Source organism: Megalops cyprinoides, chromosome 15 (genome assembly GCF_013368585.1).
Source record: "Megalops cyprinoides isolate fMegCyp1 chromosome 15, fMegCyp1.pri, whole genome shotgun sequence".
Lineage (NCBI taxonomy): Eukaryota > Metazoa > Chordata > Actinopteri > Elopiformes > Megalopidae > Megalops > Megalops cyprinoides.
Window position 1 is genome coordinate 20,220,007 of NC_050597.1, and position 72,089 is coordinate 20,292,095.

A 72,089-nucleotide genomic window follows, 5' to 3' on the forward strand; every position below is an offset into this window, starting at 1 on the left:
ACACACACACATGCATGAAAACAGGTAGATGACAGAAGTTCTCACACATGCACAATCACATGCCCACACACAAAAATGCACAGGCAGACACACACACACACACACACACACACAGACACACACACACACAGACACACAGACACACAGACACACAGACACACACACACGTACTCATACTTCATCATACTAACAAGCAAACCAATATAAAAGTCACAGTGGGCAGTACAGGACATGCCAGTTACACATACAGTAGTCCAACACAATGTACTCATTGATCTTTCCCTCCCAGGTTTGTAAATAAAGATCCTGTACAGCATGCAGGCAGGAAAGCCACAGAGGAGCTGTCTTAAAGACAGCTTGGTTTTCTAAAGATTATTCTTTCCACAGCTCTTTACAGACAGAGGATAGCAGTATGTCAACACATGGTAATGTGGCAAAGATCCTGTTGTTCCCTCATGTTTTCCTTTTCCCTCCCTCTCTTTCTCCTCATCCTTCTCTGTCTCTTTTTGAGGAATGTGGCGCTGTGGTTAAGCAATGGCACGGTCTGCTGAACAATATGACATTTATCTAAATGGGATCAGATAAGGAAGGGGGGGGGGGGGCATTGGAAATACCTCCAATATAAACATGCAGCCCTCAGATCAGAGCTCCCATGGCAGCCAATCGAAGGAGGCCGGCAAATGGGGCTTCACTGTAGCCACCAATAGAAGAAGGCCAACAGTTGGGGCTTTGCTTTATCAGCCAGTCCAAGTCAGAATGAGTCGGTGCTGCTGGTGACCTGTCAATATTCTCCAGATGAGAGCAACAGAGATAGGGGGTGTTGAGATTTCAAGAAGGGGGTAGTTGGGGGGGGGGGGGGGGGGGGTCCTGTAGTGAGTGGGTGAGGAGAAAGGGTAAGAACAAGAAAAATGCAAGAGAGGGCTCACAGAGGGAACAAGTGTGGGAAACAGATGTCTCTGTCCATTCTTGAGCACTTTACAAGAGCATCATAGCACCCTCCTCCCCAAAAAAATTGAAGGGAAAATTAAAGGGGTACTACTAAAGATGAAGAGGAATGTGATGAAGATGGGAAAGGAAGTGGTGGATCAGCCATACCGCTCGCAGGGGTACAGGTGCAGGTGCGAACCTGCCCGTTGTTGCCGTTGTTGGACGATTTTCACACCAGTGGGGATTTCTGTCAACACAGTGAGAAAGGAGGGAGGGGAGGGGAGGGCCCCACTCAGAGAGAAAGAGAGAGAGAGAGAGAGAGAGAAAGGGAGGCTTACAGACACAGCAGTTCTTCCTGTCTCCTACCCACCCTCTGATGCACCATATACCCCAGCACTGACCATTCATGGCCACACAGTCTTCCAGGAACTGGGGAGATACCTTATGCCTCTATTACTTATAATGAAAAATACTCCTGAGCTCATGAAATATTCTTAGGCTGTCAGACTCAGAAAGGTATTACAAGCATTAGTTTGAGACAAAAAGCATTCACATCAATCTTTATACCATTTGGATAGGCTGATTAGCGTAATGTATCTGCACAAAAAACAAGCTGGTGCTGATTTTGAATAAGTGGCAATCAACAGGCGCATCCACACATTAAAGTCATGACAAGAAAGGGAAAAAAACCCAGTCTTCAGAAGTAAGGACTTGCACTGATACACCTTTTTCTGCTTGCTAAAGTCTCAGATTAGTGTTTATCAAATTTGCAAATACAGTTCTTGGGCCACACCGTGTATGCATTTCAGCAAAGTGTTGTTATTTAGGTTTAATTAAGGTTCAAAATTAGGTTAGACACCAGGGCTATGAGCTACAGTAATGAAGTCAATTGCTTAACAAGCACCTGCTCACTGGTATTATCAAATTAGTGGCTGACTTTGATCATGGGATTTTCAAAATACAAAATTACTAACCATGTTTTTGTAAGAAGCAGCTGGGGGTGGGATTGGACCCAGCAGGCTGCAGGTTCAGATCCTGGATGTGACACTGCTGTGGTTTCCTTCAGCAAGCTACTTAAGCTGAACTGCCTTAAAATAATAAAAATCTAGCCATTTGGAATGGATGGCATATAAAATGATAGCTATACAAGTGACCCTGCATTAGGACGCTTGCTAAGCAATTAGATAATGTATAAGATCATTTCAACATCATATTATAGATTTTCTTCATTTTCTCTTCCTCTCTTGCATTATTATTGTAAGTAGGTACTCAGCCTAAATTGAACATTTGGTGAGACTTTTTAATTTTTAAAACCTGGTGAGAGGGTTTTTTTTTTTTTCTGAGTGGCCGTGACACAGTGAGCGGGAGACGAGCGGCACTCGATCCGATCTCCCGGGCGCCGGAACAAGAGTTTCCCAGGAAACAGTCTAAAAAATAAATAATGAAAAAACACAACCATTCAGCGTTCTGTGTGGAGTTGGGGAACAAGTGTTGGCTTGGCGTTTTACAGTTTTCTTCAGGCAGAAGGTTTCTGGGAAAGGATCCAGAGACCGTGATTTAAACACTGGAAAAAAAAAGAAAGAAGAAAAAAAGAAAATGAGGGTGGGGGGTGGGGATGGGGGGGGTTAAAACAGGAACAGCCCGGATCACTCTGAGAGCAGTGGAAAAACAAGGAAAGAAAAAAAAAATTCTTAAGCCCATCAGCGTCAGTTTCAGAGGGCATCTTTGTTTGGCCTGCATACTAATAACACAGGTTTAATAGATGGGCTTTACTTCGGAATTCATTCATTAAAGCTCTCCACACAATGATCGCATTTGTTTGCTCAAAGGCCTTTTGTTTTTAGCTGTTTTTCTATTTTTTTGTTCTGTCTCCACAGGAAAGGAAAGAAACAAAATGAATAAATTCAGAGAAAGCCGTTGAGTGGGGGTATAATTGATTGGCGGAGGTAAACATCAGCTGGACGCACTTCTGGAATAGCAATTTTTTTTAAAACCCCTGAAATCAACAAGAAAAGATATCCTGAGCCAATCAGCCAACAACATACCAAAAAATCGGGCTATCGGAGCTGAATTAGGACAAACAGAGCAGGACAGGGAAAAGCAGTCTCCTCGCAGTCTATAATATAGACATTCTCTTATGGTGGTGCAAATTTCATCCCCATTGCTGTGCCTTTCACCTGTAGGAAGAATTCAAAGACATTTTTTGTGACACTGATTTCTAGTATGTTAATGATCTCTATGTCTGGTCTATCACTGTCCAAGTATTTGGCAGGTGTTGATTCCTACCCTGTGCTTGCCCCAGAGTATAATCACTGGAGCAGCAGTGTAGCATAGTGGTTAAGGAGCAGGACTCATAACTGAAAGGTTGCTCGTTTGATTCCCTGCTGGGGCACTGCTGCTGTACCCTAGGGCAAGGTGCTTCACCCACAATTGCCTCAGTAAAATATCCAACTGTATAAATGAATAACATTGTAAAATAAATAAATGAATAAACAGTAACTGATGTAAGTTGCTCTGGATAAGAGCGCCTGCTAAATGCCAATAATGTAATGTGCTGTAATTACTCTGTACAAACTCCTGTAAACAGGAGCTTATTTTCTGGAACTGTTGTCATTTTAATTTTGTTTACAAAATTGCACATACCATTCATGTAGCTCTTCTGTCATCTTGAAACTAGGATTGAGAAAGTGGTATTTCGTTGTCATGTAGGATTAACCCTGAAGGCCTGTGACTCTGAGTCCTTCCTGCAGGGACTTTGCAGAGAATGGGTCATGAATCTGGGAGTTTGTGCATTTTAAGGAGCATTTACCTCCCTGTGATAAAAAACGTCTATGGATTGGGGTTCAGGTTTTAATTTTAGAAGCTGGTTAAAGGTTTTGAGTTTAGGGTTCAATGCTGCCTATATTCATTCATACCTCCAACTAAATAAGATAAAAAAAAAATGATAAAAAAAAAACATTTTATATTTGACTTTTTCTGAAGATTGTAAATGTTATACTTTAATCTTAAGTAGAAGAAATTACCCAATATCTTTAATTGGATGCTATTGTTCCCATTTAATCATAATAGTATGGATAAACACAGAAAGCACTGTATATTTGTACATTCATACATGTGCTGTGCCACTGGAAGACACTCACAGGTGCTCACTGGCTCATCACACCTAGAGTTAGCGTTAGCTATAAAAATTCACACTTTAATACGCAAAGGTATTTGCTTGCGATTTCATGGTTACATCTGAATGTCTGGGTGGAACCAAGCAGAAGCCTTCTGTTACAATCTCGGAATCTGACCAGCTCATACATCATCTCACTTTTTCATGTCACAAAAGCTGTAGTGTGTGAAAAGCCTTTAGTGAATGGCCTTCTGAGTGGCAGCATGGATGAGCTGGCTGGCTTTTTTAGTCTCCCACTGACAGCAAGGGCTTTTCTGTGTCTGAAGCTTGTGATCTGTTCATACTTGGATGCTGCAGGATGGACTAAGGTGGCTAAGGGCTAAAATGGCAATCCAGGCAATGACGACTAAGGTTTCGGAGTGTGTAGTATCACTTTGTGGGTTAAGCACTAATTATGAAATATGACGCGTTACCTTTTCTTACTGAGGAAAACATGTGGCTGAAGCAGGCTTTTTCTAGGGTGCGTGCCATTGGCATTCTATTTCCAATTTTGAATACTCCCCCCCAAAAAATATACTCCATGTCCCTGCTATCAACTGCATAAGGCATCATCAAGTATGCCTACCATTTTATTAGTAAATCGTCTTGTGTGTGGATGCTGTACTTTTACCAAAATATCATTCACATCTTAATGCTTTGCTGTTGAAACTTCTCAGCAGCTTCCCTTGATGCCAGAGCTACAGTAGGATCTTACTAAATGCAGCACTGCCACCTACTGTTAATTACTAGGCAATGCATATAGCCTCATTGTAGTTCAGAACCAGATGTGCACAAATAATCATCAGTATTCAAAAGGACAAACAACTGAGTAACATCTGTCTGTTTAAAGTTAGTTTTAAAATACTTTATTGTTTACTCTATATACAAATGGACTAACTTCCTTTGCTGACAAAGCTCAAAGCCATTGTGCCACTGACAGTAAACATACAGAGGAATTAAGTAAAATGAAGGAAAAGAATCATGAAAAATGACTTCTGCTTGACAAATCTTTTTTTCTTTCTAAAAACAAACAAAAAAAAGGTCACTGACACATAATTTATGAATTTTTGTACTCTTTCAGTTAATGAACTGACAAACCGAATTGTTCTGAATACAGAAAATAAACAGCAAAAAGGCGACATTGGCGACAGTGAGAGATACGTTCACCGCAACGAACATGGGGTTACCATGGCAACACAGTCTGAGGGTCAGCAACAACACAGACAAGGGGATCAGCGCTATCACTTGTCTGGAGAGTGATAATCAACAATGTGCCCAGTCCTTTAATTACAGTACTTAATTACAATGCTGCTGTAATTACATTTCATAATACCACCAAACAAAATGAATTACACTTATATCAATCACATAGCAATATACACAGAGATAGTGCAGCACTGGTAATTATAATGATTGTAATAATAGCAATAATAATACTCTGTGACACCAAATAAACTCAGCAAATTCGTTCTGTAATAAAATCAAACCTCTGACTCACATGCTACTCCACTATAGACCTGATACTTTTGGTGGTCACACGACTGGTATTTTAGTGATGAAAATGTCTGGACAGAAGATGCACTCGTTTCTGTATGGGGTCTTAAATCTTGGCAAGATGGTGGGTCAGAGATTTGACTGAATCCAGGGAATAACTGGTTCATAACATCTATTGGTTCAATTGGTTAACATTGATTATAATATTCATACACATATGGTTAGGGACTTGCTCACTACGTTTTAGTCAAAGAAAGAGGCCACTGGGTTTAATGACTCCAAGAATAAAGATCAATAAAATCCACATCAGAATTAAACATCTTCCCAAAATTATTTGTGTGTTTGCGTTAGAAAATAGACAAACAATCCAAAGATAAAGTAGAAAAAACTAAGAAATACAAAGTAATTGAATAGTCAGAAAACTCAAGAGTGAAAGTAGAAAAATAAATCACAAATGTCACCAAGTAAATCACTGGAAGCTTTCACCAGTAGGGGACAACACGGTGAAGCATCTCACTGCCCATTTCCAAGTGTCTATGAAACCTGAGTAAACACAACACACTCTGCCCCCTGCTGGTCATCAACGCTGCTGCACGACAGTCAAGTCTCCAGTACACCCTCTAAAAGCTTTTGTTCCTATTCCTTACAACAGACCGACTGTAGCGCCAACAACTCCCATACCCTGGAGTGTAGCAATTATACGCTCAGTGTCTCATCAAACCGTCAGATGCTGGATGCCTTTATAACAACTTTCAAGATACTGGACAAAAGGAAAAGCAATTAAGGATTTATATTATCGTGAAACCAGCAAGACATGACCCTCCTGAGCAAGGACGCTCGTCTTGGAATGCATCACGACATGCTAAGAAAAACCCCTCTGAAAAGCTGATTCTCTGTCTTAATGTCCAGAACCTTTCCGGCTCCAAACCCTATCTTTTTAATTGGATAACACCTGACCAGGCAGGCATCCAATGAAGCACCACCTGATCAGCTAGATGAAAAAACTCAAACAACTGGAGAGCCAGTGAAACAATCTCCTCTGAGGATTACATTTTCCTGTATGCAACCGGCCCATTCCTCCGAGGTATTTGAAAAGCCATCTCTATTTTGCAGGAGATTTCACACATATTCCCAATAAATGTACGCATATTACTCGCAAAAAAATGCATATGAAATATAAGGTGAAATGCATATTCCATAGGTTTATGCACAGGTGTGCTACAAATAGCATGTATCTGCATAAAGATCCATCTACATCCCATGGCAATTACATATTTTCAAGAGTTCTCCACTGAGAGAAGGAGAAAATCAGACATTTTATTTTTCCTATAATGGTAAAGCACAAGAGATTTTTGTGTTACAGGTAAAGGTATTATTTCATTTACTTTGCTAAAATCCACACATAAATAATTTATTTTTAACTCATATGTTCAAAGAAACGTTTGCTGTTCAAGCTGTCCAAAGCTGCTTCCTTTGATATGGTCCAAATAACCATCTGTAAGTACAAATGATCCCCTAATAAGGCTCCTTCAAAGATTTTCCCTCAAATAAAGAAGAGGTGTCTTATCTGAAGTAGAGATATTTTGCCAGTCTCTTTCAGTGTGACCCTGACTGCTGTAGTGTAATCTTCTCTCCGAGTCTCTTATGCTAAGTGCTAACACACCCAAGAGTGCCCACGGCCTCCACTCAGTGCCATGCAGGAGTATGGGACAGACCTGGGCGCAGGCCTCGTGGTAGTCTGGTGTTGCCGCCAGGGGGCGCACTTGTGCGCCTCTCAGCTTGCTGCTACTACAACGGGGATACACTGGCCATATGAGGTACCGGGGTCAGACAGGTTTTTCATGGATACAGTACCTACAGGGTTTGAAAACCCTGTGACCAAATTAACTAAACTTTCACTAGAACTTCATTTGTTCCCACACATTCTTCATTATCAGTTATATCACCACATATATCACTAATGTTCTTGCTTTTAATTAAAGTATTTGGTTAAAATAAATGTGCAAATTATTTTGGAATGTAATTCAGTCACACCTACACACCGTGGGGCTGAAGCTAAACTAGCAAAGCAGATTGACTAATCTGATATATGTGTCCCAGGAAACTAGGCCCAGCCTAAAGACAACTTGTATAGCAGTGCAGGAAAGCTGCATGAGGGGAGAGCAAGCCTGTGACTGGGAGAAAGCTGATCTGCTGTTTTATACAATGTGAGTTTGCTGAGAGACTCAGTCTCCAGGCCTCCCTTGTGCATGTATGTGCATACTGTTAGAGAGCACAGAACCCCCTCGTGTTCATCCAGACAGGTAGTTCAAGCTAATGAGTTTACGACTGTGAAAGCAAACCAAAAAAAATACAAAGAGGAGAAAAAAAAACAAAATATATTTCGCTAAGTATGAACAAGCAAAAGACATGATGTGCGTGTGTGCGTGCATGTGTCTGTGTCTGTGTGTGTGTGTGTGTGTGTGTGTGTGCGCAAGCGTGAGTCTAAAACGTCTAAGACTGAGAACAGCCAACACGCACTGGTATACACACAATTCACACAAATATATAAACACATTTACACCAGGACATGTTCCAGTGTCAGACGACGGTAACAGAGGATGGTTCTGCCAGGTCTCTGATGGAGAGTTACAGTGGAGAGTGAAAAGATGAAGCATGCAAGAGGGAAGGAGAAAGAGAAGATTCAGAGACCAAAAAGCTGGAGACAGAGAAATGACCACTCTCACCCTCTGGCCTTCACCTCTTTCCCTTCCTCCCTACTGTTCGTCTTTCCACTCCCTTCTAACACTTGCCAGCTCTTTTCTGTTAATTCCTCTCATCCCCCACCATTTCTCCTCTCACTCCTCTCTTTCTCGTTCCCTCGCTGCTTAGCCCTTTCTACTCCCACCCTCTGCTCCCACCCTGGGCTCTCACTCCGGGGATATCACAGTCTCCTCCTCCTCTTCGTACTCCTCCGGGGCCTCCTCGCCCTCCCCCGCTCCCTCGCCCTGGAAGAGCTCCTCCAGCAGCTCCTCTCCGGCGCCCCCTGCCCGCGAGGCCCAGAGCACGGCGCCCTCCCTCAGGCCCATGGAGCGCAGCACCCGGGCATAGTCGGCGAACGCAGAGCCAATCAGCTTATGTGGAGACCAGTGGGTTAAGGAAAGAGCCATGCATTCCTGTACCCAGAACAGTGGCCCAGCACACACATCCATACCCAGAACACTAATACATTGCACACCTGTACAAAAGACAGTGAACCAGTACACATACCTGTGCCTAGAACAGGGAGCCAGCACACACATCCATACCCAAAACAGCGATACATCTCACACCTGTACAAATCACAGTGACCTGGCATACATGCACATATCTCTACGCAGAACAGTGATACACTGTCAAATTCCCTGAACAGCGTATGCAGTAGGTATATACATCAACCCACTTATGCATACACAACACACTATGAAGTGTGTGCTACTTAATTCCTCCATTCACATTCCATCATAGTCACTGAGGTTTCTGCCCCAGTCCCGGTAAACGGATTTCTGGCACAGCACTCTACACTACCAGAACAGGCATCATGTGGATCAAATCACAGATCAGCCCTGGAACGGCTCTGAAATTTAACTTGTAAAAATGACAACACCAGTATGTAGTAAGGAGGATTGTTGGATATACTCTCAGAAATCATGCTGGACTGAGTTTCAACACATTTGTATTTAATTTTCAAAAATTTCCTGCTTTCATTAGAGACAATGCAAGTTACGGTTTATGAAATTCTAATGGATGGGGAGTCATGACTTTGGCCAGGAAAATGACCACTGCCTCCAATCTGCTAGTATAAGAAGCACATGGCGGTATGTACACACACGGCGCTGAGGTGCTTAATAATGTCTCATACCGCGGGCCTCCAAGGACAGGAAAAGGATATTGGTGCTGTCGTTGGCCTCCATCACTCCATACTTCAGACAGGCATCGATGAAGAGCGCCGCTCGGTCAAAGTACCGCATGCTGTAGGGCGAAATGAAAACCGCACTCATCCCATCACGTTCCTCTAGTCATTACTTCCACAAAAAAAAAAAAAAAAAATGTCAGCTGCCGCACGGTCCCCTTCCCCCTCCCCATCCCCCCCTTTCTTTAGTAATTCCATTCCGGGAATTCACTGTGAGATTTCCTCTCTGTTTAACTGAGCATTAACATTCACCGCACTCCCGAACATTCAGGGTTCGACAGACACAGACGGGATGGGATCAATACTCCTGCAGATTGAGAATGCAGGTCGAGTGCGCGGTGCCATTTCTGCGCAAAGGCTCCAGGCAGAACAGAGCCTGGGACAGAGAGGCTGAGGGACAGAGAGAGCGAGAGGGAGGGAGGGAGGGAGAGAGAGAGGGACAGAGCAGGCCCTCACCCGTGGAGCATCTCCCCAACTTTGTGGAAGCAGCCAAGAGACAGGAGCACCAGGATGGCTTTGGACTTCTGGTTGACCTGAGGGGAGCACAGGTGCTCTGCCCAGCGCTTCAGCACATCCGCGCCCTCCACTGCATTCAGACGCACCTGAGAGAGAGAGACCGCCACAATGTGAGAAATATACACACACACACACACACACACACGCACGCACACACACGCACACGCACACGCACACGCGCACGCACGCACGCACGCACGCACACACACACACACACACACACACACACGCACACACACACACATACTCACATGTGCAATTCCATGCATGCAAGCACGCACATGCACAAACACACACACACACACACACACACACACACACACACACACACACACACACGCACACACACGCACACACACACACACACACACACACTCTTACTTCACCCAAGTTAAAAAGCCTTGGAGAAAGACTCGACCAAAGCGCCAAACTCAAGCACGCCCTGATGAGGTCAGAGTTCAAGAGCAATTTTCAACATTCCAAAATCCTGGATGGAAGAGTGACTCCTGTCTTATTAATTCTCTCTTGCTCATACGTTATCATTTATATATCTTTGTTTCGTCTCCTTCATGATAAAATTCACAGCCAAAATATGCATTAGGCTATGTCTCTATGGAGTCTCCATGGAAGTTTATGACACGCCGTAAGTTTCTGAGTGCATGACATATTAAACATATTATTAATTGCTTGATGTAAATTCACAGACATCTACAGGCAATATATACTCAACAGCAGTCATTCTGAACTGAGAAACAGCCTCTGAGTTCATAGCTTTGATGAATTCAGTGCATCTCTCCCCCACTCTGTCGTACCTTGGCCAACCAGGCAGCACGGTTCCACTCCCCGTATGTCTGCAGGTAACGGCAGGCGTCGGCTGCTTTATCAATGAGACACAGCAGCTGGACTCCCTCTGTGAGGCAGAGAGAGAGGGAGAGAGAAAGGGATGGAGAGGGAGGGGAGACACAGCGAGTGAGAATGGAGCGGCATGTGAGAAAGAACAGGAGGGAAGGTGCAAATAAGAAGTGAGAGAGGGAGAGAGAGGGAGGCAAGAAAGTAGGAGAAAGAGAGAGACAGAGAAAGGAGGAATACAGTACGAGCGACAGAAAGAGATGAAGAGGGGAAAAAAAGGTAGATGGAGACACAGAGAACAAGAGAGTGACAGAGGTGGAGCCCAAGAGAGTAGAGAATGCAATTACCAACCAATCAAGTTCTGGCACCACTTAAAGGACGGCATTTTCAGGGGACAGTACTAAAGTGTCTGCCATTCTCTGCTGGAGAGTTACTTTTAAAGTCAATTCTACCCAAGATCTGGTGATTGAACGCGTTATTGTGAGTGGTGTGTACGTGAGTAAGGCTACAAGTGCATGGGTGTGTGAGTGCGCGCGTGTGAGTGTGTGTGTGTGTGTGTGATCTTGACATGTACAAGTGCGTGTGTGTGTGTGTGATCCTGACATGTACGTGTGTGTGTGTGTGTGTGATCCTGACATGTACAAGTGTGTATGTGTGTGTGTGTGTGTGTGTGTGTGTGTGTGAGAGAGAGACAGTGTGAGACAGAGAGTCAAACACAGTCTAAGTTGATGAAGCAAAGGCCTGCATCTTCACAGAGCATATAGAGCAGTACCTGCCAGCTTGCCGTTGGCAATCATGTTGGTTGCCACCAGTTTGATGGTGCTCTGGGAGGGCCCAGAGGATGTGATGGTGGTGACCAAGCAGGCCTTGAGGGAGTCGCAGTAGTAGCTGGGGTTGTCTGCACTTGTCTCTAACAGCAGCTGAACTGCACGGTCCGTCTGCCGTTTTAGAGAGGAAGAGGTGAGGGGGTCATGGTTTAGACTATAGGGTGTCCTACACACACCCCCAAACACACCCACACACACATGCACACCCACACACACATATATACATTTATGTCCTCCCTTTCTCTTCTGTCCTCTCCTGTCTCTCACCGCTATAATGTCTTGCAAATACACCAAGAACATCTGAAGCAGAGGTTCACAAGCACACACTGCATTTGCACCAGCCATTTAGCGTCATTAAGTGTCATTTCTCCATTATTTCTGGTGCTTTCTCCCTCTCCCTGTCTCTCATGCTCCATAATGACACGTCTTAACAGCAGTCAGGGTGGGTCGCCAGGGCAACACTATGGAAGTATACAGTAATAGGAGTCTGGAATCTGACCCCTGTTGCCAACCCCCTTCCTTTATAAAACCATGATGACAGAGGGCAGCTGAAAAATGCCGGGGGGCCACCTGAGACAGGGTGATGGGGAATACGTGAGGGCGGGGCCGAGGGGGGTAAGACTCAAGGCTTTGATGGAAGTTTGGACGAGGATGTTACTCCCACCGGCAAAGCCCCTCCTCTCACAGGTCATTCATTTCCTCTGCACTTCTCGGGACTGTCATCATCGAGTCATTACTGCGGCTCGGCAGGTGTCATTTTCTCCCTCGCAGAAGCAAAAAACCCCTATTATCTTCTCATTTTCATCAGTCTGCGACCACCCATCGCGCTTGTGTGTGTGTGTGTGTGTGTGTGTGTGTGTGTGTGTCTGTGTGGGGGCACTGCTGCTGTACAATTAACTGGAGCTGTATCAGTTAATAACCAGCTGTATGAAAAGAACAATCTGTTATCCAGAGTCGCATGCATAGCTGAGAGGATCTTCTAATCAAAGGCCATAATGTAACACAAACAATATAAAACTTGACTCAATCTTTTGCTCTAGTTCAGAATTTTCCAGCTTTTTACAGATAAAGCACATTTTGGTGTGAGAAACCTTTGCCAGTGAAAGACAGCAAGCAGACATCCACAGCGGTGCTACGCCATTATGCCGAAGTGATCAGGCTGCATTTAATGCTCTGAGAGAGACGCTAACTCGATCACGCAACACGGGGCAAGCTCGCGCCGCCGCTGCTCCGTCTGTCGCTGTCGGGAGGAGGCATCGCTCAGGAGAGCGCTAACAGCTAACAGGTCCTTCTGCTCCTGCACACTCTAGTCTAACACAAGTGTTACAGCTCACACATTTACATATTATCCTCTGGAACAGATCTGCCTTACATACCCTTTTCTTTTTTACCTTACCTCCATACATTTTTCTTTTTTCTTTTTAAAGTTCTTTTTTAAATCCCTGTATTTAACAGAGTGCACTACATGTGGAATTAGAACATTGAAAACCACTGTTCGTTGTGAGATATCAAAGTTATGGCACCCTAGACGATGAGTGGGGGGCAGTTATTGTGCAGAACGGAGCTGTATCGTGCAGTACTGACTAATGTTGTGTAACTGAACTTCAACATGTGTATGTGAGTGGTAAGTTTATTGTTAAATGTTATTCTCATACTACAGCCCCAGAGTCTTGTTGTGAGAGTGTACCTGTAATGTGGGTGCTGTGACTCACCTGTCCCAGCAGGAGGAGCTGGTCAGCACACTTTTTGGTGTGTTCATAACTGGATCTTTTCACTTCCTGTAGGTGTACTCTTTCCAACTGAAACCTCTGTGATGGGAGAGAGAGAGAGAAAGAGAGAGAGATACAGACAGAGAGAGAAATCATTTTTGTAAAACTGAACAAATTAAATCACAAAAGTGGTTATTTAAAAAGGGAGATCTAATCAATTGAAATTCTTTACGGAAGGAAGTACAAAAAAAAAAGCCAAATCAAAGGTAAATCTGGGGTTACAACAAGGATCTTAGAATCCAGTATATAGGATAATCAGAACCCTACAGACACACCAATTACTGCACAGGAGCTTAATGATAAACTGAAGACCCTAAAAGAAGGAAACGCTAGTGTGCCAGTCAGCATTGATGGAGATGGAAAAACAAAGCAGCCTGAGCAACATTAGGTAAGGAGGATAGGATACTTCCCTGAAGGCCGGAAAGGGTTTATAACACCTATATGCAAGAATGGGAAAAAAAGTGTAACCCCAGCTACTGAAGCATGTGAGGTCAGTATCCCGGGGAAGGAACTCTGCTGTATAATTACCTCCTTAGCCTTCCTAACAAAACACAATGCCTTGCGTAGGAGTCCGATTTTCACTTTTTCGTACAACATCACAGATCTGACCGTACTTACACCGTAATGAACCCACACATCCACCAAACAAACACAGGAATTAAAATATCTGTCCGCTTCATCTGCTTTAAAACTGGATTAAATTCCCTTTGGCTCAAAGGGCTGTTTCTTAAACTTTTTCAAAGCAGGGGTAGTGGGTGAAGAATATGACATCATAAAATAAATGTACTCAAGGAAGAAATGTGGTGTGAAAATTGGCAACAAAAGTACATAGTTCTTCCCTCAAGGGCATGGAGTTAGACACGGCTGCAAGACTGTGTCCAACACTCGCCATTTAAATTAATGAGTACCATAAAGAGACCATAATAAAGGCTATACAATAAACTCCCCCCATCAAAACTTTGGCAAAAGGTTTCTGAATGTGTTATTCGGCCAGCTGCAGTTGAGCAGTAACAGTGATGCTCAGACGTCTTATTTATTTACTTATGTTTATATGCTTTATATAACACCTGTGAAAAGGTCAGAAAGAGAAAGAGAAAGAGACAAACAAATGCGATTTTAATGCACGAAGGCTGTATACACAAAAGCTAGTTGTGCTGTACTGATACCGTACTACACTGCAGATGCAGTATGTAAAATTCAGACTAGTCTGAATCTAACATTCGTTTTCACTTCTTGTTGGTCCTCAAAAAAAAAAAAAAAAAAAAAACAGTAGGAAGAAGAGAGAGAGGGGCAAGGGAGAAAGCTCGAGAGACAAGGAAAGAGAGAGGGTAGACAGAGGAGAATTTAAAATTTAATTTGAGATGAAAAGAACTGAGAGGGATATAGAGAAGGGAGACAGGAAAAGGGAAAAAAGGCAAGGCAAGAAGAAACAGGGAGCGAGCAATGGAGAGGGAAGGGAGAAACAAAGGAAAGTTGTGAGGAAAAAAGTGACGGGGGAGAGAGTGAAAGTTGAGGAACAGACAGAGACGCAAAGCATGACTAATTCTCTTTTGATTGCAGCCCTGTTGCTGCTCTCTGTTGTGTGCTCCCGCCGCCGCCCCACGTCACACCGCTCGTACGCGTCCTCCGCCTGCTCATGTCCCACTCCCGCGAGAGCCCTGATTGTGCCCCTCGTACACGCGTCAGCGTCGGCTCGGGGCCTACTGACAGGAAATCAAAGTGAAATGCAAACGCCCCGCGTTTAGAGCAAAGTAATAATAATAATAACCGAAATGAAATTTTCCGAAACTGGGCTCCTCAGATTTCCCCGGCATGGCAGAACTAATCATTTTCCAATTCGGTCAGCCGGGGGGGGGGGGGGGGGGGGGGGGGGGGGGTTTGCGGGTGCGGTGATTACAATAACGCAGGAGCCGGGTCCTGAAGTGCTGCCCCTCTCTCTCGGGCTGCGGTAAAGGAGAGGGGACAGTGACTTCAGTGACTTCAGAGACTTCGGTTTTGAAGGGAGAACAATTAGATTGTCAATTTTGCTTTACTGCGTCTATTTCATCTCCGTAATCTCCTGTGCCCAGCCGAAACACACATAAATACGACTATGTAAACAGGTCTGTGAGTACCTAAAGGAAAGAAAAGAAAAACAACCGCTCTTCCACAGGGACCATGCTAATCTTTTGCCAATAAGCCTTGACCTATCAAGGACTGCCTGTCAAATTCTGATTTCTGTTTGAATTTACATTCACTCTGACAGGTTCTCTCTGGTGGTTCTCTGAAAGGCAATTCGGAAATATAAAAGGTGCCATTTTTATTTCAGAGTTTGAGCCCAGGGGTTTGCAATCTTATTTTTTTTTTTTGAAGTATGGTGAAGTATTCATGTTACCCACAATTCCTTAGCTGAGATCTTGCACACAGCGCCATCACCACTTCTGATTACCCTGGTGAAAGCTGCTTCTGCTCATCCTGTATGGTTTTTAAAGTGTTCTGTCAGGTCAGTGTGAGGAGGTGACCCAGCTGGACTGGAGTCAAACCATAAAACACCTTAATCAAAGGACAATTACAGCACTGTAATGTTACATCTTGTGCTATAAACCCATTTATACCGCTGAGAGCTCTCGCTGGCACAGATCGGGCTTTAACAGCGGTGTCCATCCACCTGGCAAAACTAAGGCCCAGAGCTCACCAATCCACATCTCCGCTTGTAGCTGTTAGAGGTTTCTTCTGTGTGATTTGTGGTTTTTTTTCACCCTCCTCAAGTACTGCTCTCACAGTCATGTCACATGACCTTTTCAGATTATTGGTCTACATCCAGCTCTGCTCAAAGAGAGCTTCCCCATCCCCATTTCCCAATGCCATCCATGTTTTTAATTACTCCCCCCCCCCCTCCCTCTGCGGTGTCTTTTTATGAAACTGAACTCTTTGCTCAACACACCGTCCTCATCGTTGAGGCGCAATCTGGGACAATGCGCAACACGAATGAACGTGACTGTAACCAGTAAGACACTCGGGAATAGCCCTTCTCTTGCTCTTCACATGGAGCCTACTCCATTGCCGTGGCAACCGGCTGAAAGAAGAGCTCCGTCCAATCGCGGCCGTTTGGGTTTCGCTAACCAACAAAGACTTCACTGTGGCAGGAAGATCAATGCTTGCATTTAAAACACAGTTTTTTTCCCACCTTCTTGAGACAAAAACAGTCAATAACCTGGGGGTGAAATAAGACTGTCTCCTTTGGCTGGACCGTCAGCGCTGACACCTCTCTTCAGTGTTTTAAAATTCCTCCGCTCCGGATCGATTCTGCCCGAAACGGAGCTGGCTACAAAGAAGGGTCGGCTCCTCACCCGCCCCGGGCCACTCTCACAGTGCAGGTGAAATTCGACGAGGAAAGGAGTGAGAGTTTTGACCTGCTGCGCACAGAACAGTAAAATGGATCGAAGCCCACCTGAAGGCATACGTTCGAGCACATGGAAGGGAATATAAAATATGCGCTTTGTTGCTGGGGAGTCAGCTTTCACATGAGGAAGTCAGGGTTGCCACATTTTACAGACCAATCCTGTATTTCTGCTGAGTAACCTGCATTACTTGTGTGCAGAAAGCTTAATACAATTTGACTTTTACAGATTGAATATTGAAGGGTTACTTAAATACCCATACCTCAGGGGAACTGCGCTTAGCTGCAAGAGAGGTGGACTGATCTATGTGTTCCTCTGTGCTTGCATGTATATGTGTGTGTGTGTGTGTGTGTGTGAGAATGTAAACACGTTACCTGGAAGTAGGAGCTCTCACACAGGACGTCGTGGCAGATGTCCAGGTGACAAGCGGGTCCCCCCGGGGCGGTTTCTGCCTCCGCCTGTCCCTCTGGGACGGGGACGCTGAGCTGGCGTGCCTGTGAGAAGGACTGCAGGTAATGCGCCGCCACCGTCCAGAACTGCAGGTCCGACTCATCTCCAAAAAGCCTGGGGAGGGACACAACCACACCCCTCAAAAGCCCACCTGTGCCGGACGATCTACCATCCATGTAAAATCACCTGTGATCTGAACATATGCATGCAGGTGCTCTACCAATGCATATTAACTTCACCATTGAAAGACAAAACCTGTTGCTAGGCTACACGTCCTTTGGCTTACAGAGGAAGACAAAGACTTGGCGGCAGTTCTGCCAATAAAATACAGCACAAAAGAACCTCCGTGCAGACATATCCGAGTTATGAAAAATTTCTGACGTGGGGTTTGGATTCAAATCCAACTTTGAATCAGTAAATCTTTCGTACTGTACTGTAGGGAGGAATTACCTACTGTGGTAGCTGGGGAGGGCGTTGTATTCTCATATTCTCAATTGAACTACGAGATGAGAGCGAGAGAAGGGAACACTACACACAGGCAGCTTCAGAAGCACCGGAATGCATCTGTGCTCATTTGCATTGAAAAGCGGACTGCTGCATCATGGGAGTGGGCTTTCTTCCATGTTACCGTGAGGTCTGCTTGAACGAAGAAGCTTCACTCAACTTCATACTAATCTTCTACAAAGGAGTTTTTCATCCTTGTGTTGTGTGGTCTTTTCCAGGTTCCTAGTTCCCCATTTTTTTCAAGGTAGCAGGTTTTCTGTCGGATATGACTGGCTTGGCAGGATGACAACACACTGCAATAGGAAAGCGATTGGGGGGGTGGTCTACATACAACTGAAGGCCACAACTGAGCTGACGGTGTCCCAGACAATCACGGTTTAAATACACTCTGTGGGCAGTGGGTTCAGTGGGCAGAGCACACCTACAGTACCAGTCATATGTCTGGACACACCTGATTAAGACATAACACATTTTGATCTAAAGACTTAAATGCTTGAAATTTACTCCTTAAACAATTAGAAATAGAGAAGCTGATTTCTGTTAATTAAAAAAATACATTTTTGCCACTTTGTATAATCTAAAATATAAGATAGTTTTGATTTGTTTTACCATTTTTAGGCCACTGCATAATTCCACTTGTGTTATTTCATATTTTTGATATTGTTACTATTATTCTAAAGTGTGAAAAATAGTAGAAATAAAGAAAAAACCCTTCTACGTGTAGGCGTGTGCAATCTGTGGACTGGAACTGTATGCCCAAAGAGCCGTGAAAGGGAATGTTCCTGTGAGGCCAGTAAAAAGACCTTTCTCGAGGGACAGCTGTGAGGGGAGGGTGCTGGCGGTTACTCGCTCACCGTGACACAAGCAGACAACGCTGCAGCAGGTTCAGCTCCGGGTCCTGAAGAACGCTCTTAACATCACTGACAGACGGAGGAGAAAACAACAAACTGTTAAAAACCCTTCCAGGTAATCGTTACGTCAAACAGCCAGGACATCTCCTCAAGCACTCACAGAACTACCCTGCAGATTTCCACATTTAAAGAGTGTGAAGTGAAAATTACATTTCACATTTACTAACAAAAACAGGAAGGGGTCACAATTAACATAAAGTAATGATCTCATGAGCGAAAGTGTAACACAGTGATAAGGGCCAGGACTCATAACTGAAAGGTTGCTGGCTCGATTCCCCCCTGGGGCACTGCTGTTGTACCCTTGGGCAAGGTACTTGACCCACAATAACCTCGGTAAATATCCAGCTGTATGAATGGATAACATGTAAAAAAAAAAAAAACATAAGTATATAAGCTGCTCTGGATACCCAAACATAATAGGCACACATCCTATCTTCTGAAACACACACATAGCATTTAATGTCAAAGGATGCATTCAGTAATAAAAAAAAGCCTCAGTAATTCCCTGTGACTGAGCTGTCTCCTGCTCCCACAGAGACTCAGAGCATAGGTATCCACTCACTTGGAGAGAGAGTTGAGCTGTTCCTGGATCAGTCCCTTAATTTCCTCCTTCTCCGTGTAATCACTACAAAACAGAAGCATTAAAATATTTAGAAGAAAAGGCTTACACCCTCTGGAGAACTTTATATTAGGCTATTAAACTAGTAGCACATCAAAGATACTGACAGTACCCTGAAATTAATTCCAAACCTCGTACCATGGGTCAAGTTTTCAATTGAAAAAAGACACACCGAAAGTAGGCTTGTCTGTTCTGAATACTATCTGTTAAACGGTAGAAATAAGTGTCTTTTCAAAATTAATTTATGCTGATACGTTCAAAGTTGATTTTCCTTTTGAACATACTCTTCAGGAAATAATTTTTTTCATTAGAACTTTCAGTGCATTAACTCCTGGCGGGGTGTTGAGAGGTACACCTACACTCAGGTGCCATGCACCTCACGCTGAGAGCGGACAGTTACTGACGCTACGCCTGCGTCTGGATGATGTGAGGATGACTCTGAGAGGGCAAGGTTGTTGATGTTACACCTACACTTGGGAGATGTCCATTGTGAAGGAGCCGGACCAGGGCTGCAGGAGGAGGAAGGCCTTCAGGGTGAGGGAGGCGCGGGGGGGCAGGAGGTACGGACACCACACTGGGTCTGGGGGAGAGAGGGAGAGAGAGAGAAAGACAGGGGAGGAAAAGACAGGGAAGAGAGTGAGTGAGTGAGAGAGAGAGAGAGAGAGAGAGAGAAAGAGGAGGCGAGAGAGAATGAGCGAGAGAGAGAGAGACAGGAGGAGAGAGGGAGGGGGAGATTGACAGAGACAAGGGGGAGGAGACAGAAGGAGAAGATGGATTAGAGTGGAAAAAAAGAGTGGCTATCACAACATAATTTGCAGCCCCTCCCATACCCTTAAATCACTGCCCTTTGTCTTTCTCCATATGATAAGAGTCTGACACAATCTGTCACACACATTTTCAAAGTGAACCCATTCCTCTGCCCTGACAATGAAACAGATCATGACAGGACTACATCCTCCTGTGAGTGCTTTTCACATTCTTTCTCTTGCTACCTGATCTTACCTCACCTTTTTTCCTCTCCTGCCTCTCTACCCACTTCTCTTGTCTGTTACCGCCCCCCCCCCCCCCCCCCCCCCCCCCGTTCTATCTCCTGCCATCCTCTCCTCTCCTCTCCTCACCGGTCAGGTCCTGCTCGTCCATCCTGTAGCTGGCCGACTTCATGGCCATCTCCAGCACCCGGATGCAGCCGTCGTCCGAGGCCAGCACCACCTTGTCCGAGGTGCACCAGTCGATGTCCAGGATGCGGTGGGACACGTTCCGGCCGAACCTGAGGCTGCTGACCATCTGGACCTGGGGAGGACACAGGTGTGGTCAGTGCCCACGGGGGATGGGAGTCACTTTGTACTCAAAACAGCCTTTTTCCCCCCTACAGAGCCACCTCCTGTGCCAAAGACTGGCAGCAATTTAAACTCAAACACAGGTGCCGTATCATTAAGACCATTACGAGATAATGAACGTAGCATGGCTTGACTTTAGCACTTTAGCTAAAGCATCGCACTTCTACCTATTTTGGTTTCGCCACCTGACGTCGCATCTCCGGCTCCTGTGTGTTGGGAGTTTTGAATAATGCAGCTGTCAGAGGAGAGCTGGTGCGTTTCCCACTCTGACCCCCCCCCCCTCCACTCTGTCACCCGCAGGAGTGGAAGTGCTCTGTGCCGCTCTGTTGCCTGCAGCCAATGGGGTCACAGCTCCTTGGGGGGGGGGGGGGGGGGGGTGTGAAAGCATGTCTTTTCCCTTCAGCACAGGCTGTTCCAAGGCCTGAATAATTTTACCCTCAAGTTTTTTTTTTTCTTCCTTTTCTTTTTTCCCAGTTAATACTTCCATGTTTGCTCAGAAGATGAATACCATAGCAGCAGCTAGAAGCAAGGGAAGTGTGTTCATTTATCGTTCTTTAATGTTCCATTCGGAGTAATCTGGAGAGAAAAGCAAGCTTTCTGCCCACGGTTCGTTTCAACAGCTCTGTGGAGAAGGGTGTTGATTAAACTGAGTGTGATGAAAGACTTGCGGAGCGGTGAGATTTATTGCTCTTAATGGTTACTTTTGGTAACGGTTCAGAAGTGCAGGCTAGCAGTGAAGCAAGCTCAAAAAGGAGCAGACGCGTAAAGTGGTAAAGTGAATAAAAGGAAGCAAAAAACCAAAAAACAAACATTTACACTCACGATCGCTGTCACACCTGTCACTGCAGAGGGATCTTTTACAAGCAGAAATAAAGCAGAGCCAGCGCTGAGCGACTCAGGCTTTACAGAGGAGGAGACCAATGTGCGCTGCAAGGCCAATGCTCGAGTGTGTGCCCTGATCCCGGCAGCCTGCGGGTTCAATCTCTAGCTGAGTCACACCAATGACTCTGCCTTGGCCTCAGCGTTTTAGAGATGGATTGTGGGTAATAGTCCTGTGGTAGACTGGCGTTCAGTCCAGGGGCGTCTGTGTGTTCATGAGGCACTTTGTGCCATATAATCAGGGTTAGCTCCAACACGGCACGGAGGCTTGGACGGGGCTTCTCACTTTTCTCTGCGCTGTGCTGAGCTGTGTGTGAGGGGAATAAGGACATGACAAGGACATAACAAAGTTAAACGCAGTGTGATGTCTCTCCCATTAGCAGGCCCACCTCTTTGGTGTCCCAGACTTCTGCCCCATCTGTGTACATGACCAGCAGCTTCTGGTTACCCTTCCCAGGGGCGAAGCGCAGCTTCTTCACCCATCCTCTGTGTGTGGGGATACTCCTGAGGACGACACGCATAAACCTGAGCGTTACTCTCTCTGTCTCTCTGTCACACACACACACACGCGCACACACACGCACACACGTGCACACACGCACACGCGCACACACACGCACACACGTGCACACACGCACACACGTGCACACACGCACACGCACACACGCGCGCACACATGCACACACACGCACACGCGCACACACACACGCACGCACACACACGCACACACACGCACACACAAGCACACACACGCACACACACGCACACACACGCACACACACGCACACACACGCACACACACGCACACCTGGACCACCTCTCACCTGGACAGCCGGGCCTTCAGGTCCCAGAAGTTGAGGTTGCCATCCACATCCCCCAGGACTAGCGTGTCCCCCTTCCAGGCGATGCAGGCAATGCTACCCATGCTGCCCTGCAGATGGAAACAGGGGGCATCTCAGAAGAGCAGTAAGCACCAATGAAAACCCTTAGCTGGGGATACCTCCCAAGCCTGCGCTTTACATACTACATTACATTATTGGCATTAAGTAGACATTCTTATGCAGAATGACTTAAATAGGTTACAATTTTTTAAGCAATTCTGGGATAAGCACCTTGCCGAGGGGTACAACAGCAGTGCCCCAACAGGGAATCGAACCAGCAACCTTTCTGTTATGAGTCCTGCTCCTTACCGCTCTGCCACACTGCCACCCCCACTGCCATATGATCTGGGTTCCTGCCGCCCACTTACCCCAGACCCTTACCCACCATGCCACACACCTCTGACACGGAGGACCCCTGGGCGCACGCCTACATGTCCCGCAGTGCTGCCTAACAACATGCTCACTGCTCACTGCTTCTCCACCTCCTCTTTTGTTCAGAAATAGCTGGGGCATTAGTCTCTACGCCTGTTTGCAGGGAGCATTCAAGGGCTGCTAAAAAAGCCAAGCGCCTTCTGCCCCAGCGAGAGCTTATAGCATCTTTCTGGAAAGGGGGGAGAGAGCAGAGGGTGGGGGGTGGTCACGGGCCATGGGCCACAATTTTAACATGGTTTTTATGGTGGATAATAAGAGCTGGAACCAAGTGACCGCAGCAAGCTCGCCCAGAGGCCCCACATCCCTCGTACATTGTTACTGTTGTTTAATGGGCGCTGATTTGTGGCAAACTAATCATTACTGTTAAGCATGTTGGCACAGCACAGCATAATAATCTCATAAGTTGTCAATAAGAAAGGGAGGGGGGGAGAGAGGGAGAGAGAGAGAAAGAAAAGATTATAGATTGAGAAAGAGGAGACAATTTAGCAAAAACTGGGAGAGAGTGAGAGAGGAAGAGTAAGAGAATTTCGTCAGAGAGAGAATGAGGAATGAGTAGGACAAGATCCGGGAGAGAAAAGAGAGAGGGAATTAAAACCATGCATACAATAACTCCACGCCGAGTCAAGATCGAAAACAAAAGAGCAGGCATATTTGCTCAGCATGAGAATGAGACAGGGCTGCGGTTAGAGTCCAGTGCTGTTCAATATCATATGGAGCTGACTGCTGTGCTGGAACAATCTGCCGCCCCTGAGCTAAGCCCCGGGGACAGGGGAGTGAAATTCCGGCTCAATGCTAATGACTTGCATTTCGCTGTCATCCACAGAACAGGGGTCACAGCAGAGCCAGGATCTGCAGGAAAAATGCTGTCAGAGCTGGGCCTGGATGGGTAACAAAACTTAAGAAAAATGGTGGAAAAAACACCATTTGGGACACCTCAAAATTTGCCTAAAAAAAGTTCAGGAGGAAAACTTCAACTGAACTGAAATATGAGTGAAAGAGAAAGAGGGGGGTACAGAGATAAAGAAAGAGAGAAACAGAGAGAGAGAGAGAGACGGCGAGTTCCACAGGTATGCACACAGAAAGCGAGATCGAAAGATACAGAGAGAGTGGCAGAGACACAATGAGGGAGAGAAAGAGAGATCGACAGGTAGGCAAAAAGAGAGAGGCAGAGACACAGAGAGTGACTGGAAGACAGAGAGTGACAGAGTGTCAGAAAGAGGGAGAGCGAAAGAGCATGCAGATGAAATGGGCCAGTCTAGAGAGCTCCCTCAGACAGAGCAGCGGCTGTACAATCCCGCTCTGATCGCAGAGTCTAGAATCAGCCTGCAGGGAGCCGCAATCAAATGCTAATGACCGCGGAGCTCAGCGTTTCTCGCTTCCTTTTCACAGGCAGTAAACCACAGAAAGATAACCTTAATAAATGAGCCGTGTGCTAATGGCCTCTCTCTCACGATCGGCTGCTGGAGTGAAACTGGTGGCCTCCTCCACCCTATTCCCCCCTCTTCAGAACAATACTGAAAATGCAATAAACAGTAAAGGTCTGAACTGGTTTGGAGAATAAATACACACACACACACACACACACACACACACACACACACACACACACACACACACACACACGCACAAGACAACAAACCCACTCTCAGACAAACACAAACCAAACACACTAGCCTCTGCTCCAACCTCTCAATAAAACAGAATACAAACAAATAAATAATCAAATAAATAATTAAATAAAAGATTGAGAGAGGAGGCCACTTGCCGATAAGAAAGGAGGCATAAAAATAGATGAGATCATAAAAAAAAAAAAGGCGACACTTGATGACACAGCCAAACGGATCGTACACCATTCCAAGCGGCCTGTCAGGTTGTCACGGCGATTACAGCCCAAGGCCCAGCGCTGGGACAGGAGCATCAAAAGAGCCCATCAAGTTCTGAAGCCGCAGGTTCTGGGAGGCTAGTGCGGGGAGGGGGGTGGGGGGGGGTGCTGCACGGGCACTCGAATGCAGGCTTTGTTTGTGCTTGTTTTCTCACATTATAATGAGAAGACGCCGTGCCCACACGCAAATAGAGTCGTGTGAGTGTAAAGCAATCTGGAGAGACGACAGTGCTAGACCAGATTTAAAGCCATCTATGAAAACAAGGCGGTACGACCAAGAAGGAAAACAACACATTTCTTAATTGTGTATTCCTGTTTCTTTGGTGCGGGGAAAACAGCCTTATGAATGTACGAAAATGGTCAGGAGAGTGAGCCGGAGAGGAAAAGAGTGAGAGACATGTGAAAGAGGGAGCTTGAGGGAGGGAGAGAGTGAGTGAAGGTGGGAGGACAGGTGTGTCTCAGACAGTTCACCCTCAGGACCGCGTCACCCAACACAACTGGAGTCAGCCAAATTATGGCACAACAGAAACAGTGCCACCCGCTGGGCCACTCATAACAAACACAAACAGTACACCAAGAAAAAAAAACAAAAAACATACCCCTAAAAAAAACATGGCACTAAGGCCGATTAATTGCCAACAGGGAAATACATATTTTGACAAAGAACACAATAAACTAGAGACCGGCTGACACGTGCCAATCTGGCAACCCGCAGAGTGGAACCTGCGCTCACACAGCAGCCTGTGAGAGGTCAGGCGACAGCTGCACCGCCCTGCAGACTGTGAGAAACACAGGGAGCAGGGGACACTCGCTTCCCAAAAATAACTCAAACCTACCCACAATTCCCTGCCCTCCAAGACAGTGATAAATTACCGTTCCTCCTTGGAGGGAAGGGAGGTGTGCGGCACTGACAGCCGGGTGTGCTGCGGCCTGCCACGGCCTGGGGGACAGCGACTGGCACAAAACAGCCTCGCTAACACCGCGAGGACACGGCCTCTGACACAGTATTGTCTTTTCATGTCAACTACTACGCTTTTTATGTTTAATAATTCAAATGCCATTATTGTATGTGTTGGTCACTTATCAATATCTGCAGTATTTAGTACTGTGTTCTTTCCTGTTGTGCTGTCACTCCTTTGGTCTGATATGGGCATTATACGCTTTGGTAACACAATTGCTTGTCTATTATAATTGCTGCTGCTGCTGCTAATAATAATAATAATAATATAAATCAAACTGCAACAGAAAAATTAAAAAATGACAAAGATTATTCTGTTATTCAGCAGTTTTATTTAATCTTTGTCTCATTCCAAATGGAGAAAAGGAGGGAGAGAGAGGAAGAGTGGGAGATAACAGGAGGCAGGGCTCGAGATGGGGAAGGAAAGAGGAAGATATTAACTGAAAGGACGAGGGAGAGACACAGAGACAGTGGGAGAGATATTAAAACAAAGAGAGGGAGACATAATGAGAGGAGGAGGAAGGACCAGACTCACATCGGGAGGGATCCGAGCCCCGTCTTTCACCGTGTTGCCCTCCACGGTGATGTGATAGACCTGGCCGTCGGTGTCAGTGAAGACGAAGTGCTCCCGTGCCGAGATGCCCTGACTCAGCTCCGCCTTGCTCTCCGCATCCTGCAGCAAGCTGGGGAACACGCAGAGAGGGACACGTCACAGCCCTGCAGAGGCACGGCCAAAATGCTAACGGTCAGGAACCCAACCTGCTCACACTCTCAGCTCTGATCCACAGCGGAACTAACGCTGATATCAGACATACATCAGGCCAATTATGCCCAACACCCTGACCTCTGATCCCTGACCTCTGACCTGAGGACTTCACACCACTGCAGTGAGACAAATGAGAGGAAAAAATAAAACATTCCTCTCGCCCTCTTCAGAACAACATTATAAATGTGGCGAGAATACCCTCGCACACCAAGACAAGCAAAAAGGTCAATAATGCATGTCTTGGTGTGCGAGGGTAACAATAATGTTTTTATTGTGTTTTCTAAGCTTTCGGTCTCACAGGAACATCCGTCTTTAACATGGCTCCACTCTCATTTCAGCTTGAGTGTAGATTTATCTGGATGTGTGATTATCCGCAGTCCTGTCCCCTTCAGAACAGACATGCCGAGGCAGAGCCCTGACCCCAGACCTGATGACCGAGGACTCCACGCTGCTCTGCTCTGCGTCTGACACCGTCTGCCGGGCCATGGCCTCCCGGGCTGCCAGCTGCTTCTTCTTCAGACTCTTCAGGTTGTGGGAAGGGGACCACTCCTATACACACACACACAACCCATTACATTACATTACATTACTGGCATTTTGCAGAAGCTCTTATCCAGAGCAATTTACATACATTACAATTTTTTATATGTTACCCATTTATACGGCTGGGTATTTACCGAGACAATTCTGCCCAACAGTAAAGCAGCAGTGCTCCAGCGGGGGAATCGAACCGGCAACCTTTTGGTTACAAGTCCTGCTCATTACCACTATGCTACACTGCCGCCGCAAGGACGCAACGGGGGGGACTCGAACCTAGGTCTCCATGAAGATTGTGGCTTTAATGCAGCGTGTTATACTGCTGAGCCACACCAACAAATTTTAAGTTTAATACATAAATACAGAGACACCAGCCTTTAAATCTCAGACCCACAGCTACCAAGTCAAGGTTTTAAGTGGGTGTTCCGATTATTTTGCTCATCAGCAGTTTTGCAGTTTGGTAGTTTGGTAGTTTGACAGTGGCCCCAAGAGTAGGTAATAACACTATTAAACACAATTTCCCCCAATCGTTAAAGACGAAAGCTCCATTCCCCCTGGAGCTGCAATCAATATGGAAATCAGCCTAAAATGGCAGCACCAGTTCGGTGCACGCATCCATGTTGCTATTGTTATTATTTCCATTGTTTCACTTCCACTTCCACAGTTTACAGCCAGGCACTAGACCTTGGCCATTCATCTGTTTATGAGCTTTCTTTGAGATATCGGTGATGTACGCTCACTGTGAGAGAAGTCCAGCCTGCATAGACACATACTATAGAGAGGCAAGGCAAAACTTATATGGGAGAGGGAGCAAGAATCAGGGTAAACATATGAACATAAAGAAAGAGAGAGGAAGAGAGTCAGCATGCATGTATGTGTTTATCTATGTGTGTTTCTGTTAGTTCAGTCTAAACGAGTAAGTGTGCATGCGTTTGTAATTGTGTGTGTGTGTGTGTGTGTGTGTGTGTGTGTGTGTGTGTGTGTGCGCGCGCGTGTGCGCACGTGTGGCAGTTTGTTCTATATGAGTTCATGCAAATATGAGCATGTCTGTAACTCTGTGTGTGTGTGCACACGTGTGGTACTTCAGTCTACATGGGTATATGCAAATATGAGCATCTTTATAACTGTGTGTGCGCGCATGTGGTAGCTCAGTCTATTCGAGTGCTCGTACTTTTTTGTGTGTGTTTGTAGGTGTGTGTTGTTACAGTACCAAGGCAGTGACAGTTGGGAAGTTCTTGGCCATCTCCCTCAGCAGCGTCCCTGTCCTCACGTCCCACAGCTCCAGGGGCTTATCTTTGAACACCACCACCAAGTACTGCCTGCAGGGGGCGAGAGCAGGCGCACGGTCACACACGGACACCTCCAGCTGGAAAACACCGGCACTCTCCAGCCAAGCAGAAAGCATTCAGAGCTCATCTGCCAAGTGCAGCAGACAGCCCGAGGTGTTGAATCTTGAAAGCGAGGTGACATGTCTTCTCTTTTTTTTCCCCCCTCCCCTGGCTTGAGTTTCATTACGGCCCCTTTGTGCTGCTGACAGCGGGGCTGCATGGCCTCGGTAAATCTGTCTCTCTGAAATGGCTTTGGCCTCTGCCTCCCGCAGAGATGGGGCTGAGGGGGGGGGGGGGGGGGGGTGCAGGGCTGGACATTAGAGTCAAACCGGACCGAGGCAGGAAGTCCATTCCCTCGCTAAGCATTGGTTTTATCCAAGGACCGAGAGGGGAAACGGTCCGCAGAATACGAGCCGCGCTGTGACAGGCTGACATGGGCTGTGCGGTCACAGGGATGGCAGCATGTGTGTGTGTGTGTGTGTGTGTGCATATACAGAGGGGTGGGCGACCACTCACTTCAGATGAGACACTTTAATCATCTCGATGGGTGGCTCGTCGTTCCCTCGCTCGCCCCGAAATGCAAAGCACCTGCCTGAGAGAGAGAGAGAGATAGAGAGATAGGGAGATAGGGAGAGAGTGGTGGTGGTGGTGGTCGTAGCAATGGACAAAGAATAATAAATTGGGAGTCCTATGGTCATCGCTCCTCAAAAAGCTAACCCAATCTCCAGAGTCACACATTCCATTCCCTCTAATCACCCTTTCCCATCTCCATATGTCTATGATCACCCATCACTCTCTTTATAATCTATAATCACCAGTTCACCCTTTCCCTGCTTCCCTCTATAATAACAATCACTCTCTACATAATCTATAATCACTATTTCACCCATTCCCTTCACCTCTGTATAATCAACCATCCCCCTCTACATAATCTATAATCACTAATTCACTCATTCCCTCCATCCCCCTCTACATAATATATTTCAACTAATTCAGTCATTTCCTTCTCCTTGCCTCTATAACCACCAATCACTCCTTACAGAATCTACAACAACGCATTCATCCATCAGCTCCACTGCTCTATAATCACCCCATAACACATGCTCCCCATCCCTCCCCCTTATCACTCTGCAGGTAAGAAAATCAAGCAGAGACCTTTCCCTCAGTAACAGCTGAACCTATTCCACTGAAGAGGGTGATACCCACCTCAAAGAAGAAAGAGAGGAAGGCAGAGAGAGAGAGAGAGAGAGAGAGAGAGACAGGGCAGGTACTCCACTGAAGGGTCTGGCTGCTTTATGCTCTGTTTTATGAGATCCAAAGGCACTTATAGGAATGCATTTGGTAAATGCTGTGTTCTTCTGAATCATCCCTCCTGTCCTCCTCTCTTTCTCTCACTCACTCACTCACTCACACATGCTCACTGACACAGCATGCACAGATACACACATGCATACACAAAGTCAAATTCAATATGTTTTGTCTGCATGAGACGGGCAGTCAATCCTACAGCATTAGGGTCTTCACACTGAAATATTATTTCTTTATTAAAAGTCAGATGCAGCACACAAGAGATGATAGCACAGGAGGAAGTGGGCCTCTGTCCCAACCTCTGCCAGGCTGCACATATCATGAAGTCTATGTTTTTTGAATAGCCAGGTCTTTTTGTGATGACCTAATTTGATAGTAAGCCTGATATTGAGGACATTCTCCTAGATAATAGTCTCTACTCACAGCACAGTATATTTGTAATTAGTTTGTTTACGATACACCAATCATCGATAAATGTAATTTTGCTGCTCAGGTAAGTTCTTTAAAAACGTTATGGAAGCAGTTATTCACTGTGGTGTTTCCTGGCCATTTATCACGGGGGGTCATTCATGGGTAGAGCTGCATCGGCTACAGTGCCTTGTACTGGCGTGAGCGGAGGCCAGACAGGTTTATACAAAGCCAATTTCACTGCTCTTTGTTTTCTACTGCATAGAGGAACAAGCCTAGTCCAGACATGAGCACGTTACTGGGAACGTTCCTGTGGACATGAAATTTTACATAATTCAAGGTGAAATAAATAATAATAACGCAGACAGAAGGGTGGGCTGCATAATGTAAACATTATTTTAAGTCGCACCTTTATGGAAGGCTGGAATCAGGAAATTGTTTTTTTAATTACATAGCAGGCCCTGCATGATTTTTCCCTCAGCGCGTGCATAGCTTCACAATCTCCCAGCCCAGGTAAGGGTAAACGGTAGCCTGCTCCAGGGTACTGGCTCAAAAAGTAAAGCGGCAACCACGAGATCTGGCTTTTCTTTTCTAAATGTCCCCGGTTTCGGTCTTGTCCAGATTTAACAGCAGCGCTCGGGCCTGGCGGAATCGCTTGAGGTGAAACACACTCTGCAGTAACCCCTGTTCCACAGGACAACAGCAAATCCAGGTAATTCGCATGGCATATTTAATTTCTTTGTCATGCAGACTGAGCCCAGGGCGAGCAGACTGTTCCAGTGACTGCTGCTAACTCATTTATATAAATGCTAAGCAGTGTTTTGCTGACTGCGGCTCCGTTTCGTACCACACCCCTGAGGAAAGATTTCAGCTCTTTTAGTGGCTAGTTTGATGCCGCTTATTCCCTGCATACACTGATTTATGCTATCACAGACTCTTCCCTCAACACCACTTTGTAAAAATTAAAGGAATAATTTTTAAATTAATTTTCTGTGCCAAACTGAATCACTTTCTGGAGTTAATAAAACAGAAAAAAAATCGTTATTTTCCTGACATGGACATGGAAATGTTTATTACTGAGAGCAGGGTGTATCTGTGGTCAGTGGTAGAATAATTTAGTACAAAGGTGATTTGCCTGTTACTCCAGATAGTGTGTTTGGGAAGGACATATTCCTCCTCCTTGTTTTGCTTCACTCACTTCCTTCTCCTTAGTGTGATATGATGTCCTAATTTTAAATAATAAAAAAAACTTCCTTCCTTCACTCATCTTCTCCCTGAGAGACTCCATCATCACCTCATTTTTAAAAACAGGAAAATAAAAAAAATACTAAGCTTGCATTTTTGATTGCTTACTGCAATGCAGGCTTAATTTCTTCATAATTTAACTGGACAGTAGACCTCAATGCTGCGTGTTTGAATCTCTGGAGTACGACTCTCGTACCCTTAAGCAAAACACTTCAAGTAAAAAAAAATGTAATTAATTAAAAAACAAGTTAGAGAATGTGAACAATATAAAATATTGCAAGCATAAGGTAAGCAAATAAATAACATGGATTCATCTCCTCTCACGTCTCTTCACTGTGCGCACCTGTGCATCCATCTCTGTGTCATAAATATTCAGAGCCCAGGAAAGTGTCCCACATTCACTGTGAGGTTCCTGATGGGTATGGATATCCTCTGGGAGAGGGACGCCATATGTGAAAACGCAAAGGCACACAAGCAAATGGCTCTCTGAGGAAGTGAGGAAAAGGCGATTTGGAAAAGGGCAGAGACGACCGAGGCCAAAGGGGGAAAGACGTGGAGTGGCACGCCACTCGCTCCCTGCCTCTGTGCCATGGGAGATGCAAATGCGCCCCACTTAATCATCGCCTCTTTGTTGTTGTTTACATTTATTTTGCGGAGCCTCACCTACTTCTCCTGATTGCCAAGAGTCTTAATTATGGCTCCATTTTCTCGCTCCGGTCTCGGCAGCCGCCGAGAGCAGCTGTAATGACAGGGTTCACTCCAGGCGTCTGAGTCTACTGTCTGCTCTCGAGGGTTTCACTCACACACACACGCGTGCAGACACACACACACACACACACGCGCACACACACGCGCACACACACGCGCACACACACATACACGCAGGCGTGCATACACACATGCGCGCACACACTCATACCCACGCACGTGTTGCAGGCACACAAGCACATACGTTTCTACACACACACACACACACACGCGCTGAAACACAAATGAATTGAAAGCCACTCCTGCCCTACACAGAGTTCCCCTCTCCTTCTAAGGCAAGTGCATTATGATTAATCTTGTTTTACAGGCCATTCTCCATCACTGTCCAGGACAGGTATTGTCTGCGGCTATCCCTTGGCTGACAGCTCCTGTGATTTAACCCGAGGGACTGGCTGATTATGGATTCTGCCTTTAATCTGTCCCATAGCCAGCACATGGTGTCTTCTCTTATCGATTGTGAACACTGCCCTCTTCGTCCAGCTCTTATGTTGCCTCGACATCTCAAACCCACAACAAGATCAAAGCTAAAATATCAGGTCACTCACACAGAGACCAAAGGAGAAAGCTGGCCTGGGTGCTTGACTTCATATCACGGTTTTAATCGAGGTAGATCCTACCTGCAGCAAAGTCAAAAAAGCTACAAACTCTCCAAGTCTGACTGGACCTGAACCCAAACCTCATGTCAAGAATGTAGCTCAATTCACATGCACACATACATTCACACACCCTCATGTGAGCCCACGCACGCACGCACGCACGCACGCACGCACGCACACACACACGCACACACACACACATACTCTCTCCGACATCCACACATATACACATTGACACACATACAAATGCACAAACACATACAAGCACACAGACACACGAAAACAGACGTATTCACACTTGCAGGATAAAAGCACAAGCTTCATTGGTCCTAGGCCGACTGACATTTTTTAGAGTGTTGTGTCCTTTCCCCAGATCTGATTCTGCCATGTGACTGATGACTTTGCAGACCTCACAAGTCAGAACCCTGCAGCAGCACCAGAACCTCAGGCATCAGGCACAACAATTAGACTGTTGTGAGAGCAACATTCATTTACTTTTGTTGCCGGTAGGATGTGGCAGCCAAAGATAACTGAAACTGAATGCACCGAGTCTTGCAGCTGAAATTAGGAACTGATCAATGGTGCTTTTTCCAGTAGAATGAACTACTGCTGAAATAGTAATAAATACATTACATAATTAAAAATTGATAAATGCGCGCACACGCACACACACACGCGCACACACACACACACACACACACACACAGTCCTTATTATCAGCTAGAAAAATGTGGGTTTCATCACTGTAAAACAATGTTAACCTAAGTTAACCTATGTTAAACCAAGTCTGAAACACACTGCAAACAAAGATGCATCAGATATGTAAGATACGTAACAGGTGCAACCTGGCTTTTCCTGACTGATCACTGGGGAACCGGGGACCCAAGAGAAAAGGGGTTCCTGTCACTTCCTGTATGCATCCATGCGTGCGTGACGTGCACACAATCTGACTGATTCAGTATGCTCCTCAGTCAAATTCGCACTTAACTGGCTCGGGGGCAGCGACTGCCCCGATCGCGTTTGTGGTGCACTGGGTGTATTGTATATTATATATTATATTATCACTCACCTGTGGGCAGGTCAACGTGCTGGAGCTCGTTCCTCACCAGGCCCATGTTGTTGGGAGCAGATGTGGCAAAGGAGAGGAAGCTGGTGAGACTGAGCCATTCGATTCCCCTGTGACACACACACACACACACACACATTTCTGAGCATCATGGAGCTTAAGAGGACAGTCCATACTGAAGCACAACTACACAAACACCTATATCTCACCATCACCCCGTTGACCCCGCACTCACTCACGCACACACATACAGACACGCAAATTCACAGAGGCGGAATGGATCAATTACAGAGCGATTATCCCTGTGTCAGGCTCAATAGGTCACACTCAGACAGGATTCTCCTCAGATGGACGCAGAGCTGGATATGAACGATTTTTGCCTCAGTCAGAGGAGAAAAGCTGGTGGAATGGAACCGGCCAGTAATCTCCAGTAACCTGCCTGTAATACTGCTGTAATCATATTTTCAAGAAAGCTTTGATAGGCTCAACATAACCTCTGCTCAGTGATGTGCCCATCAGTGTAACCATGGTCAAGGCTCACAACTGCTCACCTTGTCCATAATGGACACTGTAGGTTAGATAGCTTCTACCATTTATTTTTACTCTCCATCATAGCTTAAATATCTGCTCCAGGAAGAATATCCATTAGCGTTCAGTTGAACGATACAGAACAGGCTCTGTTCAAACACAGACAGGTCCTGAATTTACAGAAAAGTCTGGGTAGTGAATTGCACACATAGCTCAAAGCTTAAAGGTGGTAAATTAGTAAGATCAGGTAATATTCATGAGTAAAATGCTGGAAGCAAAAAACATTGACCACTTCAGGGAAAAAGATATAATGAAAAAAATAATGAAAAACCTTGTAAACTAAGAACTTGGCAGCATACTTTTCCTGACACTTTCCAGGCATGCCTGAGAGTGTGTGTGTGTGGTGGTGGTGGTGGTGGTGGATGTGGGGGGGGTTGCTTTATATTTTGGGATCAGAGACGGGCAAGGAAAGTGGTACACTGCGGAAAAAAGATGCCGAACAGCCTCATGATTAATTAGTCCACTTATTTTGTATCACAAAAATAATATGCAAAACACTCCAGCTTCTGACTGATCCACTTAGACACAGGGAGCCCAGGGCCAGGAGGATGCAGCCTAAATTTCCTCTTCTGTTCCTTTTCCCTAAGATCTCAGAAGCAGGGGGATCTGAATGATACTGATCTCAGGTCAGAATCAGCACATCTGTCCCTGAGACTCTGGGCCGATGTCCAGAATGTGCTGAGTCATCAGATGATGACCTGATTACTTCAGATGCAGTGAAAATGGCATGGTGACTTTGTAGTCAAATGTAAGGATGACTGCATGATGACTTCAAAAGGGAATGAAATGATTACTCCACGATGGCTACCAAAGAATATGAAAGGGCTACAGCAAGATGACTTCAGAGTGAAATGAAAGGAGAATGGCACAGTGGCTGTATTCGAAACCGCCTACTGCATACTGTGTACAGATACAGAGGTAAAGACACAGAAAGAGGGAGGGGGGAGAGAGAGAGAGAGAGAGAGAGAGAGACAGAGAGAGAGAGAGAGAGAAAGCCAGTAGACAGAAGGAGACAGAAAGAAGAAGCCTCAAAGCTGCATTAGATTATCGTAGCAAATGAATGTCTCTCTGATTATTTTTAGCATATGGAGCCAAACATTTGAATGAGTGTAGCGCTGGTGAGCTTATTTTCTCACTACCAAACTTTAATTACCTTGAGTTGCAGAGAGTAACTCGTCTAATTAAGGGGACTCTGGCCCTTAGAGGACAACGAGCAGCCAGTTCCTTTGTTCCTAATCAATCTCTAAATGACTTAATTGATTAAATCTCCATCTTAATTAATCAAAGAGAAAATGCTCCTGGCGTCTACCGAGAGAGCAGATTGATGCTGTTGGGCCCTACGCTTGTGGTGTCCGTGGCCCACGGTTCTTCACCCGAGGGCTGAACACAACAGTGTCTCTGACCTTTAAGCACTGGAAAGAGCCTAATGTTGTGTATTCAACAGAGACACTGCTCTTTTGCGTATCACGGGGACATTTTTTAAAGAGCCCTGATTTGACCTGATCGTGGGCTATGTCTGGGGGGGGGGGGGTGCGGAGTGGTGGCTGTAATTTATATCCAGAGGGTTTGAATACTGTATGAGCCACTACTTTTTGTGCCCTTGAACAAAGCACTTAACTTGAATTCCGTTGGGCCTCCCTGTATTTGGGATGTTAATGAATGTTTTCTATTGTCGTCTTTGTATCCAGTACGCCAGCGAGGCCGCAGCACTGCTGTACTTTCACTGCCTTGCTGCTGATGCAGTAAGAATTTGCTATATTTGAAAAGCCTCAAGGGGGTGAATTTTTTTTGTTTTAAAGCAAATTGTGTTTGAAGAACTGAACTCAACTTTAATTGTTAACGAGTCACTGAATACTTAACGCTCCAACCATTATTAAAATTCCCAAGCCATTTTAATCTGCATTGGTTAATGCACTGCATTGCCAAACATTTACGTAATAAGCGAAATCATGCAGCAATGTGATTGGCTTTAGGTTGGCTGCACTGTGAGATCAGGGATGGTTAGCGCCCATAAAATAGCCTCAGCTTTCTAAATGAATCTGAATTACCCTGCACCGTTACCTTTAGACAGGCTGAGATGTGGCCAGGAGAATGACTCTCTAGGGGGCAGAATGCAAGCTTATGAAGAATCGAGGGTCATGTGTGACGAGCACATCTTGTAAAGACTTTGAACCCTGCTGGCCTTTGCTGGCTGAGCGGAGCGCTCTTATTAGAAGAAGAAGTCAGAAGCTTTCGAGGCAGGCCTATAAACCCCGCTGGACTGGAGCCATGAACCATACCCGGAGTTAAAAGTCAAATCGGAGATCAAAACACGTGTGCACAAAGCTGCCCAGTATCGACCCCTCTAAATTATGATTTACTGGGAGCAATTTTTAAAAACAGATTTATATATACATTCATCCCACACAGGCAAACTGAGTGGGACACAGACCTAGAAAAATGACTTCATCAAAATTTGTATCTGATGCACATAGATCTTCTTTGGCAAATCTGACACAAATGAATAGTACAAGCCATTCAAGTCTTGCTGAACCCCACGGCCCCATACACATTGAATGACAAAGACACCACAATAAACCACACAAAGCTCACATTGAACCACACAAACCTCGCGTTGTCTCAGACAAACTTGAACACCAGCGCTGGTGGGCGGGGACTCACCTGACCTCGCAGGAGTGGACGCTCAGCTCCTTGTGCAGGAGGCCGCCGGTCAGGTTGTAGACTAGGACAGACCCGTTGCTTGTGCCTAAGGAGAAGGGGGCCCGTTGTTACGACAACGCTGTGGCAGCTGCCGTTTCGCTTTCACACCGCAAGCATTTTTCACAAATCCCCCCCTTATATCCCCCCTCCCGCCGGCCGGCCCTTCAGCAGCAGGACAAAATACCTCCAAGCCCCGACTAAAATCCCCGTGCCGCAACACTTTAGACGTCCCTGAAACAGTCACGGCTCAATGGAGCACATCGGCAGAGCTCAAAGGAATTGGCCGATAACAGAGTGAGGGAAGACAGAGTGCAGTACCTGACTGCAATACAGCCTCCGTCGCCACTGCTGCGGCCGCGCTCGGATTACCACACAATCTGAAGCGCGGTCAGGCAGGTCGAGGACCGCTATGTATTATAACCATCTAACACCTCTGCTCGGTGTGGGAGTGACAGACCCGGCGTGCGTGTCACCTCAGAGACATTAAAGACCAAAGCCTGGAGTCCTTGGGGGGTCAAAGGCTCAAGGCTCTGAGAGCTCAGTTGACACTCCATTAATTGTAATGAAATAGTTTCACATTATATATAGACGAAAACTCTTGAGATAGTGGGTGACCACTGAAGATTCAGTCTAAAAGATTACCATTTCTAAAAGCTCAGAGCACATTGAAAATGTGAAACAAGTGAATAGTTGATATAGAGAGCTCTCTCCCAAACATAAACATCAGTTTTTTAAGCGATGGATCCGAACTCCTCTGGCTTTTCCGACCTGTAAACCTCAAAGTCAAAGCATCAGGGCCTAATGGACACCACACACACAAACACACACACACACACACACACACAGCCGCTCCCTGACTCAACTAGAAACCCCTTCTCTCCCAGTGGCACCAGCAGCACATCTGGAGGCGGAGCTGCTGTTGGACACGCGGCGTTGCGGTGATGTCCGCACTTCCTGCAGTTCACTGCCAGAGTGAGCGCAGGCCTGTTCTCACTGCTCTCAATATGACTGTCCCGCCTCGGTGTCTCAGCCCCCACCCTGCTTTCACAGTGTCCCCAAGATAGAGAAGACGCATGACTGCTCCACCTGTCCTGTCTCATCTTCCCCTTGCTCTTCCTGACAGTGGCTGCTCGCTGGGGGGGACATCACAGTCCGGCCCTTGAGGTTATACTGCCACAAACATTTTCGTTTCATCGCCAGTCTTGTGTGTTTGATGCGTCTTACCGTCAGCATGAGTGTTTATTGGACTGATCTGATTTTTCTTTGAACCTTCTCCGTCTTCTTTTTTTTCCTCTTTTGAGACTTCCTTTTGTGTCTGCTTCTTGAGTGAGGGGGTGTCACTAACACCTGCTGTTCGTCCCCTCCCCACAAGTGTCAAGTGCTAAACAGATCCTTCAAACACTCAGACCGAGTTCTAGCAATGATGGTAAGAGATTGCAACATTCTGAAGAAATATCAGGCTCTGATGACATCATCATTAAGTGCCTGCCAGTCTGATTTGTACTGAACCGAATCCAGAAACTCAGCCCCTCTTTAAGGAAAAACAGTTCAACAAGGCACATCTTCAAAAGTCAATTCAGCAAATGAGTGACAGACTGAAGTAGGCTTTACTACCTAACCTAACATTGCTGTCCCAAGGACCTGTCCAGTAACTACTCAGTATGTGACTGGCCGCAAGTGTGAGAGCACGTGTGTGTGTGTGTGTGTGTGTGTGTGTGTTTGTTTCAGCCGCTGGTTCTTCCACATGGTCAAGGAATAACCCCTCTTCAACTAATCAATGATCCAATGATGAATGACTCACTGATTCATGGCCTGGAATAACAAATCGAAGCCGAGACCATGAACTTCCAAGTCCAACACCGTTTTGGCACAATTAATACAGAGGGAGACACCACTCGATTGTCTATGTGACAATTAGAGGTTCTGGAGTGGTCTATCCAGGATCGATGTTGAACAGCAGTCAAAAACAAGTGTACCTCACATTTAACCTGAAGCTGTTGACTTTCTAAATCCTACTTGCCAAGAGTATCAAGAGAGTTGACATGCTGAACACACGTGCGTTTATCGATTTTACCCTTAATACACCATTGCAGCAATGCAGACATAGCCATTGTTTACTTACTGCTATATGTGCTGCAGCAATGCAGACATAGCCATTGTTTACTTACTGCTATATGTGTTGCAGCAATGCAGACATAGCCATTGTTTACTTACTGCTATATGTGTTGCTCCTCAGCACAGTTAGCAACCAGACACAACAGACTCTTAAACCTTCCCCCAGCAGAAGCCCAGAAATAATAACTCCAGAGAAGAGATATTTCAGAGATAATTCCGACTTTAACGATCGCATCGCCCTGCGTGAGACAAGTGTTGTTACTGATACTGATCACCCTATACACTACTCCACTGTTAAATTGCCAGCCAGACAAATGGATCACTGCAGAGGGGTCAATTCCAAAACAGCTTCCCACCAACAGCTATAAATCACATAAACAAGGCAGAATCACATATATTGTGTGTGTGTGTGTGTGTGTGTGTGCGCACGCATCTGTGTGCCAGTGTGCATGGACTACAGTTTTGTAGAAAATGAAGAAACTATGTATGATAATGGGGATGAGAGACAGCATTTATGGAGTTGCACTGAACCGCTTTCCTCCACATGCACACTGCATACTGCATGTGTTAATAAGTTTAAAGATTTAACAGGATGTCTGAATCTGAAACCTGTTCCACACATCCTTAGAAAGCACTAACACCAGTGAGCAACTTCTCATGTCTAATTTGCACCTACTGGCATTTCCTGGCAAGCCAATGTAAAAACAGTGGGGGGAAACTTATACACAAAATTTTACACTAATCAGCCCTGCAGCTCCAAAATTTAGACCAGCCATAAACCTAGAACAATGGACCTTATTACCTCGGAGACGAGGAAGACAATAAAATGGTAATTATTCCGTGGAGGGAGTGAGTGTGCACTCCAACGGCAATGACAAATACTGTACATCCACACATTATATCATGCACTAATTGGATGAGTGATTTTGAGAATGTCTGCAAAAGGGAAAAGGTTAATTATACACCTGATTAGCTCAGACTCTGCCTACACTGTGCGTTAGGGGAGTGGGGGGTGGGGTGGGACGCTAACAGGAGTCAGGCACTCTATCGTACGTCTTCCCCCGGAACACCTGGGCTCAGGAATCCCGGGGGATGAATGGATGGGCATGCGAACGGCTTGCGCGGATCACCCTAATCACGATTTACAGGGTGACCTCATCAGCCGTGATGTTGTCGACACGTTCTCTTTTGTCTCTGTGTCGATTTGATTGAGGGAAAGCACAAAGGAGATTAAAACAATGGTTAATGAGCCAGAGGCCCAGAACTCAGCCATTATGGAACACACACAACAGCGTGCTTGACGGGGGGGGGTTCAGACGATGTCGATACGTGAGGAATCAGACAGCCACTGTTTTTGCACGTCAATTGCTGGGAACAAGGAGAACCTGCTACTGATCTCAGAACAGGAGCAGGTAGATGAGCCAGGCGCAGTACTCACCCACGGCCAGCAGGGGCTGATAGTGGTTGATGTTCTTGGTCGTGAGCGGGGGGCACATGCGGAGGGCGAAGGGGGGCATGGGCAACCCCGAGAGGAGCCCCGTCAGCAGGAACTTCAGCTGCACCTCCTGCTGCGTGGCGAGGCGGGGGGTTTCACTCCCCGAAATGAAGCTCTGGCCTGTAGAAACGTGGACGGAAAGAGCAAAATTCACAACATTCATTGAGCTGACGGTCTTATCCAGGGCGAATCACATAGCAGGATATTTACTGAGGCAATTCTGGATTAAGTACCTTGCCGAAGGGTACAACAGCAGTGCCCCAGTGGGGAATCGAACCGGCAACCTTTCGGTTACGAGCCCTGCTCCTTACCACTATGCAACTCTCCCGCCCCAGCTAAGGTCCTTCAGTGAGGTCAGAAACAGAGGGGACCAGAGCCCTCCCACACATCCCATTCCATGAGACTGGTCCCCTAAGAAGACCCATGGTGACAAGAAGCCCTTGATTTCAGCTAATCCCTGACTAAGGAAGTAAACAAATGTAAATGCCTCTGGTTTCTCTACAGTAAAATTTAATCACAATATGGGAATTGCGAGTTCATGACAGCATCATTTCACTGACAAACTGGCTACATTAGGAAGTCTGATTTACCTCAGCTAATTAGCTTTCATTTGAAATATTCAGAAGACCACTTTCAAACTGTTACACCACTGAGCAAAACCCCTGTTGTAGTTTAGTCCAGTCCCAGCTGTCACCGCTCAGTTTGATAAGAAAGTCAAACAACTTATTTTTCTTCCTGGTGTTAATCAGCCGCTCATTAAAAGGTACCAATTAACCGGCAACAGGAATAACTGGGGGCAGAGTGGAAGATAACCCCCCTGCACAGAGGAGTGCTTTATGCTGCTGAAGACCCACTGTTAAGAAGGCACCTTTTTTAATGTCAACCGTCAGCTCTGAAATTACAGCTTGGACTGACTGGGCCCCAGGAAAAAGAAGCCAAGCACTCTCGTTGCATTACATTTCACTATTGTCATTTAACAGACGCTCTTATCCATAGTGACTTACATAGGGTAAAATTATTTACATTATCCATTTACACAGCTGAATACTTACTGGGCAATTCTGGGTTAAGTAGCTTAGCCAAGAGTACAGCAGTAGTGAATCGAGCCAGCAACCAAATCCTACTCCTTACCACTATGCTACACTGCTGCCACCTCATCAGTGGGCAACACCTAGAGTTACTTCCCACTCCATCCCATTCCCACTGCTTCCTTCACTCAAGACCTCCTAAAGATGACAGCTTGCTGGCATCACCGAGTGGAGCATTTGAGTGTGAGAAAAGTGAATATATCTGCCTAACTCCCAATCTAGCAATGGCTCTCAGTTGTATGACAGAACTGATTTGAGAAGATGGGTTTCGCTCAATGCATTTGCATTTTTAGTTGTTGGCACCCAAGAACAATTTCAGAGAAAAAAAAACTAAACTACATTCGCAACCTGCAAGCAAACACCTGCTCAACATCTATCACTAATTCCTGAGTTATTCACAGGCATCGTTAGCTATCAAGTAGGTTTGTATAACTATATAACAACCTCTGTTTATCTGGGTATCTAGCTGGCTAAATGGCTAACTGCACATGAGTCAACTAAACAGCCAATTGGTGAGCTTAATGGCAAGTCTGAAAAATATTTATTTCTGTACAAAGTAAGCTAGTCCAGCCAGGAATCTTGCTTTGGTGAGAAGACATCATGAAGTATACGTTACATTATACATTTAATTGATGATGCTCATGAAAAACAAACAAAAATAGCCCATGTGCTATTTATAAGCTTCTACAATTTTTTGTCCTCTCCACGTTTAAGCCACAGATGACAGACAGTGATTTCAGCTATAATCAATGTATGCAAACAGTTATGGGTCACAACCTTCTCTTGTTTTTTCTAAAGACGGAGCAAGAAGATATGAGTTGAGGAGAAGACAGGAAGTGAGAGGATGCACACAGGAAGTGATCAGGAGAGAAACTCACACCTACATCACCATTGAGCCAAGAATAGGGCACACGGAGCTGAACACAGACCCCCCCGTACCCCCGATCAAATCACTGACACCTCTCTGAAAGCAGGGTCTACACCATACTCTGCATCTGGCCTCCTACCAGAATTGGGCACCATATGTTTCACAAAAGACCACAGCCGAAAGGCACTGCGGTGTGTTCTTGCTGCTCAATAAAGCCCAGGGACAGCATTGCTCATCTCTAACTTTATGCAGCCACTGCAGTAATAAAGCCACAGTCCTGATGGAGACAGAGGGAGGCTACAGCTGCCTCAGGGCTGAAAGACTGCATGCAGCTCAGAGAGGGAGAAAGGCAACCTCAATGAGAAATTACTCCAATGAAAATGCCTAGGTAGACAATTAAGGAGAGAGAAAGGAAAACATAGATAGAGAGATAGAGAGAAAGGGGGAGACAGAGGGAGAGAGCGAGACAACAAAAGGAAGAGAGAGGAGCTGTTTGGAGGACCGTACCGATCATGGTGTTGAGGGAGAGATCCGGGATCCTTTTCTGGTTCTGACCCAACTGAGTGCCACAGAATGAGACCGGGGAGTAGAGAGGGGACAACCCTGAGCTGAGAGAGAGAAAGAGAGAGACAGAGAGTGAGATGTGCTCCCCCAGGACATGAAGTAGTAGAAACAACAGAAAATAAGACTCATTCTCTTAAATGTGTTCCTAATATGAGAAGCCTTTTTCTACCGAGACTACTGATGTTGAACAATTTTTTTCCTGACATATTTTCATTGAAAAATAATGAACACTGAGGAAACTTTTTGTGAAAAGAAGTCAAACCAAAGCAAAACAAATACCAGTGCACCTGTGTGTGTATACGTGTATACATACCTGGGGTTGACGGTGGGCTTGGCCGTATGGGCCTTCAGCTCCCACAGCATGACCCTGCCGTCGCTGACCACCAGGGCGGCATTGTTCTCACTGACAGGGCAGATGACCACGCGGTAGGGCCTCACTGTCTTGGTGACGCGAATGGCATCGCACTGAGAGCGCAGGTCATATACCAGCTCCTGTGCACTCTGCTCTGGGTCTAAGATAGAGAGAGAGAGAGGGAGAGAGGGGGCGAGAGGGAGAGGGAGAGGATCTTCACAGGTTATTAAACCACAAGCCAGAAATGGTTCCGTAAATGACATGAATAATTGCAGGTGAATAAAAAACTACTGAGTGGGATAATTGATGGCAGAAGAAAGATGAGGAAGTCTGTGTGACTGGATAGATGAAGAGATGAAAAGTTTGCTGGCTGTGGAAAAGACAGAGAGATGAGGACAGAAGGGAAGGCAGACATGTGACAGATATAACTATATAGAGATAACTGTGCTCCTAATTGGATGTATGCGTGTGGATGGACTGACAGACAGACACAGAGACTAATGACTGGCTCGGGGGGGGTCTTGCCTGATTCGTCTGGCGAAGCGGAGGTAGAGCGACACAGTCGCAACGTGATGCAGCCGTTCTCATGCAGACAGAACAGAGCGTCCCTCTGTGCACATGGCACAACCTGACAAACACAGACCAGGGTCAGAGTGTGTGTGTGTGTGTGTGTGTGTGTGTGTGTGTGTGTGTGTGTGTGTGTGTGTGCACGCAAGTGTGTGCGCGCGTGCGTGAGTGTGTCTGTTTATGAGTGTGAGAGTTCTCAGCTCCGGGGAGGGCACTTCTGGAAAAGTGATCTGCTCGAGTGCTGATGGAGCCACAACACATGCACTGGGAGACAGCCAGGTACACTCACACTTTGACATGTGCATGCATATATGCACACCCACGCACAGCCATACATGCACACACACACACACACACACACACACACACACAGACAGACGCACAAGCGCACATCTGCACACACACACACACACACATAATCTTATACACACAGAGGTGCAGACTCTCCCTCACACACACACACACACACACACACACACACACACACAGAGGTGCAGACTCTCCCTCTCACAGACACACACGCATGCATACGCATGCACACACGCATGCGCACGCGCACGCGCACGCGCACACGCGCACACGCACACGCACACGCACACACAATCTTATACACATAAACAATGACTCTCAGCCCCTGATTATCTGTCAAAAACATAAATCAGAACAGAAAGACTGGGCTGGATGACATCACTGCGGTTAGTGCTTGTGTGTCAGACTCTAGGTGTCACTCAGTGGCAGGTGTGACAAATGCATCTCTAGTAAAACAACAACAACAAAAAAAAAGTAGATCCTTTCACTCAGGGAACAGAACTGCTTGAGTCTGGGATTTTATCCAACCACAGGATGGGGGGGGGGGGAGGGAATGGGGAAGCACTTTCACGCTCTGTTTAACCCTCCACAGGAGAAACAGAGGCCCACACTTCTGTCTTTTTCTCGACCTCTTACTTGATAAAAACCACCCATTGCACAGTGCATGACTTAATGCGTGATGAGAGCTCACTTAGGAACAACATGAATGACTTAGGGGACTCTCATTCTCAAGTAGTGTGACAGTGGTAAATGCTGAAGCTATCTGAGAGCACTTCATCATTTGCTCGGCATACACTGTGACTCTTGTGGCTAATGCTACTTACATATATGCTTTTGCAATCACACATCTGGATATTTACTGAAATAGCAACTTGGGGCGAGCATATTGCAAGCATATGGGATTCAACCTGCCTCTTTCTGGTCATAAGAACAGCTGTAAAACCTCTACCCAGAAAGCACACGCAATGGTATTATGACAAAATGGAATCCAACTTAGCAGGTGTTACATTACATTACATTCATTCAGCAGACGCACTTATCCAGAGCAACTTCCAGCACAATATAACAAGTGTATCCATTCAAGCTGAAAGGTGTGTGGTACAGGTCAAGCAGGTGTGAGGGACAGGTCAAGAATGCTGGGAGTGGGTGTGTGGGACAGGTCATGTAAACTGGGCCCGGGTCTCCCTGGAGCATTCTGGGTGATTGATGCCCAGCCCCCCCGCCACTGAGGTGGTCCTTGGAAAGGCGTGGCCGGTCACGGAGAGAGGCGATGAAGACGGAGGCGGAGCTCACTTGGATGAAGGGCACGCCGGAGCGCTCGATGGCGACCACGCCCACGGTCTGGCTCAGCTCCAGGTCCAGGATGAGAATCTCCCGCGGGTACAGCAGCAGCATGTGGTTGCGCTTGGACGGCAGGTAGGACAGCTGCAGGCAGTCGTTCAGGGTCACCGCCTCCGCGCTGGATTGCAGGGACAGACCAGGGAGAGGGGAAACATCACAAGGAGCCCAAGCATTAGGCGCCTGCCTGTGATCCTGCAGGACTACTCCCGCCGACGCGCCACAGTAACAAGCTGCCAAGTGAGCCCGCTACCCATCGGCAAGGAGAGGGGAAGGGGGACACAAGTGTAGCACGACCATGATTCTCCTCCTCCTCCTCCTCCTCCTCCTCAGCCGTCTCGTGGGAGGGTGAGGAAGACATTTTCCGTTGCACATTAATAACCAAATGCTGTGTCACACAACCTCCACAGCAGCAGCTGCCGAACTGGAGCTTACAGGGAAGCACATTAAATAAACAGTAAAATAGAGGCCATGCAAGTCTCTCTGGAAAAGACGCCTGCTAAGCCAGCGTATAAATAATGCACAGTAAAAGCTGGAGGGCTGGCCTCAAGCCTGGGACACAGACTGAGGCAGGGCCTGCCTTTGATCGGGTTTAACAGGTAGTTTCTCATTAAGAACACGTTTCATCTGCAGAGGCTTCCTGGTTTTTGGAACACTTCAGTCCTATGGTAAGAGACATTAACCCTGCACTGAACGGCTTCACTACAGTCTCTTTGTGAGAAGGTATAACCCCTCACCCACCACAGAGCTTTACTTCATTCATACAGTGAGACTAACCCCTCACTGCAGGGCTCTACTGTATTCATATTGGTGATACTAAACCCGCACTGCAGGGTTTCAGACACTTAGCAAAGTCTTCATGATGGAGAAATTCAGTCAGTCAGAAAGGTGGGCTAGATACACACTGCATACCAAATTGCCATTTTAGCTTGAACTGCACACATTACCCCACAAAGTAAAATATACACCCTGATGTGGCAAACAAGAGATCAAGAGACCATAACATGCCCTTTCAAGAGGTTCTACTGTGAGTGTATGAGAGATACTACTACTAGTACACAGGAAACATCACTGATCCTACAGTGTGTTTGCAAGAGATCCTACCGTGTGTGTGCGCGAGATCCAACTGTGTATTTGCAAGAGATCCTGTTTTGGTTTGTGAGAGATCCTACTGCAGGCAACGCAAGAGGCCCTGTGGTGAGCACATGCAGGATCCCCACTCCGGCAGCGTGACGGATCCCGCTGCGAGAGAAATCCTCTCTCTAACAGAATTACAGATCTAAAAACAGAGGAGCCAGAAGCAGCGCCATCCGCCCACTGAGTTTCCATCTCCCATGTATCTGTTTGCAGCTCCTGCTGCCATCATTAAAGCAGACGCAGCCACAGGAAGGCTGGCCTGCACAAACACAGCGTGACTCAGTCCCCCCCCCCCCCCCCCCCCCCCAAGAACTGCTCAGATCTCTTTCAGAATGTAATCCCTCTATAAAAACAAAAGCAAAAAAAAAAAAAACAGCTGTGGAGTCAAACCGCAAATCTGTGTCTCTTCCCCAATGATGCTCTAAAAAAAGTTCAGGCGTCCGCCGCCAGTCAAACGTGCGTAAGAGAAATGTAATACTTTTAAATGATCATTCTTCTTCTCCCTCGCCTCCCTCTCCCGCTTTCAGCTCCGGCAATAAACAGAAGTAATGGTGAACTAATGGGGGTGGGGGGGAGGTGGGGGGGGGACAAAGAGCCACCGCGTTTCGCCTTCGCAATCAGAGTCAATCCTGAGAGCGAAAAAAAATCAATCACCTGCATTTTTCACAGGGCGGGGAATTATGGGAGACTGGGAGGGAAACTGTGGCGGCAATAAGAATGATTTACTCTGTATTCATACAGCAAAAAATAAGAGTCGCGGCGCGCGGTCTGGATTTAAACCCCTATCAATCCTGGGAGAAAGTGGGAGGATCGATAAAGACAAATTAGAGTGTGAAAACCTTCTGGATGCATGAGGGAGAAAAGAAAATGTGAGCGTGGGGCGAGGCCAGAATGCATTCAGAGGGAGAAGGAGAAAGAAAGAGAGAGAGAGAGAGAGAGAGAGAGGAAGAGAGAGAGACGTGTGCGCATGCTGTCTCGAGCGAGCTGCCGGTGTTAGAGTCGTTAGACGCAGTCGGCCGAGCAGGGAAGGCGCGCTTCTCAGCCTCACTTGCGCAGAGATGCATCGCTCGGTTCCAACTGCCATTCTCGTTCTATACATGCCACGCTTTGGTCGCAATCGTCCCCCCCCGCCTCCCTGTCATAGGGAGCCATTCCCAGGCCAGTCACGCTACAGGGTCACACAGCAAACTAGCAAAACTGAACTTACTGAAAACTGAAATTACTGTACTTCATTGTAAGTGGGAAATAAGCTGACTGCAGACTGTTCCTGAACACTATGACACATCTGTCCCATTCTAAATGAAAGGAGCAGAAAAAAAGGGACAATGCTTGTCTGAAAACAAATTCCAAAGAAAGGGTTTTGTCAGAGATACAAAGCATACAAAATCTGGGCTAATTCATAATTTTCTGAGACATCTCACCAAATATTTTCCCTGTTTTTTTCTTTCTAACTGATCCACAACAGGAGAGTTTTAAAGTGTGATTTACGCACAACCATTTTTTTCCTGTATGTTTTCATCCATCTACTCATATTTAAGTACAGCTGGGGAAACACATGTTTTGTCTTTCATCCATCTATGTAATTTGACTAAATCCAATGGAGCAGAGGCTCAGGAAAGGTAATGCATACAGGCCAGTTTTATTACCCCACAGCTGTATTTATCTTTGAGATTTTCAAACAAAACCAAACCAAATCTTTCCATTCTATAATTGCACTCATTGCACATGATGTCATTTTATCTGCCAAATTGAGTGCACTGTCTTTCCCTCACACAAAATAATCTCTATCCTATATAATTGGTCAAAATAAGCTATGTGGAGGATTTACACCAGTCAAGGGAAAAATGTATTTTGTGAATGGAAAAGCTAAATGCCCACACTCAGCATGCCGCATGGTGAGGACTCACCTGGGCTTCTCGTTGGTGATTAGCACCTTGACCTTGTTCAATGCCTTCTTGGCACCAGTGGGCGCAGCAGGCTTGACGTGGGCGGGGCTGGCATTGGGGCTGGCAATGTAGACCTTCTTACCGCCGCTGCCTGGGGGCCTGGCGTGGGAGAAGTCTGTGATGAAGACGATGCCCTCACTGGTCAGCACTGTGGAGGAAAGGCAGTGCTCTTTTCAACTTGTTTTCTTCTGCACAACACAAACTGAATCCACCTGAAGATGTGGGCTACCACATTCAACTTATGTCACCTACAGCAGGTTGGAAATGGAATAAAAACGATCTCCCACCATTTGTCACGTGTCCCGTGATGTTAAATAGACACAGAAAATGTAGGTTGTCAAGTTCCTCCAAGGGAACCTGTCTAATGTACCCATTACAGAATTAATGAAATTTAATGTATTCAAATTGTCAAAATTATCTGAACCTAAAATTTAGGAAATGAGAAATGATAATGTAGGAAGGAGGAAAATTCAGAGCCAATCACAAAACCCTCCTGTGGGGAGCTGATCTTCTGAACCACCCCTCTTTCCCATTACCAAAGCAAATAAGTACTCAGGACAGGAAAGGGATGGGGCTGCTGGACAGCATGGAGGAGGTAACAGGAGGAGAGTGAGAGTGACAGAGAGAGGAATAAAAAAGAGAGACTGGCGTCATACGGGCGAGGTTGCAGGGGTCGAAGGGGTCGAAGGAGAAGGACAGGATGTTCTCGGCATAGCTCTTCTTCCACAGCTTGGTTCCCGTGTCGCCGTTCCACAGAACAATGTAGTTTGGCGGGTGGATGGCCAATAGCAGATCACGTGATGCGTCCTGCGACCACAGCCAATCCATGTCTGAGAGAGAGGGAGCGGGAGAGAGGAGAGAGGAAGAAAGACCCAGGTGGTGACAGGTGGGTTAGCTAATGAACAGCGCTGTGTTATGAACCATAAGACAAGTACATCGTGGACAAGCTTACGCTAAAATGAGGCCATTCAATGTTAGGCAGCAATTGTAAAAATGAATTAAGCTGCCCCGTGAGTGTACTGAACAGTGCGCTAACGATCACATTCGAACACTCTATTCCTTGTTAATGTCTTGAAGAGAACCTGATGTGGCCTCGCAGGGACCTCAGTAACCTGGCCCCGATTAGTGTCGGCCGTTCAGCGTGCGGGGTCCGGCGCACGGCCGCAGAGGCGCCTCAGCTCACCCTGGATGGGCTTGGCGTGCTCCTGGATCTCGCAGTGGGCCGTCCCGCTCACCACGTCCCACACGATGATCTTGCCCGCTGCATCTGCCGATGCCAGCCGCAGGGAGTAGGGGGAGCTGACGCTGTGGTAGTAGTTCTCCCTGGACCATTTCACCTGGGGGGGGAGATGGACAGGAATCGTGTTTCTGCTTACTGCTGCAACTGTTCGGTCACATTCATAACGTAGCACTCTACTGCATTTCTGTCATGCCAGTAAATAGGCAGAGAAAGGGGGTCTACTCAGTCAGCAACTACACTGAACAGGAAAAACACCCATCTTAAATCCTGCAGGTACAAAGAAATACCCAAAACAATGCTTTCAGGGCACCCAGAACAATGCTTTCAGGGCTGACTTAGGTAAATAGCCTGTTCTTATTCAAATAAAAGGAAGAACTTTTTTACATTTTTTTTTTCAATTTTACAGAACAACTAAAACAAACTCTCGCAGGTTCAACTCAGCCATACCAATGATAACCAAATTCTAGACCTTTTTTTCTATCAGGCCCAAGAGAGAGAATACAAACTAGCAGAGTATCCTTCTTGTCAGAGATAAAAGCAGAGACCAAATACTGTATCAGTGACTAAGCCCTAGAAACTGACAGGCCAACACAGAAAGTCATGGACACCAAATGATCGTATGTCTTGTAAAAATATTCTTTAAAAAAAGGAATATATGTCTGGAAAAATTCTCTCAAATGAGAAATAATTTCAAATTCTTGACAATGAAAAACTGCAGATCTGGCTAGGGGAAGGACCAACAGGTCCCCCAGCAGTGCAATACATTTCAGCCTGTCATAGACTGAGGCACAGCAAGTAACAGCCTCAGCAATAAAACATAAATGGTTTGACAGATGTATGTTTTATTCTTGAAGCTTATAGAACTCATGACTGTAAATGCATATCATTTTAGAACTGCTGTGATTCTTTATGTATGTTAATTGCTGTAGAATTAGTTAATTACTTGTTATTCATTTCTCTCTTTTTGTATTACATAACATGCTTGGCAATATTTGCAAACTGTGTTTCACACCAATAAAGCTAATTAAATGAAACCGAATTGAGAGGTCGATAAAAAGGGGAAAGGACAGATAAACAGAAGACAGAAGTAAGACAGAGAGAAATGGAGATAAGACAGAAGGCTATAACAAATGAGACAATCATAACACAACACGCAGCACAAAATACACATGATAGATTGACATAAAAAGACAAGCAGCAGTGAAGCAGCAGACTACCAGGCCACAGCAGGTTAATGTCTGTTGGACCAAAGAAATAAACAGGAGCAGGGTTGGCAGGGTGGTTGTAATCAGAATGTTATGTGTCTGAAACCCAAATGGGGTAATATCCTGCTCTTGAGGTGCCTAACCTGAACAGTAAATATTCAGCTGCTGAGACGGATAGCCCATCGTGGACAGGGCCATTTTCCGAACGATTCAAAAATAAGAATTAAAAAGCCAATGAACCCTTGGCACACACTGCATTTGGGCTGTTTCTTTGTTTCCCTGCTTTCAGATGGTTGAAAGTGAAGAATGGCCGAGCATGGCTGCTCTGGTGGTTTACGAGATTAAAGTGTGTCTCTGGGTGAGGAATGAGGCCCAAACATGCGGCCCCAGCACTGACAAACACTCTATTATTTATCTGCTATTACTCAAGTAACATCCCAGACAACCTGCAGCCCACCCACACAAACAGACACAGACACACACACACACTTTCCTGTATCATAGACACATACTCCCCTACACACATGGCATTCACACTCAAACGTGTGCATGTATGCATACATACACATGGAAAAAAACATATATCTCATGTCTAACCAGACGCAAACAACATTGTATTAGCATCAAAGATTCCTCTAGATTTCATCCAGATTCCTTCCTGTAAAGGCCCCTGCTCTTAGCTCAGTTTGCCTGTGCACAAGCTACACTTTGTGCATTCCAAACACTGCAAAGAATAGCCTAATAATGCAAACTTGTGAATTACATATAATGAAAAACACAATAACAAAATAAAATAAAATAACTGGGGAGGGGGCTTAATAGTAGGCTCCTGAGCTGAAATGGAGATGAAGGCACACAGGTAGGGCTCCGGTCACCTGTAGAGTTAATGATAAGGACAGGACTAGGGCTTCTGTTAGGGTTGTATTATGGATGTCTATAGTGGAACCTACTGCCACCTGGAAGTCCTATCTGAATTCCTTTTGTTTTATGACCTCAAATTCAACACACATGTTATTAAAGCAATGATACAATCTGTTAGGGAACTGTATTATTTTTGTTTGTTTTAAGTGGTTTTTGGGTGAATAGTCAAGCAGGGGGTTTCAGAGTGAGCCCCTGAGATGAAAGGTCAAGAAACATATATCAGAGTAGGGCTTAGTATTGGTTTGGGTTTAGGATTAAGATTAGTGCTGGGGTTATGGCAACAATATTGTTTTGGCCCCAGGTCAGGGTTAGGGTCAGGTTTAGAGTTAAGGCTGTTAAGGCTGAGGTTGTATAATGGCCATCTATTGGAGAAGAGACTGATAGCTGGAGGTCCAAGCTGGCCCTGCTTGTCCATTAAGAGGACATTTAAAACTCCGACTCAAGAGACATTTTATACACCAGAAATGGGGGCTATGGAGCCACAAATACTAAAGGGTAAAAGTATATTTTTGAAAAAACTCTCATTCACACCCATAAATTTAAAACTTCAGACCCTCAATTTTCCATTTTGAATAATCTAGCTGATCACTCAATCTAAATTTACAAATTAATTGCCATTAATGTTATTATTTGCACCTGAAACATGAGTAATTATAGCCCTTGTTTGAATTAATGAACTAATTAAAGGGTACAATTTCAGCACAGTTCAGGGTCTGAATTACCAAAAAATTTCATAAAACAGTTTTAATGTTTTTTTTTAGTTACTGTAATATAGCTGTAATTTAGTTGTATTTTTTCAGTTTTTGGTTCACAAATTAAGACTTTTTTTTTGCTCTAGTGAAGGCAGGCTCTCATGAATATCCACCAGCAACTTGACCTTTTCCTGATTGGTTCTGATTCTGATATCTATTAATCTGAGTAGATGTAGACCATTGTAATGCTCATCATCATTCCAAATGAAACTGCAATACAAACCTACCAGAACATGAATATTAATGAGGGTAGGGTTCCAAGATCTTTGCCGGGAACCATTTAGCAGTGACGGGCTCTCTACTTTTTTCAGGAACATGGAAAAACTCAGACAGCTCAGACTGGAAAATTCACTTGTTGCAGCCAGTGTGCCCAAAAAAAAAAATCAGGGCTCTCATTAGGTGCCCTGCTTACCTTGACGACATTGCTTTTGTGCCTCTCCAGGACCTGGATGGTCTGAGCAGTCTTTGGGTCGATGATGAGGATGCTGGAGTGACATCCTTGAGCGATTAGGCCCTGCCAACCCCTGAGAAAAGAGGAGAGGAAGAGACAGACAGGAAGATGGAGAGGGAGAGAAAGACAGAGCGCCAGGTTGATGAGGGGGGGGGGGGGGGGGGGTGGTTGAAAAGGACAGGAGAGGACACAGCAGAAGGAGAGTGGAAAAAAGCATTAATCCCTACAAGACCAGATGACACTTGGACAAAAGGAGCGAAACAGTGTTTGCTAATGTGCACTGAGTGATTCAGCCATTTCCACCCTTACTGGTCCTTCATATAATAGGAACCACAGAAGGTCACTAAAGGTCACATTTGCAATATAAAAAGTCTGCCAAAAAACACTTCAGCACAAGTCTCAGCCTGAACAGGGGCTGAGTTTATATCTTTACACTGGCCATAGGTCAAGACTAAAGGAAAATGTCTCAAGTCAACAATACAGGGCTGAATGCTAGAATTGAATACATGACATTATTCTCATTTAGCAGATGCTCTTATCCAGAGCAACTTACATTTCATTTTTACAATTTTATCCATTTATATGTCTGATATGTACTGAGGCAATTGTGGGTTAAGTACATTTCCCAAGGGTACAACAGCAGTACCCCAGTGGGGAATCGAATGGGCATCCTTTTGGTTACAAGCCCTGCACCAAAGCATTATGCCTCACTGCTGCCACACACAGAAAAGTGTGACCCTCTTTTGACAGAGCGACCAGAAACATGTTACATGTATCAAAGGTTCAGTAGTTATTGTAAGAATGGAGCAGTTTTTTGGCTGAATCACCCCTGGTCTGATGACAGAAGCTGAACATTCAGGGTTTTAGTCCAGACTTGGGACTGGAGTTCTAAGACTGTCTGTTTGAAGCACCATTCCGCCAGCCCGCAGCAATCCAAGTATTCTTGTTTTCAAAGGCAGAGAGCGAAATCATTACTGAAAGGACCGGCCAACTGTATACTAATATCAGATCGGTCACTGTGGGTTCCTTGACACTGACAGAGAAAAACTGTTTCACCCTGCCAAAATGCCAGGGAGTGCTGTTTTGTGGCTGGAGCAGGCAAGAGAGCAGCTGCCTTATAAAAGACTTGATCAGATTTCCACTATATCTGATCAAGACTGGTAAACTTCCTTGTAGTATCCAACTGTTGATGCATTTGGATTCTGTTGCTTGGGTGGCCATTGTTGGCCCAAAACCAGTTCACAGCCACAGTCAGCACTAGAAGACACCAGGGGTTCTGTTACCACAGATTTTGATGGGAAAATGTGGGTTGGCAGTGGACTAGAGGTTTTCAATAACACATCAGAGGAAAATGAGAGACCTGTCCAACCAGATTGACCAACCCACCTCTCCTGTTTCCTGTTAAGTGTCTCAAGCTTTTCTTCATAACTTAGGCCCTACGTGCTTTGTTGTCAGTTTGTTATACCTTTATTAAAAAAAAAAAATTAACGCCACTTAAACCTAGAACTACTAAGCACCGTACTCCATATACAGTCTGTTAAAGGTATTTTATGAAATGAACACAACCTTCTTTGATCTATAGTTAATACGTTTTGCTGTTTATGTTAGCATTCTGTTCATCTTGTTCACTTTTCGGCACATTGTCAGGATCAAGTCAAGTTTGAGATAACTAATACACACTAATATTTCTCGTATTGCTCATTGCTCATACGGGAAGTTTTGTGGCTGGAGCAGGCAAGAGAGCAGCTGCCTTATAAAAGACTTGATCAGATTTCCACTATATCTGATCAAGACTGGTAAACTTCCTTGTAGTATCCAACTGTTGATGCATTTGGATTCTGTTGCTTGGGTGGCCATTGTTGGCCCAAAACCAGTTCACAGCCACAGTCAGCACTAGAAGACACCAGGGGTTCTGTTACCACAGATTTTGATGGGAAAATGTGGGTTGGCAGTGGACTAGAGGTTTTCAATAACACATCAGAGGAAAATGAGAGACCTGTCCAACCAGATTGACCAACCCACTCATTCTTACATTGAGTTGTTATATATCTGAACAGGACGTGGAGAAAGCTTCACACATGTTGTGCATTGGGGCTACAACATATGTTCTCTGAGATCCAAAATAATTAACTGAACAGTATACTGCATTTACATTTATTCATTTACAGATGCTTTTATCCAAAGTGACAATACTGACAATCATATTCTACATGTATTTGCTGATTTGACCTATGTCAATGGGCAATCTCTAAAACTACAAAAGGTGCAACTTTGTCTGCGCTCATAATAGTTAATAGGATGTAATGCCAATAATAATAATGAAAAACCTCTCCAAGTCAGTCTCCTGTTTCCTGTTAAGTGTCTCAAGCTTTTCTTCATAACTTAGGCCCTACGTGCTTTGTTGTCAGTTTGTTATACCTTTATTAAAAAAAAAAAATTAACGCCACTTAAACCTAGAACTACTAAGCACCGTACTCCATATACAGTCTGTTAAAGGTATTTTATGAAATGAACACAACCTTCTTTGATCTATAGTTAATACGTTTTGCTGTTTATGTTAGCATTCTGTTCATCTTGTTCACTTTTCGGCACATTGTCAGGATCAAGTCAAGTTTGAGATAACTAATACACACTAATATTTCTCGTATTGCTCATTGCTCATACGGGAAGTTTGTACTTCCCGTAGAATAATCGTGCCTTAAATTAGTACTGACCAAATGAACAATTCCATACGTCAGGCATCGGCCCAACTGTGGACGATAGATTAGTTAAAGTGAAAAATGTAATTACCTAGCTCGTCATGTTATAGTCATGTGCAATGTTGAAAATGGCAAACAGACAGAAACTTAGCTACCTAGCTATCACATGACACTTTCACATATGGAATGCCTGTGGTGTACTGCACCATGCAGGGCAAATACTTAACTTAGCCAATTGTGTCAATGAAATCTGTTAGGTCCCTCTTTTTATCTGAGTCACATAGAAGACACCACTTTCGCTACCAACAAATGACACGTCTGCAAACCAGGTAACTAGTGCTGATCCACCCAGCTAGTAAGCAGTCTATCCAGCAAGCTATTTAACCAGCTAGCAGCATCTAATATTAACAACGATGAGCATACTAGCGAGCTAGCTAACCCGCCAGCAAGCTTTTCGCAAGTGCGAGCTGTCGTATATTCTCAAGGCAGAAATTAAATTGTTAAATGTATCGTGGAGAGTAAAGGTCCAGAGATTGTTTTCCGATTGCAGAAAATTGCTAGTCCCATAACATTAGCTTGCTGGCTAGTCCTGTAAATTGTGGCCATACTCACCAATCGACAGCGGTTTTGTTCTGTAAATTAAGCGTGCCAGTCAAAGTCCGTGCAGCGAGTTTAATGTTCACAGTGTAAGGAATCATGATCACTGTGGATTAAGTAAACTAACTACATGAAAACTGGCGATAAAAGTGGGGATTCTTGTCGACAAACTGGTTTTGTTGACAGTGGCGATAAACAGGAAGCGTTGCCTTCAGCGAGAGGTGCGCTTCAGTTCGTGTAGGAAATCATCCTCCATAAACACGTTCCTGGGAAGCATACGTTCCGACCTCAAGAGTCTCAAGGCAAACTGTGCTACTTTTTACTGCTTTAAAACATGTAAGCAATTTCTACATTATACTGTCTGTCACGAATTAACTAAACCAATAGGATAAAAACACATTTTAATGTAAAACGAAATATTGCTTGAACGTCACTGTGAAGGTGAACCTTCACCTTTCCCACAAAACAATGTGCTGAATCTGTAAAGATTGCTCTTTCCTCTTCGAACCTTGTCAACAATTCAGCTCATCGATGAATTTCATTCCGTATGGGTTAATTGTTTAATTCTTCATTGTAATTGTCAATGTGTAGCTTGATTGTGGAAAAGCAGACATTGGTTAAGGAGCCACACCTGTCTAAATAAGGAATATTAAATACAGGTGTGTGGGTGGCTGGCAGGAGGCTCACCCTCCCCTCCCTCCAAATCACTGTGTGTGCATACTGGTTTAATTTGTTAGGGGTTTTTGTGTGTATATATATATATATATATATATATATATATATATTTTTTTTTTTTTTTTGCTCTTTGTGCTCATTTTGTTTGAAGGTCAGACAGCTTCACCACAGTCACCTAACTCAGCTCATCAGAGTAAATATCAAAATATCCATCTGTAACATAATTGTGTTTTTATGCCATGTTTGTTTATTCATTCATTCATTTGTGTGTTTGTTTGTTTGATGCAATTATTAAATAAATGCTGCGACAGGAATGTTGTTCTGGGATCACATTTCAGTATGTGGTTAACCATTTAAAATGTTTTGTACATTCATCATCTCTTGAACTCCCCATGGAAGCACAACATTTGAAGTATTGCTATGACATAGATTATTTATAAGTAACTGCACAATATCATGCAAAAAACATTTGGCATTCCGCTTTTTTCATACAATATCAACTGTTTGCACATATTGGTATGATGTATTATTCAGATGTATTTGTGTGTGTGTGTGGCTGTGTGCACATGCATACATTTTTGTATGCACATGCATGTTTGTTGAATGTTGTACGTATTTTGCAGAAGCACATTTTACCATTAATATTGGCCAATGCTGTTGTATTCGAACGTAATTAGACATTGAATCATCCAAATATTAATCAGTGAACTGTGAACTGTGTAGCATAACTCAAAACCCATGTTCCATTACATAGAGAATAACAATCTTTCTTGCACAGAGTGGAGACAGGATGACGAATAACTCCAGTCTGTCATGCCTTATCGAGAAGCTGCAATAATGAGCCTCGAAGAGATAAACTCTTATGGGCTGTATCACTGGTGGTGGAGGATGGATGGTGTTAGTTATTGGATTTTTTACAACAACTTGCAAAGACTATTTGTCCATCTATATGTTAATTTTATTTTTTTTGCCAGGTCTCCATAACATCTTGATTCAACCATCTGCCTCCTTAATGCCTGACCAACCTGTGTGTCAGAGATGCAACATATTATGTTTGCTATTTAGATGCTGAAGCACACTGACTGTTTCTTCATTTTTCTTCCATTTCCAGGATTGTTGCTGTTGTCTGGAAGGTTAGCAGGTCTCTGTCCTCAGGCAGATAATCTCTCTCTGCAATGTTTTTTCTCCTGACATGAAAGGTCAGAGAACTTCACTGTGCCTTTACAAAAGCATCTCAATTTGAATTTTGTGCCTTTGTGGAAATTATCAACAATTAATTACCAACAATCATTTCACATGAGGTAAATTTTTCCTCCAAACAAAAAAAGAAAAACATGCAAGTGAGATCTTTATTAATATACAAAAACAAACAAAAAAGACTGAACATGCAGAAAACTGCAAGTGATTCAGACATTTTGAGTCTTCATTGCATGGACATGGAATTATAATAGTTTAAGTAGTGTAACTTGTATTGAAGGGATTGTGCTCATGATTACATCCAACATTGACAAGTCACTTATGAAATGTGCAGCGTACAGATCTTGACCCTGTCTGAAACTGTCTGCTGCATGTCATGCAGGTCACTGGGGTCTGCGTCACAGGCTTGGCTTTTTGCTTTTTTCTAACCTTCCTCTTTTTCTTCTTACCACTCTATCCTTTTCACCTTCCTTTTGTTCTTTTTTCTCCACCTCCTCCTCATCCACCTCTTCTTCTTCCATTATTACAGACACATTGGCTGAGTGATGAGTGCCTTGCCTGAAGTGAAACAAAGCAATATATCTTAAAAAAGGGACTTTTTTAATCTAAAATCCCTAAGTCTTAATACAACTATGGTAGCCTGGGGATCTCTGTGGCAATGGTAAATGAAAATTCAGTAATGAGAACAGAGAACAGAAATAATCACATGTCAGCGCCTGTAAAAACTCAATTAGTGTGGCGCGGGAGGCGCCAGTCGCTGTGTTGGCCTTGGGCTGCTGCGGTCCCAAAGGCAGGCGATTTCATACACCAGGAGCTCTCACAGATCACACACAAATGCTGCTCCTGTTTGAAAGGCATCTCCCAGGAATCAAAGGTAGACAGAAAGAGATACTTCTTGCTTTAAAAAGTTCTTTATTTACCATTCACACAAAGAATACATTTTTGAAAAAAAGCAAAAAAAAAAAAAGCCTTACATTTGGAAAAACAAATAGCAAAAACTCATCTCATCAACCTTATACATTATGTTTCAATCATTCTTGAAGCATTTATAAGGTGAATCGAAGGTTTCCTTTTTCATCAATATAACAAGGCACATCGTTCATGGGCCATTACATTTAAATTATGCTAAGTTGTTTGTCAGTTTGTAAAAAGTATGTTCCAGCTTCAGTCTGTAAACTTGGAAATGAAAGTGATATCAATGTCTCCATTCTTGTCTCACTACGCCTTGCTGGCTTTATATATTGCTACTTCTGTTACTCCAAAAATAAAATTAGTCAGAATGCAAAAATGTTTTTTTTCCTCTTTATTCAATTTCATTCCAGAAATAAAACTGTATAAAAACAGCGTAAAGTTTTCCATCACCTCAAAGACCAAACAATTTTGAGCAGTCTCAGACAAGTGGAGGATGTTTTCCTCTATATCACATAAATCCCATTTACTTTGTGTGTTTGGGTTAAACCTGCTGGCAACAGTTTTGAAGCAATTAATCAATGGAGGATCATTCACTGGAGGTCACCAACTTGTTTAGAGAGAATGAGGCAGACTATTGACAAAATCAGTGATCACAGTCTGTTGATTCAAAAAGGTTGCCACAAAAGAATAAAGGAGCCAGACTGAACAGGCTGTGTAATAACTGAAAGATTGAAGAGGCTTTGACAGAAAAATGGATCCCTCCTTCCTGCTTCAGATAACTCCTCATTTGAGACATCTTTTCCCCCAAATACTCCAAATGCATAAACCACTTTTTATTTCTTCTCAAGACAGAGAAGGTAAATTAGTGGGAGATACTGAAACTGTTGAGATGGCAGCTCAATTTGTCCTGCCGTACTGCAAGAGAAGGCAGTTAATTACTTTAGAACGTTTTGGCATGGGGAGAGGAGATACACTTTTAATTTGACTCGGTTTTGTTTGTGTTTTATTGTTTTACTGTGTCATTTATATGTCCATAATCCTGCCACACAAATAAATCATTTTGCAATTTGAAAGAAAAAAATGAAACGGAGAGGGAAAAAGAAACACATCCTCCATCACTTTCCCAACACTGATCATGAACATGAAGGTCACGGATGGCAGGTTATGTCTCAGACATCGAGGGCTCTCAGACTGTCTTCTTGTGAACACAACAGGGAGATCAGCGACCAAGAGACTTTCATGTTCAACACCACTACAGGTGTAAAAAGTGACACAGCAACCAGTCTGAGCACTGTGTGGAGAGATGTTCTGTTGATATTGCACAGAGTGGTGCTAAATTTGTGCCGTATTCTTAAGTTGATTCTACACCTTTCCCAGCTTTTCTTGCATAAGGCACACCTTGAGGCAATGATCAACCTCATTGAATACAGAGGACAGGCTGTCAGAGCATTGAGAAGCGTATTTTATTGCCTGTAGCATTCTCATTTCAGACACCCTCAAGATGTGTGCTTAGCAATCCTTTAACAAACAAAAGTGCATTTTTATACACTGTAGCGAAGGGTGAGAGCAGTCACCCCACCCAGCCTCACACTCGGGCCTACGGGGTACCACACTGCAGCTTTGGCGTTGCGGTCAAAGCTGCAGTTCGGTACCCTGTAAACCCGGGTTCGAGGCCGGGTGGGGTCACTGCTCTCGCCCTTCGCTACATGCACATTGAATCTTCTTTTTGCCACGCTGCTCTGAACACAAAATAGACACGGGTCCCGGGCTGAAGCCTTGATGTGCTGGGTCATGTGGAGGGCTTGCTGCCGATGTGCACCGTCTCATTCACATCGTGGGGCTCCTGAATCGGATGCAGCGCTGCACTGCAAATGCTGGGTGAGAAACACGCTGCCTCTGCAGCCTGGCCTTTGGGTGCCTTATTACATTTGCTCCATTCTAAATCCGTCTTTATGAATGGGATTCACTATTTATCAGATAGGCGAAGACGTCTGTTGTGCCAAGCGATAATGTTCCACAAAGTTAGAGAACCGTTACCTTTGCTAATTGAAGGTGACTTTGAAAAAGCCCATCAATTTACTGGTTATACTGCAACACATTGATTTGTTTTGAACTCGCATAATTAAACACCATGAACGTTGTGAGGAAATGTACTCTATTAAAATAAATTCCAAAATGAATGTAAACAAATGGCCAAATTCAATTTCATAATAGCTATATGATTGATTTTTCAATTCAACATGGAACTGGATTGAGAAAATACAAGCACTGTTCTAGGCTATTGTTGTTAATGAAAACTCATATTAAATTCGTACAGAAATCATTAGCGTGGTGTTCTTTTAAAATGTCAGCCGTGTTGTTATTCAGATAAAAATCATAGGTTCATAAGACTGCTCCATATTTTTTGCAAAAATAAATACATAAATAAGTAAACTGCATGGTTGTCATTCCCTGCTGGTTTCCTGGGTCGTGACGAGGTGAGCCTGGGACCTCGTCTCTGCAGACGGAACTCCTCTCCTCTGAAAGATCTCTCAGATGAAGCGCCGCTCCTTCTCTCCCTCTCTCACAGCAGGCACAAAAGAGAGCCACAGTTTACTCATCCTCTCGCCTCTTGTTGATTTTTTGCTCAGTGTGTTTATTTACTCAATGGTTTTTTTCTTCGCATACTAATACGTGCATGTACGAGCGCCAGCGTGCACACACACACACACACACACACAAACACACACGCACATGCTCACAAACGCACACGCACACGTACACACACAAGCACACACGCACGCACAAATACACATATTCAAACATGCTCACACATGGAATGTGTTTAGGTTTTGTTTTTAATTTTTGTGGTCTCAAATTGTCCGCTTAATCCACGTGTACAGTGTGCATACATACATACATACAGTACAGGTGAGTGAATAAAAGAGAGAGAATTCTAATTATCCAGGAAGATAATCAAGCAATAATAATTCATTTATCTGAACAAGTGCTTCAGTCTCAGTGCCCCCACGGAATCAGCATTCCGTGGAAGCACGCATGTGCACACGCACACACAAACACATGTACATGCTTAGTAATTGATTTCCTTTTTCATTAAGAATGTGGAAAGCTGTGATAGGCTGATTGATCTGTGTTTGCTTTTTTCTTCTTATCCCTTCCACACAGCTGCCGCAGCGCCCTCCTCATCACTGCTGTGCCGTGCCATCTTTATTAGTGGCCAAAACCACATGATTTTTACATTTTAACATCATGGAAATCTTTGTCTTTAGCTCTGCACACCCTGATGGCATCCCACACTACAATGCTTCATGTCAAGGTTTGAATAACAGGATGCTTAACATCCTCCAACAGTTTCACTCCTGGGATTTGTCCAAAGCCCTGTTCCACTGGCCCGAGGAGCATGAGAACATATCAACTCAGCTTGATACATAGATGATCTCATTAATAGATGGGGGAGCCACTAACAGCATCTGAAAAGCATGTGAAAATATTTTCTCATTTATCTAATGTTTCCCTCCCCCACCAAAAACATCCAAAAACCTGAAAATCTTAAACCTGAACTTAAAAGAAACCTGAACTTTTGAAAACAAAAAACAAACACTTTTTTTTTCCCCCTCATGGAGTCCTGTCGTGTGTTTGGAGAAATTGAGCCTGCATCATGAACAGTGGGGTTTGGTGTGTTTTACATTGCTGGTTATCTTGGAGCATGCGTTTGCAGCTGAAACAGGGCTTCTGCTCCGAAGGGCCACTTTCTCCGGGTTTAAAAATAAGACGCATTCCATTACAGGCAGTGGTGTTTCCCACACTGCTCCCAGCAGCTCTCTCCCCGCTGCGCTGTGGCCTAGCCTAGTTTGATTGTTTTGTCACAGGTGAACGGTTTGTTTTCCATATCCACCAAAATTGCTATATTGATTCTTCGCTCTAACTTTTATTTCGATGTTGTCTTCATTTTTAGAGGAAAATAAAAAATGTTACCCAGTTCAGCTCAGCATGAATGTGCAATACAAGTGACTGTGTCTGGTGTCTGGTGTTCGCAACTTTTTGACAATGTTGATCTGTTCTGTAAGCCAGAACAGAGGGGAGAGAGGACATTGGGAATGAAATGCCTCGGAATGCTTGTTTTTTTCTCATTTCCGACCGCTAACAACTCTCTGTCCGCGTCTCTCTCCTTTCTCCATAGCTTCCATCCTGGTGAGCTGCTGTCTGTCAGAGTGTAATAAACTGCAGAGCTTATAGAGATTCGCACACTTGTTTATGGAAATGAGGAATTACTGAGACAGATGATTCATTAGCACCACAACCACCATGCAGGAGCACACACACACACACACACACACACAGGCGTACACACAAACACACACACTCACATACCCATACACACACACACACACATACACACACACACACAGATACACACACACACCAGGCCCCTTCCTCCTGCCTTCCATCTCTCTGCTCCCTCCAGATTTCACATCGAGTGCCAAGTGTGGTTTCCTTCCTAGACAGTCCCGAGGCTGTGTGTAAAGGAGATCCTTTTAATGAGGGAGCATTCAGCACAGTCACCAAGTGTGATTATCAAGCCCACAGACACCTCCAGGGCCTTTTCACGGCAATCATCTGAGCAAAATGCTGCCGGAGAGGAGCCTTGTCACAGGTGAGGTGTCTCAAAGAGCAGAAGTCACGGAGCTGCTGCTTTCATTATGATACACTTATTCACTGCCTTTCGTTTTCACTGTTTCTCCAGACGCCACATCGCTCCGTGGAACATATCGTGGCAGTGAGCCAGGACAGTGGCGGACACTACTAATGGGTCATAGAGAGGCGGCGGCAAGCTTTTGCCCCTGCAAACGGAGGGGTCAGGCATTGACTAAAGGCGCAGCCAGCGTAATTGAAACGGATCACTGTGGAAGACAGGGAGTTCATGACTCGCGGCAGGTCACGTCTGCCCCCAGCAGTCATCTGCACATGCCCGCACGCCACATAGAGCGTCAGAAGTCAGAGGGAGCATACAGGTCTCTGTTATAAAAATTATGCTACTTACGGCATGTAGTGTCCAATAGCATGGTTGCCTTAAAAGCAGGAAATTCTCTTAAACTTAAGATCCTTTCCCCCAACTGAGATGTCACAATCTGCTCTTGGGGCATTCCTCCTGATTTTAGTTTAATGTCCCTATTGATTCATAGGGCCCCTAGCCCTTCAGATTGTTGCAACAGGCTAGTTCCTCTGGCATTTTAACTTGACCAACAGGCTGCCATAAAGGTGTATGGAGTACACCAGTGGCAGCTGGTGAGCTGGAAACAGGGGAGGCTGAAACCTTGATTAACAATAAAACAAATAATTCACAGAATAATTGACACCAATCGCGTAAATGGAGTAAATGATTATGCTCGTGAAATAGCGCACATGTCTGTAGTTTGTGTGCTTGTGAAAGGTACAACGTGAGATTGTTTTATTAACTGGTGTCAATTATTTGTTTTATTGTTAATCAAGGAAGATAAAGGGGAACAGGTAATCAAGGAAGATAAAGGGGAACAGGTTGAAAGTAATGATAGATTTAAAGGTAATGTTTCAGCCTCCCCTGTTTCCAGCTCACCAGCCGCCACTGGAGTACACGGTATTATAGGGTGTACTAGTACACTTGAGGAGTAAGCTCAGTATCTTTAAAGACTGACCTGTTAATTGATGTTCCAAAGAAAGGTTAAAGAGTGAGAATTTGCAGACGATCCTTACACAGTTATTCAAACCTAGGCAAACCAGACCAATCCACAATGAAGGCCATGGTCCTTGATTGGACTCCGAGCCAAATAAAGTACTGCTGTAAACACATCAAATGCAACCCCCGTGCTTTGATCGTATGAAAACGCATATCTACTGATTGTTGAACAACAATATGACCCAACGTTTGTTGTCTGCCTTGCCAGGGTGTAGCTACTTTCTCTGGTCCATGCCATGTTTTGGTAACTGTAGGCTATTTTCTCTTTATTTTCTCTAGACTTTAGATTAAAACACAGATCCAGCTGAATTTGTCAGGTCTTTCCAAAGAGAAACCAGAGATTTGCTGCCTACGGAAGAAAAGCAGTTGTTTTATTTTGACCAGCGGTGACAGGTATTAAAGTGCACATCATGGCAAAATGTATTGTTTCATGAGGAACATTTACTTTTGCTGTAACGTGAATGTAAATGGTGACATTTCTATAACTCCTTGCTGCCATCCTCAGTGCTTCAAACAGCTGTTATTCAGACAGGAAGGATGTGAGAGCCAGAAGGGTAGTTTAAGCTCTATGTTTTTCATCATCAGAAAGAGTTTCAGGAAGAGGTCAAATCTTTCCTGTAGAGGGAGAGAGGCAGAGTAATGGGATTCACTGGCATTGGCCAATGAAAATGTGGAGCTACACAGAAAGGACGAGGGTTGCACTGTGACACAGAGCTCGCAGTCAGAGACAGTGACTGCACACTGATGAGGAGCATGTGCACTCACACAGACGCTCCGACGGCATGCGCTCACACACACAATCAGGACACTGATTGTGTCGCTGATCAGCCACTAAGCTGAGGGCAGAAGGTCGTGGTTTACTGCAGGACCCAACATGGCCTCTGTGGCTGCACTGGAGTCATAAAACTGCACAGCCTGCTGTCTCTCAATTGCTCTTGCTCTCTCAGACACTTGTTCGCACACACACACACACACACACACACGCACACACACACACACACACACACACACACACACACACACACACACACACACACCCACACACACACACACACACACACACAAAATCTTACACACATTGACATGAACACAGTCATATGCATGTACAACTGCATGCATTTCATTTTTGTTTTCCTTTGGATTTCTTTTCCTCTTAGCATTTTGTGCAAATGTATAGAAACATTGTCCCAAACAAAAAAATCAAAATAAATCTTGGTGTACTACCCACAGTACAAGGTGAGGAAGACAGAACACAAGCTAAAGCCTGGTTGCTGTTGACCGAATGTCTAGTCTGGATTTTGATTGAATTATTCATTTTGTTTTATAATCAGTTGAGTGGTTGTGATGGTAATGATGGAATGATAATTATGCTGCCAATGATGTTAAAAGCACCTTTAGATGATCAGTTTTACCAAACAGCACTATAAATGCATAATTCAGAAAGAAATTACCACTTTATTTGCAAGTTAGTATTGAGGGGTTGTGCGCCTTTTTACAGCTGCAAAATCCATCATCTAAGAATAGATTCTAAATGTTTCATGAGGCGTCATTTAAAGCAGGAAATGGCTGTCACCACCTCCACTGATTCAGCAGTAGCAGTGGGTCTGTGAGTGTGTGTGCATGTGTATGTGCCAATGCATATTTCTGTGTATCTGTTTGTGTGCTTGGCTATGTTTGTACTGTGGTTGTGTTTGTGTGAATGCTTATTACGTTACCATATTGGCATATTTACCTGACGCTCTGTATGTACCAGAGCAATGTACATACAGACGGGTGACAAATTAAAGGAAAAACCAACATAAAGTGTCTTAGTAAGGTGTTGGGCCACCACGAGCCGCCAGAACAGCTTCAATGCGCCTTGGCACATATTCTACAAGTCTCTGGAACTCTACTGGAAGGATGGAACACCATTCTTCCAAAAGATATTCCCTCATTTGGTGTTTTGATGATGGTGGTGGAGAGCGCTGTCTAACACATCGGTCCAAAATCTTCCACAGGTGTTCAGTTGAGTTGAGATCTGGTGACTGCGAAGGCTATAGCACATGATTCACATCATTTTCATACTCATAAAACCATTCAGTGACCCCTCGTGTCCTATGAATGGGGGCATTGTCATCCTGGAAGAGACCACTCCCATGAGGATAGAAATGTTTCATCATAGGGTAAAGGTGATTGCTCAGAATAGTGGTGTGCAGTTCACGAATGAGTCGTTCTTTTTGACTCTTTTTAGTGAGTCGTTTGTACTGGTTTACCAGCACAACTGAGTCGTTCTTTTTTCTAATTCAGCTGCTCCCAGTCAACTGCGTGCAATCAGTCGGAAACCTTTGGTATCACTACGCAGTATGCACAGCAATGGGCTAATAACAATCAACAAAGAGCAAGAAAATGTGAACTAATGCGCCCAAAAAATAGGTTGCAGTAACGTCCACCTCTTAAGAAAATAGACTAATTATCTTACTAAATTTACCCCAGTGAAGTAATTATTTTTAATCTTTGTATTATAAGCAAAAGGATCTGAATTTAGTTAAACCGCTGTAGTGTCTCAACCATCAGCCCTCTGCAGCTCCGTAACCAGGAAGCTCGAGTTTGAAAACCCAAATTCGAAAGCACGAGTTCGAACTCGGACAGCTTGTCGAGAATATGGTGAAGCATGACCCATCTGACCATATCACTTTTTCCACATCTCTGTAGACCAGTGCCTATGGTTTTTACACCACTGAACTCTCAAATGTGCATTCATCTTTGTAATGAGGGGTTTATGCACTGCAGCCCTACTATAATATCATATGTTCTATGTAATTGTTGACAGATTGTTCTTGCTGACACAGTCTGATCACGTCCTGCATTGACATTCTCAATCACCTGAGGAAGAGTTGCTTGTCTGTTTTTCCTTACATATCACACTAATGCACGAGCATCACGGTCATCGAATGCACGCTGTCGACCTCAATTTCCGACCCTATTTACTGATGTCTTTCCCACAGATCTAAATGCAGATCAGTCACTGTTCCTATTGAAACACGAGCCAGTTGAGTGGTCTTCATGACTGAAGCTCCTGCCATCTTTGCCCCAACAATGAACCCTCTTTCAGAGTCACTTAGATCTTTTCCTCTTGCCATCTTGATCCAAAATCCAACTGGGCCTGCTCATCGTGCTTACTTTGTCACCTGTCTGTAGGTTACCATTTACAATTTCATCCATTTAATACTGCTGTATATTTACTGAGGCAATTGTGGTTTAAGTACCTTGCCCAAGGGTAGAACACCAGTGCCCCAGTGGAAAATCGAACCAGCAACCTTTTTTTCGTTACAAGCCCTGCTTGTTACCACTAAGCTACACTACTGCCCCACTGCTTGCATGTGTGTGTGTGTGTGTGTGTGTGTGTGTGTGTGTGTGTGTGTGTGTGTGTATGTGTCTGTGTGTGTGTGTGTGTGTGCGCGCGCGCATGCCTGTATCTATGCATGTAAGTCTATGTGCATGTGCGTATGAGCGCTCTTCTGCTGGTAACATGGTAGACTATGGCCAACACCATCAGTCTTCCAATCTGCCTTGTATGAGCAAGGATGTGATACACCGCCCAAGCAGAATGACAACTGGGGAGAATTAGGAAAGGGTTTAGGAAAGATCAAAAAGGCAAAGTGAGAAGAAAAATGACAAGTTTAATACATTCTCGGTGTCATTCATCACACAGCCCCTTCTTCTCTCTTGTCTGTCTCTTTTCATATGCCATGTTTTCTTTTCATCTCTATCGCTGCTTCTTTTTTTCCACTGTAGTGTCTCTGATCAGGAGTCGGTCTCTCTCTCTCAGGCTGGGTGATGCCATGCTATCATGTCACAACGTCGGCTATCTCCTGTCACAGTGACGTTCCACAACAAAGCACTGGTTACTTTTATGTAACGCCTATGAGTTTGCAAGTGAGAGTGTGCCTGTGCTGATGTTTGTGTCCTGTGTATAGCTCACTTTTTGATTTATTTATTTGTTTTTAGGCTTAAAGCATGCAGCATGCAAGCTATGTCTTGTTTACACAGCATGCAAATCAATCAAATCGCAATCGACCTATTAAAATGTGTAAAAACACACTCATTTCCATGTGACCTGTATTTCTATGACTGTGTGTGTGTGTGTGTGTGTGTGTGTGTGTGCACAGACACATTTGAAAGTCTTTTTGAAGGTGAAGCATCCTTTTAGTGTTAGCACTGCTGCATTACTGACATGGGGTGAACCACTGTGCAATAGAGGGGGTGCTCACCGAGTTTCTAAATTTGTCCACTGACCAATTCCCTGAGTCATGATGAAGGATATGAATACCTTAGAAATTCCTAGAGAACCCAGAAACAGAGCCCACCACCCATCAGCAGGCAAGAAGGTGGCTGTCAGGGAGATTGGCAGCTTGAATTCAAAGTAAATTCTGCAGGTTAAATATGATGGAAAAAGTGTAAAGTGCACAGAGAAAGGCCTGCATTTTTCATTACTTTTCACATTTCTCGCGTTCAAAAATATTATGCTGTTCCCATTTGTATCCATTGCCGTTAAACTACAGCTCATTGTGTTTGCCGTTTCATGTCAAGGCTGTGAAAACTGCCCAATTCTTCTCTGAAATGTTGGAACACCCTCTGTTTTGGTTGGGTCTGCTGAAGGAACCTGGCACATGTATTCGGCTCAGTCCCATGCGAGGAGGAGAACCACAGCTGCCTGATGCTGGGAGATCTGACCCACAAAAATAATGCCAGAAGGCTGGCTGAACTGACCAGGACGAAGAGAAAAGTTGCTGTTAATAGTGTCTTGCACAGTTGCTTGGGAATATATATTTATGCCCAGATGCATTCCAAGCACATGGATATTTGTCCTTAATTTTGTGGAATGATTTAAGTGAATGTTGCTTTTTGGTTGGGTTTGGTGGTCCTTGAAATTAATAAAAGAAGTGTGTTCTTTTCCTTTTGTGAATGCTTGAATGGTAATAGGGAAACATTACCTTGGAGGAGCAGATTGCAGCTGTGCAGAGACCCACAGTGATATATTGTGACAGAATAGGCTTTTCTCGACTCTGTTGTGTTTCCTTTGCAGTTCTCTGATGCAGGAAGAGAGAAGCCTGTTGTCTTGCTTCCTAATTCCCAGAGCTGTACGGGCGGTCAGGTTTTACCCCCATTGCGGCATCTTTAAAAATGAATGAATCATAACTATGATTTACAGAAGGTTTGGTGTCCATGAATTTTTAATGATGCTCATTCTGTGCTGTCAGAGATGTAATGCACCCCAGATTTTTCATAACACAGTTATGCAAAGCAGAAGCATACACACAAACACCACGTAAACAAACACACACATACGCATGCAAACACATACACACACACAGACACACAAATAATGCATAAATGCACACACATACCCATGCGCGCACACACTCACAGATCACATATACACACGACAAAGCATCATAAACAAGCACACACCACATAAACACTTAACCCACATATACATAGTCACATACATATACACGTACATGCCCACACGCATGCGCACACACATTTTCTTTCCAAGTGTTATCAGATAAAGTGTGATAAACCACAGTGAAGCCTGGGATTTCTGCGGACCCAATCACTCACATTTCAATAGTGAATACCTTGCATGGAGAGGCCCAGCTGGTCTGCTCTGTGAGTGTCCGCAGAGAGGATTAATGTAAGATGCAGGTGGTAAGATGTGAGGGGAATTACCGCTGTCTCTACAGATTTTCTCTTGGCAGAGTTTAATTTGCTGCCTCATTCTTCATAGATTCCCAAGACTCCCGATTTCTCGTCCTCATCCTCACGCCAGAGGGACTTAAATCTGCACAGGTGCAGTGGAGAGAGAGACAGCACACCTGATCCATTGCATTCTTTCCCATGTGTTAGAGGCGTTACCGTGCAAAGTCAATCTTCTTATTTCCCGTTAATCCGATTACTGATTGATGATACATTGCATCAACTTTGACGACTTTAAAGAAAAAAAACGTCTTGCTCAGAGGAGAGCTTCGTCATCTTGTTTATTCGTGCTCATTCTGGTAGGAGATGATGAACATAATCATTTGGATGCAGCTGGAAGCATGGATATACAGGAGCCACGGAGGGACTCGTCTTATGCCACTTATGATTATTGTTGCACTTTTCAAATTACGTACATTTTTCTGAGCAAACTGTGCTTACAGCAGCAAACCTCGCTTCCCTAAGTACCATAAAGTTTCGAGCAGGCTGAGTAAGAAGGCAATATTACATTAAATAGCGATTTAAATTGGTTGCTTTCCATTTAAGCATATTGTGCCTGTTGCTCTATGCAGGAAAAAACAAGCACAATTGAACATTGTGTATATATGGTTTAATGTTTTCAACAAATGAATTGTCTGGTTGTGAAGGAAATTCTGCTGGTCTGCTGAAGTGGAAAGAAGGTGAACAACAGGGAGATATGATGGCATTGACTTTTCCACTTGTACTCAATTTTTTTTTTCCATTTTTAATCATTGAGAAGCCCCAAATCCTTCGGTTACCCAAGTGAAAGGGTATGAATTCATGGCTCTGACTTGCTATTGTGTTTTTAAATGTTAATTCTCTCCCTACTTCCATCAGCTTCTTGGTACTGTATGAGTGTGTGTGTGTGTGTGTGTGTGTGTATAAGAGATGTGTGCACTTGTGTGTATGCATATGTATGCGTATGTATATATAGTGTACATCCTTATTTTTACTTCGGATTTCCTTACCACACCATGATGTAACAGCTGCCCTCCAATAGGCAATGCCCTCCATTTCTCAAACTGCAAACCCAAAGTGAGGCTCTGAGAATCTTGTGTGTTCAGCAATACTGAGAATTCGTGGTTTACAAGACATTTCCCAGGCGAACACTTCCTGATCGATCTGAGTGGGTGAATGCAATTCAGTCTGTAAATAATGATAATTTCAGTCCAGACCTG

General features: G+C 44.7%; 1 protein-coding gene across 1 annotated transcript; it reads right to left on the reverse strand.

The window, feature by feature from the left end:
• Window positions 1-5,081: 5,081 nt before the first annotated feature.
• wdr11 (WD repeat domain 11) lies at window positions 5,082-56,868 on the reverse strand. The gene is made up of 29 exons (XM_036546793.1): window positions 56,670-56,868; window positions 53,320-53,431; window positions 49,973-50,126; window positions 49,446-49,619; window positions 48,751-48,937; window positions 45,662-45,827; window positions 44,018-44,120; window positions 43,454-43,652; window positions 43,084-43,184; window positions 40,564-40,740; window positions 36,972-37,056; window positions 33,726-33,832; window positions 28,848-28,923; window positions 28,214-28,322; window positions 26,894-27,015; window positions 26,236-26,383; window positions 22,372-22,478; window positions 21,937-22,051; window positions 20,450-20,621; window positions 19,803-19,911; window positions 19,275-19,337; window positions 18,656-18,721; window positions 17,222-17,411; window positions 13,411-13,506; window positions 11,644-11,809; window positions 10,835-10,932; window positions 9,963-10,108; window positions 9,486-9,565; window positions 5,082-8,693 (listed from the first exon to the last, which is right to left on the reverse strand). The coding sequence occupies exons 1-29, from the start codon at window positions 56,753-56,755 to the stop codon at window positions 8,485-8,487; spliced, it is 3,723 nt and encodes a 1,240-aa protein (XP_036402686.1). The 5' UTR covers window positions 56,756-56,868; the 3' UTR covers window positions 5,082-8,484.
• Between the last annotated feature and the right edge of the window lie 15,221 nt (window positions 56,869-72,089).

Bases quoted from the DNA above. Each gene is read 5' to 3' on its own strand.
- wdr11 (XM_036546793.1), bottom strand. From the start codon at position 56,755: ATGATTCCTTACACTGTGAACATTAAACTCGCTGCACGGACTTTGACT. The intron at 33,833-36,971 runs GTGAGTCCCCGC...TGTGTGTCACAG, and splicing joins GTCCACTCCTGCGAGGTCAG to GGGAATCGAATGGCTCAGTC. The intron at 27,016-28,213 runs GTACTGTAACAA...GTGTGTGTATAG, and splicing joins TCCCAACTGTCACTGCCTTG to GAGTGGTCCCCTTCCCACAA.